This window comes from Lygodium microphyllum, chromosome 1 (assembly GCF_053477565.2).
Source record: "Lygodium microphyllum isolate KBCC chromosome 1, Lygodium_microphyllum_v1.1.10, whole genome shotgun sequence".
Taxonomy (NCBI): domain Eukaryota; kingdom Viridiplantae; phylum Streptophyta; class Polypodiopsida; order Schizaeales; family Lygodiaceae; genus Lygodium; species Lygodium microphyllum.
This window is the reverse complement of record NC_141135.1, coordinates 29967398-30039486: the sequence shown is the minus strand read 5'-3', so window position 1 is coordinate 30039486 and position 72089 is coordinate 29967398. Positions and strand designations below refer to the sequence as shown.

The following is a 72089-nucleotide window of genomic DNA, read 5'->3' as shown; positions in this document are numbered from 1 at the left end:
TATAAATTTATTACACACCTTTAATTTATGACACAAAATCATATTAACACAATTCTTTCTTAATATTTCCTTTTAGAAAAATGGATTTTTACAATGTTTTGTGTTTGAAGGTATTATTTTCTCCAAGTTTTGTTCCCCAACTAGTATTGGAACTTCCAGGATACAACCTGGAGATTGAAGGATAGTTGGTATTCGTAAGAGCCTAATGAGTTTTTGATCAGATTCCCCTGGTATCCTCACCTCCTCCTACTGACTAAAATTCCATACAACAAGACCTTTCGCATCATGATTGGTCTAAACTCACTAACACGAAACAAAAAAAGAAAGGAAAAATCCCATTGGAGTAGGTTTTATTCACGCTGGTCTTGGGGAGGTCTAGCACCATCAAGAACACTGCCTCAGTTCAGTAGGGTTTTGTGCTCACTGGAATACTACCTCAATCGGTGATCTGTACTCAATCGTCCATCTTTTAGCTTGATGATTTTAGGAAAGATTAGTACCTAACTTACAATCACAAACATCTTATTTCAAATGCATTTTACATAAACTTTTTAACGAGTTTATTTTCAAGACAAATCTTTTCTTTCCAAAAATAATAACATTGAGGTAAAGTAGCATAAGTGGCAAAATTAGCGTGAGTGGCAATACCTTCCAATAGTCTCCTGGATTTTTCATTTCACGAGATCTAGTTGGATTGAATCTAAACAAGAATTTTATTGAGGATAACCCCTTTGGAGTTTCGTGGGTCCTTGCCCGCAATAAAAGAACATCTTGGTTAGTTTCATTACGAATAGTATCCCTTGGTAATTTCATCTCAAGGTCTCTTATATACCAAGGATTAGCGTCCCTAATTACCCATCAGAGGTTTTGTTCGATCAACACAAATCAAAAATATTAAATCTTTTAGGGACACATTACCTTCCTTGTACTCGCTTAGGTTCATCTTGTACAAAACCAAGTTACCCCTTGGAATTTGTGGTTAAGAACTCTTTTAAAAAGATTATATGCAAGAATTGAATAAAATCTTATTTCACGAATGTAGCTTTTGTTGCTCGTTCATGGAATGAAGGCCTGCTAGCTATTTTTATTTTAAAAAATACTACTTGAGAATCCATGGCGGGTGCTTGGTTGATGGTATTCATGGCTTCACTTGTAATCCCCGTACTCACCATTTTGTTTGTAGTAATTGTGTCTGCAATGTTATTGGCAGCTTTTGCCTTTGTGACCTTCGTAACTTTCTTCTTCGAGGCTATGGTCTTTAATTGCAAGTATTGAAAAGCGAATTTTGGTGAAGGATCTTAGGGATAACTAAATTTACAAAATTTTTTATTGGTGGGGGAAGGTGATCATTAAGAATTTAGGAAAATCAAGAAGAGTCTTGATTCCACATAGAAATAGGATAGAAGGGATGGAGGATTCGAATTCAAGAGCTCACGGAGTATTCTCTTTGTCTTCATGACGAGGCTTCTTGTCCTCACACTTCTCTTTCCCCACTTCCTCTCACTCTATACTCCTAAGAAGGGCCTCTCCTCTCTTGTTATGGCTCCCCAACGGCTCCCCATGCCTTGTATTTATAGCAAAATTGAAGAAGAAGGATTGTGTCCAAGAGTAGGAGCTCTTTGTGGAGGGTATCTTGGCAAATAAGCAATCTACAAGCTTTCAAGACGCAATCTGATATTGGAGATTTGATCTTTGAGGTCTAGAGAGGTTGCCAGAGATGCCATGAGTGATTCACCTGGCTCTTGGATGATCTTGCTTCAATCCAAGCCTCTTGCTGAACTAAGAAGAGGGGGAGATTGCTGGAGCTTTTTGGTTGAGATTGAGAAGGGAGATTTTAGGATTTTTTTCCTATTTTGATTTACCAAGTTTAGGCATGATGAGGGCACCATTTTTTTCAATAGAGAAAGGGGGGAGGGCACCCTGTTCGCGACGTCTTCTTCTCCTTCTTCTATTTTTTTCAAGATTTTTAAGCTTTAAAGCTTAAAGCTTTGTGATTTATTTTACTTGCCAAGTTTTAAATGTGTTTGGTCAAATTCAACTTATGACTCACAACTCTTGTTCACACAGTAACTTCCGTGACAGATGGCTACAGTCCTTGTCAATCCAAGAAAATGTCAGGTTACAATCCTCCGGTCATTTTGCTCGAGATCTTCTCTATTTAATGATTTAGAGTTCTTCAAGTCCATTTTTCAAGAAGTCGTGAAGATTTGAAATTAAAGTGGGGATATCATAGGCACCTAAACGAGGGGGTGAGAGCGCCTTTAATAGTTCTCCCTTATGTGCACATTGATAGAATGAGTACCTTGAATGGTTCTTCTTTAGCGTGGGGCACATTCTTGAGTGAATTACTTTTTGTCTTGGGTAGAAGGTTGATGGGGATGCCTATCCTTTTCGAGCATGGGACTTGCAGGTGTGAACGCAGGTGAAGGCATACTTGGGTAATACCACAATATTCATATCTCAAGTGCTAACATCTACATGATTTGATTATTTAAAGGAATTCCAATGATTATTTGATTTATTATGGCTACTACATTTATTCAGTTACTTATTTTTCCAACATGATTTTTTGAATTTTCAATAAGTTGATGTGTAGAGCAAGATGAATTGGATATATGCATGACAAGTGCAATTTATTTCAAAGGCTTCTTCATTAAATTATTTAATATATGCATAGCTATTTATTCTAAGGCATGTATATACCCTTTTTATAAATATTTATTGATACTTGAGATTTTTAGAAGATATATTAAGAATATTTTAGAAATATTTTATGGCTCTCAGCAGTTGTGAGTTGTGTAATTGATTGTAACCATCTATTCAGTTAACTCAAACTCTTTTGCAAAAAGAGTGATTGGAAAGGGCCTATCTTTGGGTAAAGCAAGATTTGGGCAAAGCAAGATTCATTTTAATATTATAAATATTGCATTGAGGAGATGCCCACTCCATGTATGGGGAGAAATTGTACCCAATAGTGTGTCACTCAAATTTACTTTACATTTCTTTAAGTCTATTTTGAGTTTTATGAGTTGTGCTTTCTATTTTTATAAAAAAAGAGAGTAAGGGAGAACTTCTTTGATTCTCTATGTACAAGTCTCGCATCCGATCTATGCAACAACCTTGAGTTGTTTTATCCCTTTCATTACTACCAAATTTACATGCTTTTTCAGATTCTAACTAGCCTAGTTGTTATGATACTCGTGTATCCACAAGTGGTTTTTTTGCTTCATGCTCGGCAGCTCATGTATGTTGTGGTTGAGCAAGAAGTAGCGCACTATAGCCACTTCTAGTTGTGAAACTAAGTGTAGGGTAGCTTTCACAGCTGTTGAGTGTGTTTGGCTCAAATGCCTTTTTAAGAGAATTTTAGATAAAATGGAAAAATTCACATTCCTAGCATGGCCAATTTTATTATTATTAAGATATTTCTTATGAGAATAATCTAATAATGTCTTTATACTTTAACTTTTTCTAATTCTTTTTAGCTTTTTTTTAACCCTATTTGTTCACTTGGCCTAGTTTTTGGGTCATTGTAAAAGTATTATAACCCTTTTTTGTCACTTGTCCTAGTTTTTTTATCATTATGGAAATTTTTTTATGTTTATCATTCTCACTACATAAGGAGGGCTTGGCCATGTGGTCAAGCAGATTGGATCAAGTTAAAATGTTAGATTTGAAGATCATTCTTTATTTTTGTACTTTAAAATTTAGTCCAGATTTTATTTGCCAAAATTTTGTCATTTGTCATTCTAAATACATAAGGAGAGGTTGGCCATGTGGCCAAGAAGACTATGTCAAGTTGAAGACTTCAAAGTGTTGGGATCATTTATTAACTTTTAGTAGAATTCAGATCAGATTGTATTCTCCAAAATCTTTTCAAGATAAAGCTTTTGTGACCCCTTCGAATTGCCAAAATTTTGTAAAACTTAGATACCTTAGCTTGGCTATGGAAACATCCATCTTGACACATATTCAAGTTAAAGAATAGACTTTGAGAATTTTAAGATCATCCATTAAATCTTTAGTAAAATATAGTTTAAAGCTCTATTTTTCCAACCTTGTCAAGAGAAAGGGTCAATGAGAAGTTTATGGCCAACTAGTGAGCTTGTACATATAATAGGCATATCAACCTCTTCATTATAAAAACATGAGACAATACAAAGTGATTTATAACTTAAGTATATTTTGCATGTTAATATAGTATGCACCTCAATATTGTTAACTCTTCTCAACTCTATAAGATGCCCTTTGATAACTAAAAAGAAAGGTTGTGCTCTTTGCCTTGTATAATAATAAACTTAATAAGAGTTTAAGACCATTAATCTATTAGAAGCTTTAGTGAAATGACTTGATTGGGTGTACTTTAACTGCTACTTTAATGTCATAGAAGTTTGATGCCACAACTTACCTTGAATTGCCTTGCTTAAAATATTTTAGGGTATACTTTGATATTATTTAGTTATCATTTTCCACTTTGACATCATGAAAATTACTCTAACACTATACTTAAAAACTAATCAAGTTATGTGCTTAGAACTAGGTGTACTTTAACTTGATTCATGTAGTCCCCTTAGAATAGGGTACACTTTGACTTTTCTAAACGAGAGTGAATGTACAATACAAATAAGTTTGTTTATACTTTATTAAAGTGCATCCAAAATGAAAACTTGTCAAATACCCTTAGAATAGGGTATCAAATTCAAGATCAAGATTGTTTGAATAATAATGTATTATTAAAGATTTATAATTGTTAAAATATTTTTTGAGTTTGATATATTTGATAAATCATGAGAGATTTGTAAGTGACCAAATTTTTTCATGGCCTTGGTGACTATTTCAAGATTGAAGGCTTTTGTAAAGCTTCTACATGTCATGGTCTTCTTTATACCAAGTGAGGGGAATTGTAAACAATGACTTCATGCTTGTGGCACACTATCTTGTGGTCTTGTTCTAAAGCACTTTTCCGTTTGAAGACTCTTCTCCAAGTCATGCTCAAAGTAATATATTGGCAATCATACTCTTCTTACAATCCCTGAAGGACATGTATGTATATGTTAACTAAATTGCCACAACACCATGTACACCATTACTATGTAAGACAAAATCAATAGAATATATTTGATTGTGATTGTAACATGGCTTTGCTTACCATAGGATTTTGAAGGAATTGTAAAAATCCTATAAGTTCTAAATACAAGTGACTTAACATTAACTTTGCATTGCATAGTACTCTCCAACCACATGAGCAACCATCATTTTTTTGATGAACCTACAATATGCCAAGTGTTAGTTTAGAGTTCTAGTACCAAACATCTTTCTAATTTGGATATGTGTAAAGGTTTGATATGTATTTTGATTACTACATACGTATACATCAAGGTAAGATACTACATCATTTATATCTAAGGCATTCAACATTATTCTCATCCAACTTCATTGCAAAGTAAGACAATAGTCACTTTTTCTTTTCTTTTTCATATTTATCTTTCTAAAATCAACAATATATGTAATAAGCTAGTCAAAAACCTTATACCTTCTAACTTCAACATCTGTGTTGCTAATGAGTTTAGCAAGTAAGCTCTTCTCTCATATAGATCCACTAAAACAAGACTCCAATGCTTGCTACATCATATACATCGAAGTTTTGGATCCATAATTTTTTTCATCATATAGATCCACTCAAACAAAACCACTTTAATTTTTGTGATACATCAAGCTTCTAAATTATGTTACATCTAATAACCTCCAAACTATGTATGCTCAAAAGATCAAATGATAATACCTGTTGTTATAACCAAAAATTATTTTATCAAAGTTCTTGGATTTGTAATGTCATAAACATCTATCAACTCTAGATCCTAATCGCAAAGTTAGTGACACTAATGGATCTATGACTAGTAGATTGTTATCTTTCTCAAGACTCTATTCTAATCTTAGAATCTTAGTTTTTACTTTTAGCACATCAAAATCTAGAATCTTGACCCATTTAACAAGCATAGAAGATCAAGAAGGCAAAAATATTTTATTATTATCTCAATGATGCAAGGATTATAATATTTGAAACATGTGTTCTCAAATTGCAATAAGCACCTATCAACTTCTCTCAACTCTACTTTGGTCAGTCCATTTACGTCACATATCTTGATTGTTATGGTACCAAAAAGTTGATCTAGAGCCCTTATACCATTTTTTGATAGCAATATGAAGAAATATTCCATTTTTAGTGGAAAAAATAATTTCAAAATTTTGAGTCTCTACAAAACAAACATATCAAATTTAATTTCATATTTATGTGCATTGAAAAATATTGAAGCACAACCTCGGGGGGTCCACTAGCATTTACCGTATGGTACCACGTGAGTGTAAGGGAGGGGGTTATTTAAGGGAAGGAAGGCACATTTTTTAAGGTAAGGTCCCATAAATAGGGGGTAGATAAGGGGTATTTTCATATATTTCTTGCACGCAGGTGATGTCTCCTTATTACTACTAGTGAATCCCCCGTGAGCACAACATTACAAAAATTGTGCTCTCTTTTTCTGTCATATTGATCTTTGGATTAAGATTTCCTTTAGGTTCTAAAAATAATCTCAATCTCAAAGAGGATATTTTTTAGCTTGGCCACAAGTCCATTCTCAATCTAAAGAGAGTTTGATTGCATTATTGAGCTTATCCATATGGCCAAGTATTTTCTACTATACTAGTATTAAAAACCCATCATTTTAATCCAATTATGGAGGCATAGAGCATGGTTTTCACATAACACTATAGTTGTTATATGTCTTTATTTTTTAATCAAAGACTCATGACCATGAAGAAAGAAATTCATGTCAATACAACATAAATAGATTTCAGTCTCAAAGCATCCCATACACATTATCACTATACACACAAGCTTAGAGCTCAGCCACCACCAAAAACATACATAATGGATACATATATGTGTCAACTATTTCAATCGAAATTTCTAATGATTGTGTACACGGCTGATACAAAAAATTGTACAATCCCTTATCATGTACAAATGATTATGCACATGGATGATATAGAAAACTACACAACCCTTTATCGTGTAAGAATGATTTAATCCACTAATGATTGATTAAATCCATTAAGGAAATACAAAAGGAACTAATAAAATGAGAATTCATGCCATCCTCAACAATAATATGGCACATGGCATGTCATTCATAACGTAATGCTTCCCAATTGTAGTATATGAGCTAACAAAGTGTATCATTTCTATATATGGATTATAGCAAGCGGTTGTAAGTTGCTTGATTCCACCAAATATTTGGCAATGCCTTTGTAACAAGAGCATTTTTCTCATTAATGTTGGGATGTATTAGTAGTATCAACTAAAAACACAATAAGAAAATGATATAGGTAATACTAGTTTGAAAAATTATATAAGAATTTTTAACTTGTTATACATACATATACTCATATGATTGGTTTACAAATCCATATTGGTGTAGCAACCTTTCCTAAAAGTTCTTTACAACCCTTGCATTCATCCTACTTCTCTTTTTACAACCTAACCTTTTTGCTAGCCCAATCAATTCAATTGGTTTCATTCTAGGAATTTTATGTACATCTTTCTCTAAAGAACTTGTAAAATGTGTTGATCGATTATAGTTAAACTTGTACTTCTACTTTGTAGAATTTTATATAGGAGAAAACCTCTTTGTGTAAAAAATTTCATTGTACCCTAGGTTGGAGCGCTAGATACTTGGTATGGCCATATAGTATAGATTTATGAAGTGGCGATAGTTGGATACAATGTTTGAACAATAAGCCAATCAAATCCAATACCACTGTTAGAATCAATTTCTCTATCATGCTTAGTATTGTAGAAACATTAAGGTTGTTATTATCAAATGATTCCTCCATCACTTTGTCTTCCATTTGCCTCTTAGTATTGAAAATACTTGGTGACTCTATCTTATATCCAGCTCAATTGAAATATTACTAAAGATCATAATGGAAGTCTATAACATGATAAAGGAATAATATGAAAGTACTACAATATATGTACACATGGTCACTAAGTGTGAACCCGCTAGGAAAAATGATGTGGCATAATAAATGTGCCATAACCAAGGAGACTACGTGGGTATAGTCCATCTATAGAATCACTGGAGTATCCTCATGTCATTCACCTAACATGCTAGTGAATAATATCGTGCCACATCACCAAGGCATGTAGTACATGCCAGTTCTAGAGCTCAACATCTCAATATGCCCAACATAAGACTTCAGTATTCCAAAACTAACTTAATGTCTCCCTTTTTCAATATTTCTTTCAAGCTACATATGTAAGCAAGAATACAAAAAAATCTATAATTTATTCAAATAGTCTCTTTTTTAGCTTGGCCATGTTACTAATCTTGATCAAACTGTTTTTTGAGGATGACTCTCCCTACTTTTTTGTGAGATTAGGCTCACCTCTCATTGAAATATTTTTGCCATGGTTGAGCTTGGTCAAGCTTTTGGTTGTGGCCATGTGCCCAAGCTTTGTGTTCTATCCTTGAGCATAAATTAAGCAACTCTCTTTTAGTTCTCTTTGAAAAATAGCTTGGCCATATACGCAGTCCTATAGCAACTCTCTCTTTAATCCCAACCCTTAAGGGGGTAGAGCTTTGGCATGTGCAATAGCTCAAAGAAACCCTTTTGTTCAAATATTCTTGCACATGGGTTGTTGACCTTGGCCATGTGGTCAACCTCTCCTTTGGACACCTCTTTTCAGTTAGCTTGGTCATATGTGCAAGCTCACATCTTCCCTCTCCTTCTAATATCTCTTTGATGCACAACTTGGCCATGTGCTCAAGCATATAGCAATATCCTACACTTTGAAATCCCTTCAAGACCAAGCTATTTATTTGAGCTTAATTTTAAGTTGATCTTGGGTATATTTCCAAGCCCAATTGAACTCTCTGTAATAAGAAGGAGCTCCCTTCTCAGTCAAGATTGGCCATGTGGCCACTCTTAATCAAAATCTCTATGAACATAGAGTCAAGCATATCATTTTATATCTTTTGATAGGAAAACTAATTATTTATATTAATCTCGTACGATGCATACAAAATTGATTTCTTCTTTATATCTACTACATATGCATGATAATTCTTAAGCTAGAAATTTTAGTATTGATCTACCAATTTACTATTGACCTTGATCTACTATTTTAATAAAGGATCATTTCTAAAATACAACAAATATTAACACATCAAAAAGAAGACATAAATTATTTTTTATTTTGGATATATGAGATTCATACAAACTCTTGTAAAATCATTATGGAGTATAGATTAAATCCATATCCATGTCATCCCTTGGGCTACAAGGTTTGATGCACCTTTTGGATCATCTGCAAGTTCTGGTTTTAGACTTTGTTTACCTTTCTCACTTGTATCCCCTTCACTGCATGTGGCCTTTTCTATTGTTTGAACTTCCTTTGGTAGGTTGGCCCAAACTTTGATGTTGGGTTGAGATTTTGCCTGTATCGTCAATGTTTCATGTAGCTCATTATGGAATTTTGGTGTTTCTACCAAACACATCATGCATCTTTTAGTTTCTAGGAGTGCCCTTGCTATATATCCATCAAAGAAAGCATCCATGATATAGCCTTGAAACTTACCAAAGCTAGTGATGCATGTATGGATCAACTATGTCTTCTTCTATTAGAGGTTGCCTTCCACTAAATTATGAATATTAAAATCTAGTTCGGGGCATGCTTGAAGGGTGCATGATATGTTGTGGTTGCCATCCCAAAAAAGATGTTATGCTTCTTGTCCCAAGAGATCTCAAAGCCACATAGAGAGAGAGAGAGAGAGAGAGAGAGAGAGAGAGAGAGAGAGAGAGAGAGAGAGAGAGAGTTGATAAGCACATGCTAAAGCCTATATTAATCCTGTAAAGCCATATCCTAAAGAGAACTCAAAGGAACATTAAAGTGGAGAGGGTCTATATAGGCTTGAGCACATGCTCACTATCTGTACCTCTATTTTGCCAAGTTTTCTCTCTCCCCCCTTTTCCTAGAAAAGAAAGAGAGGGTTGATACAAACTGGACCACATACTCAAGCTCTTTTCTAACATTATCTCAAAATTCTTACCAAAAATAGATAGTCAATACAAGCTTGCACACATGCTCAAGCTTTGTCTTAAAGGCATCTCAAAGACAATGGAGAATCCGCAAATCTATATTGCTAATTCCTCCCTTTTAAAGAGAGAGTTGATACAAGCTTTAGCACATTCTATCCCTAAGAGATCTCAAATTCATATCAAAATATGAGAGGGTTGTTACTCAAGCTCTATATCAAAGCACCTCAAAGATAGAGAAGAAACTTTGAATCTAGCATGCCAAGTTCCTCCCCAAGAAAGAGAGGGTTTACAACCTTGAGCACATTCTCAAGCTTTGTCAAGGAGAGACATTGAGGGGAAACATCCATGCCTCCTTTCTCCCTTAGAAAGAGAGGGTTGAGACAAGCTTGAGCACGTTCTCAAGTTCTATCTAAATACATTTCAAAAATTCATATCAAATAGAGATTGTTCGTGCTAGCTTGAGCATGTGATCAATCTCTGTCTCATAGACATATCAATGGGGGAGGTGAAAGTACCTTGCCATTGTCTCAGTTAATGGAGAGGAGAAACAATCATGCCACCTTTCTCTCCTAAAAAGAGAGGACACTGAGACAATCTTTAACACATGCTCAAGCTTTTTTCTAAGAGATCTCAAAGTCATAGAGAGAGAGAGAGAGAGAGAGAGAGAGAGAGAGAATGTGTGTGTGTGTGTGTGTGTGTGTGTGTGTGTGTGTGTGTGTGTGTGTGTGTGTGTGTGTGTGTGTGTGTGTGTGTGTGTGTGTGTGTGTGTGTGTGTGTGTGTGTGTGTGTGTGTGTGTGTGTGTGTGTGTGTGTGTGTGTGTGTGTGTGTGTGTGTGTGTGTGTGTGTGTGTGTGTGTGTGTGTGTGTGTGTGTGTGTGTGTGTGTGTGTGCACGCGTGTGTGTGTGTGTGTGTGTGTTGGTACAAGCTTGAACATGTGCTCAAGCCTGTAACAACACTCTCAAGTTATGTCCCAAAGAAAACTCAAAGAAATATAAAAGTGGAGACGGTTCATATAGGCTTGAGTACCTACTCAAGCTCTATCCCTCTATCTTGCCAACTTGCCTCCCCCCTCCCCATTTCCCCCAAAAGAAAGAGAGGAATGATACAAACTCAACCACATGTTGCCCACCCCCTCCCCCTTTCCCCCAAAAGAAAGCAAGGGTTGATACAAACTCAACCACACATTGAAGCTCTTTTCCAAAGACCTCTCAAAAGCATGTTTTTGCTCTTCTAACATGGTATCAGATGTTATGGTTTGATTGAACTGAGATATGCTCAAATTGTGTGCGTTAATTTTTTGTTCCATCATTGATGTTTGCATAATTTGCATTGTCTTGGCTTGTTGACTAGTTCTTATAGGTCAATCCTAAATTTTTTATAGCTATTTGCATATCATGTGGCTCATCCTTCTTGCTTGTCGATTTTGCATTTTGATCATTATTTTGATTAGTTTACTTGTGCATGTCACTATGTATCCAATTGTCTTCTACGTGGGTATGGATGTTGATTTGCTGATGATCAAATTGCATTTCACCTACATGTCACAACCTACATTTTGACCATCTTGCTTTGACCTATGTTGATGTGCTACTACACATATCATTTGTGTTTGTCCTTCTTTACATGGCACAGTGTTTACTATTCATCATTTCCTCTAATGGCTTGCTCTACTCTAACATTTTGTCTATGTTGGCTTACCATATGTGTCACCTTGATTGATGCACTGCCACCTAACATGTGATGGTGCTGCACACACATTTGACGATTCTCCTCTTGAGCTTAACTGCGGGTTGCACAAGATGAGCAACTCGCCACAAGGTTGGTGATAGCAGCATCAATCATGAACTATGTCAGTTGTAAATTGTTGTTCTCGATTGTGTTTGATGACATTGCTTTGATGGCATTTACTTGTGAGTAGAGTGTCTTTGTTTTATTATCTAGTATTGACCTATTCACTACCCACATTTCCACATTGACTTATCTCATCGACTTCTAGCTTGACATTTGTTGTTGGCATGGAAGGCACGTTTGACTTATATTGCCTATTTCCTTTGGACATGCTATTGATGGTTTTTCATATGCATTGTACATATTTTGCATTCATCATATATTTTGAGATTTTTGGCAGTCTATTCACACTTCCACTACTATTATCTCCTTATCAAGGTTGTTGAGATGGCAAGCTCAACACGTGCGGACATTGATGATGGACTGCATGGCTAGATGGGTCCGCACATCTACACTTAGCACGTTGGTGGTCATTATGATACTCACATGGCCCACTGACTTATCACTTATTATATTTAGTTTGTTACACCTACCTAGAGCTGGCAAAGACATAGCGCCAATTGATTAGTGTAGTCAGTTATGCACTGTTTGACTTAGTAGGCCACTTTCCTTTATGTTGTATCTTATCTATACTTTATGTAGATTGTATAGTGTGTGGAAGGAGAAGAAGAAACCAATAAGAAAACATTTTGGCCTCCATCTCTCTTCTTGTGTTCTTGAGTGAGCTTCCTCTTGTGTTTACAGTGTGTGTTTGGTGCAACAGCTCAAGTAAGTCCCCCTACCACACGCACTTTTTGGCATGGTATCAAAGCCGCGCCATTGAGAGAGGCTGATTTCGAAGGCTGAAGTGAAGGAGAAGAAGCAAGGCTCAAGCAAGCAAGCAACGGGTAAGAAGCTCTCCCATTCTTCCACTCTCTCTCTTGGATAGTGCCTGTGGAAGCACCGAAATCAGGGTTGAGCAAAAATCTCAGATTGCTCTGAGATTTGGTTGTGGATAGCAGTTTCAAGGTACACTGTGATTTTGGCTATATTGACCAAAAGTGGATGCACAGGTTACAAATTGCGAATCTATAATTTTTGAGGTATTTGCAGGAAGCAAACATAAGGTTTATCTACAAATAGGTTGCAGATTACATCTACTATTGAGCAATCAGTGAAAAATCTTGCTTGGTGTAGTGATGTGCACATGTTGTGGAAGATTGCAAAAGACTAGCTTGCTATGTTGTATCCTTGTTTGTGATAATGGCAGAGAACAGTGGAAATCCCATTATTGAGAAGCTCAACAAGAACAACTATCCTTCATGGAAGTTCCGTGTGACGAAATTTCTCATTGGAAAGGGCCTTTATGAGTTTGTTTCAGGTGAAGAAAAGGAGCCAGAGCTGGGTATCCCTCCGACTGCAGATGAATTAAAAGCATGGAAAGAATGGAATGCGAAAGACAAAAAGGTGATGTGTTGGTTATCTGCAGTCATTGATAATATGATGTTGGGGCATATCAGGAATGCAGAAACTTCACATGTAGCTTGGACAATTTTTGAGAGCATATTTTCAGTAAATACAAAGGCACAAAAGATTCAACTCAAGCAAGAGTTAAATGCCTTGAAGAAAGGAAAAATGTCTGTCAACGAGTATGTGTTGAAGGTGAGGAGCATTGCAAATGCTTTGGCAGCGATTGATGCAATGCCGGATGATGATGATTTGGTTTCATCCACTTTGAGTGGCCTTAACAATGAGAAGGCATGGAAATCATTTGTTACTTCAGTATATGTACGGAAGCCATTTCTAGATTTTGATGAGCTGATCTCTCTCATGATTACTGAAGAGATCAATATGCAGGGTGATTCGTCTGAAAGAAATGGTGAACAGGTTCAAGCATTTTACTCGAGTTTAGGAAGGAAACGTGGTAGATCCTCTTCGAGAGGCCATGGTATGCGATGTGCTGGCGATAACCAGCAAAACAGGTTCAATCAACAGTTTGGTGAAATGCAAGTTTCTAGAGGCAGAGGAAACTTTAGAGGTAGGGGGAGCTCTAGAGTAAGAGGTGGATGGCAGAACAGAGGCTCTAGAAATTCTGCTATTGTTTGCCATTATTGTGGCAAAACATGCCATATTACATCCCATTGCTATGCAAAGAAGGATGATATTCGCAGTGGTAAATTGCAATAAGGAAATTATGCATCGTCTTCACGACAGACTGAAGACAAAAATGAGCGTCTGTTTGTTATGCAACATATGATGAATGCAATTATAGGAAAGGGGACACATGATGATGTATGGTATGTCAATTCAGGCACATCTAATCATATGACCAGTCATGTTGAATGGTTTGATGAGATGCAGGACTTACAAAATCCAGGTTATGTGCAGACAGGTGATGATTCATGCCACCCAATTTCACACATTGGAAAGGTTCCCTTGTCCTTGTATGATGGCGAGACAAAGAGTCTGACAGATGTATTACATGTGCCATCAACTACAAAGAATCTAGTGTCTGTTGGCCAAATGGTAGAGCAGGGGTTGCAGGTCCGATTCAATGCAAAAGGTTGTTTTGTAGAAGACTTTAATGATAAGTGCAGGTTGGTCGCAAAAGGAATTAGAATTGGCCGAATGTTTACTTAAGATGTTGGAATTTCTGCAATGGATGCTGCTATGTATGCTAAAGGAAAAGGAGTAGTTGCAGATATTGAAATATGGCATAAACGTATTGGACATGCAAATGTGCAAAGGCTGAAATTGATGCAGTCCAGAGAATTGGTTACAAGGTTGCCTTCTTTTAGAGTTGCAGAATTGCATAAAGTCTATGAAGCATGCCAGTTTGGTAAGCATGCAAGATAACCCTTCTCGCATGATGAAGAAGTGAGCAAAAATATACTTGATGTAGTGCATACAGATGTTTGGGGGCCTACACAGAATGTGTCTCTTGGTGGTAGCAAATACTTTGTCACATTTATTGATGATTGTTCAAGGAAGTTATGGGTATACTTCATGAAGGAAAAATTTGATATGTTTGAGCACTTCAAATCTTTTAAGGTAGCTGTTGAAATAGAAACAGGCTTAAAAGTAAAGTGCTTGAGATCAGATAGAGGGGGAGAGTACCTCTCTAATGAGTTCAGTGGCTTCTTAGGACTCATGGGATAAAGAGGCAATTTACTTTTTGCAGGTATACCCCACAGCAAAATGGTGTTGTAGAAAGAAAAAACAGGCATATTGCAGAAGTTGCAAGGGCATTAATGACTGAAAAGAATATGCCCAAACATTTTTGGTCTAAGGCTGTCCATACTGATGTTTACATTATGAACACAACTCCCACAACTGCAATTCATGGGATGACTCCTGAAGAATGCTTTACTGGCAAGAAGCCTGATGTATCGCACTTGAAGGTATTTTGCTGTGTTGCACACGTTCATGTGCCAGATGAGCTACGAAAGAAGCTTGATCCAAAGGCAAAAAAATGTGTTTTTATTGGATACTCTTTAGAGCAAAAAGGGTATCGCTGTTATAACCCTATCACAGGTGAGTTCAGAGTGAGCATGGATGTTATCTTTGATGAGATGGGAAGTTGGTATACACCTGCTGTGGTGATTTTTTGGATGATGATAATGATCAGGACAACTATGTGCAGAAAGATAAACAGAAACACGGAGTCTTAGTGGACCAGAAACATCATCTAGTACTACACCTACAGTGAGCCCTTGGTCTGGGAGACTAAGGAGTAGCCCCACATCTTCAGGTGGATCTATAAGTGTTGCAGGAAAGGACAAAGGAAAGAAAAAAATGTTGGATGGTAATGATGCATCTGCCAGTCATTTGGGATTTGATGATGATTCTAGTGGTTCGGAGAGTTTGGATGATGAGCTTGGCATTCCTTTAGTCAGGACTCCAGGTGTACAGAGAGCTCATAGTAATGTAAAGGCTCCATTGAGTGATCCGATGGTACGCAAATCTAGCAGGGTCAGATATCCTATTAAAAGATTTGGTTTTGAAGGTTATGCAGCTCACCATTATGCTTATATGGTGAAACTAGTTGAGGATGTTGAGCCCACCTGTTTTGATGATGTTGTTGGTCATGGTCATTGGGATGCAGCAATGGAAGAGGAGATGGCTGCATTAGAAGCCAATAAGACTTGAGATTTGGTACCCTTACCTAAGGGTAAGAAAGCTATTGGTTGTAAGTGGGTTTACAAAGTCAAGCATAATACAGACGGTTCAGTTAGCAAGTATAAGGCTAGGCTAGTTGCAAAAGGCTATGCTCAAACATATGGCATAGATTATGAAGAGACATTCAATCCAGTTGCTAGGATGGCAACTATTAGGTGTGTGATTGCCTTAGCAGAAGCAAAGGTTGGAGTTTGTAGCAAATGGATGTTAAGAATTCCTTCTTGCATGGTGAATTGCAAGAAGAAGTGTATATGGAGCAGCCAACAGGTTATGAGGATTAAGAGCATCCCACATATATGTGCAGGTTAAAGAAGGCGCTCTATAGGTTGAAGCATACGTGAAGTCCACTTTACATTATGGACTTTTTTATGAGGCACATAAGGACGTACATGTCTTTGGATACACAGATGCAAATTGGGCTGGTAGCATGTCAGACAAAAGATCTACAAGTGGATTCATGTTTTTCCTTGGTAGTGCAGCAGTTACATGGAGCAGCAAAAAGCAACCTACAGTTGCTTTATCAAGTACAGAGGCTAAGTATAGAGGTGCTGCTATGGCAGCATGTGAGGTGGTACGGTTGCAAAAGTTATTAGTAGATTTGGATGTGTAGGGAGATGGTCCAGTTGTCATTCATTGTGACAACATAAGCAGCATATAGCTAGCTAGGAATCCAGTGTTCCATGCTAGGAAAAAATACATTGAGGTGCACTACCACTTTGTAAGAGAGAAGGTACTTGCAAGAGAGATTGGCTTGGTATATGTTTGTTAACCCCAACAACCCCAACACGAAGAAAGCAAAAGGAAGTGGAAAAGACGCAGGGCAAAGGCGGAGAAAAGGTAGCCCGACTGAAGAAGGAAAAGGAGAAAACGCCAAAAGCGCAAGGGCAACCTTAAAAGTCCAAGGCAAAGGCAAAAGGGGAAAGGCGCATTTTAAAATAAAAAGGCGCACCCTGAAATCTTGTAAAAGAGCACCGGGCTCTCACCCGTGCAATTTGTAAATGTAGACGGGCGGTGGAAAGGAAGCTAGGAAGATAGAAGGACAATGGGGAAAAGGGCCTAGGCTACGGCCGGCCATGTAAAAAAGAGGAAAAGGGGATGACCGCCCAAAAGGGATTTAGGGTTTTGTATATAAAGTTGAAAAGTGAATGAGAAGCTCATTCTTGTGTGTAGCCAAAAGTAGCTCTCCTCTTCTTCTTCTTCTTCTTCTTGTTCTTGCTTGCTTGAGCTTGTGCTTGAGAGAGGGAGTGTGAGAGTATGAGGGAGTGAGTGTGTGAGGGTGAGGGACCGAGGAGGAGAAGCTCTCCATCTTCTCCTCTCTTCTTCTCTTCTCTTCTCTTCTCTTCTCTTCTCTTGCTCACGGACATGGAGCTTGGAGTGTGGAGTTTGAGGATGGAGCTTGCTTGAAGCTTGCACTTGGATCGTGGAGCTACCAAAGTGCGCGGGAGAGGAGGTAACTCAAACGGCATCAAGGTAAGCTCACTACACCCGTAAGGTATGCATTGCGCGTCGGCTATGTGAGAGGTAGCCATTAGTGCTCGGCTTGGAATGCTTGAATCAATAAGCGGTCCGTGGGTCTTGGCGGTTGAGCGAAAGCTCCCACATTTTGGTTCCGTTGCCCTTGACCAACGGATTCAAGCCTTGAGCGCTTGCGCGCTTCGAATCGAGCATTGGAGTAGGGTTTTCCCCGAACCGGTGCTTGAGGTAGATAGGTAGGAAGCGAGGGGGTTGAAGAGGGTATTCGATCTCCTTGGCAAGTAGGTTTTTTGCTTTCTTGAGATTTATATTGTGGAATGAAGTAGTGTAGGTATTTACTTTGTGATTTGTATGCATTTAAGGTAGGAAAAAAAAACAAAGAAAAAGAAGCAAACAGTAGGGTTTTCTGTTGCTGTATAACAGGCTGAACAGGAAAATAGGGGCGCAGATCCTTGGAGTGCCGCTCGATTCGAGCATCATAGTGATTCCAGGCATGTCTGGCACTTCCTGGTAGTGTTTTGTACCTATCTGGAAGGCGTTGGCCGATTCGGTGTAGTAGACGTCAGTCTAGAGGCATCGCATGCAACTCGCGGGTCGGCGGCCGCGTCGTCAGACTTGGCCGTTCGAGTCCCAGAATCGGACCACTCAGAATCGGATAAGGCCGGAGAGCCCCAGAATCGGACCGGTTCAGAATCGGACCAGTCCCAGAATCGGACCAACCCGATCGGATGTGCCATGTGGCATTCGGACCACTCGGACCAACCCGTCCGATTTTGAGAATCGAACGCTCGGACCAACCCATCCGACTCGGACACTCGGACACTCAGACCAGTCCATAATCGGCCACTCAAAATTGGACCAGGCCGTCCGAGTCCCAGAATCGGACCAGCTCAGAATCGGACAGCCAGAATCGGACCACTCTGTCCGATCCGATTCCTAGAATCGGACCACTTTGAAAATCGGACCACTTTTGATCCGACTGCTAGAATCGGACGTGACCAAAATCGGACCACTGGTCCGATCGGACCCACCCAAAATCGGACGTCTGATTCTGATAATCGAACTCCTGAAAATCGAACATCTGAGCATCGGACAGAAAACTGTCAAAATCGGACACGTGTCTAGAACACAAATTTTGATACATCTAAACCCCGAGATTGACCCCAAAGGCTACGTAGAGCTAAAGGCACATCACAGATCCTCACTGGGCTAAAATTTAGAGCACCTAGTTCAAAATTTGGCTATAAACGGTCCTCCAAATTGCATATGGCATCTACCATAACGGCCCTGCGGGCCGGGGGGACTGCCCCCCCCCCCGGACCCACATAGAGGGGGCTCTGCCCCCTCCGCACCTCCCCCGAGTAGGTTGGAGAGAAAACGCGCGCCGTGACAGGTCTTCCAAATTGGACCCTAGTGAAGTAATGGCTCTACACCAGCATGGAGTCTCACTTGCAATAGAGCAACCAAAAGCCCATACGCGAACAGAGAGAAACAGAAACCCTAGAACATCAATGGGCGAATCTAGCCATCAAGGGCAAAAAGGCCACACCACAAGAATACAAAGAACTGTGTTCAAACCATGTCTAGTCAGAGCAAAATGCAACTTCAACAAGCTACAAATGCAAAGATGACTAGACATGACACTCTTGACGAGAGATGTACCTTGAATAGCACTGCACTGACGATCCAAGATAGCAGTGGAGAATCCACATCTGGTCGTGCAGTCGAGAACTCAAGGGCATCTGTCAAAAGGCTTAAATTTACAAGCCAAGACCCGGAAGATGAAGACATAGTACCACCTGCTTATCTTAGGGTCAAACTCACCGCGAAAAGAGAGCATACTATTGATGCTCTAATTGATGAGGGAGCAGATTTTAATATCTTGACCTATGAATCATGGACCCTACTAGGCCAACCAGAGCTCACACCGACTAGTGCAACTCTTAGCCCTTATGGGGGACATGCACAAGCACTCATAGGGAAGTGTAAAATCCTTGCGACAATTGAAACAAAAAGCTTGCCTATCCTATTTCATGTCCCTCCAAATAGTGCTAGCTGTGGGAAAGAAACCCTCCTAGGTAGACCCTTCAAGGGTAACCAAGAGGCTGACTATGTAGCACAGAGGATACACGTGACACTACCAGGTGTGAGGATAGTCACGACCTTTAGCAAGGGTGACCTCAGCAAACCTCGAGGGGAAGGCAAGGAAGGTGCTGACGTAACAGTCAAGCCCATTAACGAGAGCAAGGACTTGTTGGAAGAGTTAATACAAGCACAGGTCGAACAACGAGAGCCAGTGAGTGAGGCCATGCCTCAACCAAGAAGATCAAGAGACAATGCCAAGGACAGACTTTGGGCTTACAAATATCGTAGAAGACCCCAAAAGAAGTCCAAGCCTTATAGACGCAAGCATCGATGGAGAGCTAGGACAACGCCATGATGGATATCCAAGGCGTTGCTTCATGCTCAAGGGTATCATGCAGGCAATCATTGGATTTGGGTGCCCAAACTCCCTGCTAAGCCACCTCTATCAGAAGCCCAAATTATGTCCAAAGCAAAGAGGCATAGGAGGAAAACTAAACGAATGGCCAAGTTTCGAACCAAAAATATTGGAGTGATTGAGCCCCTCACTATTGAAATCAAGAAACCAAACATGACCTATCAAAAAGTAGATCCTCAGCCTAGTGTGCTTGACGAGCGGACATCAGATGCAGCCATTGAGCGTGCACAAAAATCATTAGTGCCCAAGGAGCCTTTGATTTCCCAAGGGGAGAGCAAGCATCATAGGCACAACATTGCTCAAGGCAAGGCTGATCGCTCAACAAAGCAAATGGCACAATCGTCTAATAGCCTTGAGCAAATCAGTCAACCAGTGCCAAGTCTACCTAAGAGTCCTAGATCTCCTACACCCTCTTTTGCCAAACAGACACAGGAAGCACAACAGCAGTCGTCAAGGGCGGCTGCTCAATCCCAATCTCCATCTCCATCTAAGCTTCCAAATGTCCAAGAGGTGGGACATGACGCCATCTGTAGCTCTCGGCCCAAGGATAGGCCTGTGCAACCTAATGTGACTAGATCAACCCCTACACAGATGAGTGCTCAAAGGGCAACAAAAGACACGACCACTTCCGATCACCCTAAGGACTTGACACTACAACCCACCAAGGGTAGCCAACCCACTAAACTAGCTGCTACTACTTCCAATCAGGAACCACAGCAGTCACAACCCTTGGCTGTGACAATGCCCCTTGTGGAACGTGTCCTTAGTAGTTTACCTGTGGAGGAGGTGTCGCAACCAAATCCATCGACAACTCCAGCACTTTCAAAGTGCCTAAAGCCTAGGATGGAGGAGTTAAACGCAAGGGAGTTGGTTGAAAAGCTAGACTCTCCAAAAAGAGCGACAGTTGTGCCCTCACAACCAGGCAAGGCTATTCAGCAAACCACAGCTATGTCCTATAAGGACACACTAGAGAAGGGAAATGCTGAGGCCCGACCAAGCACATCAACGGTCGATATAGCCCAGGGTCCTGAGTCGTTGAGAGAGGCACCTTCATTGACCAAGAAAAAGAGGAGAAAGCAGAGAAAACAGCATCAGTTGTGCAGGTGGTTGTGGACCCCAAGAACATTGAGACGAAGGGCACTGGAGAGCTGATGAATAAAGCATCAAGTCCATCCACCAATGAACCCACTGATGCCTCTCCTAATAGCGGTGAAACCTCAGACACATCTGTGTGCTCTGACAAACCAAAGCAACAGTTGCCATCAACAATTGCTTGCAACACTCTATCCACTGACAATAGAACTCACATTGATCAATCAAGAATGGATACAACGCTGTCACAATAGGGTGACAAATCTATACCAGTCACATCCGAGAAGAACCATGATGAAATAGCAGCAAAACCTCAGGAGAAACGTGAGAACCCCAAGAGCATAAGAAATCCTAGCGTTGACCAATCTTGCTCATCTAGGCCTGAGCCCCCAGCCATGCTAAAGCCTAAGGAAACTCTTAGAACTTTGCATGAGATAGCAACCGAGCAAGCCCTCATTGAACATAGAAGTGTCGTTGAATGCTTAACTGAGTTGGAGGCTAAGCTCAAAGTGGTCGCGCGTGTCTACATCCTTGCGAACATGGGCATGATCCCCAAGGAGCAGCTTGGAGATTACTTGACCTTTCCTCTATCACGGGAAGAACAAGAATATCTTAACGGGCACTACGACAGGCTCCTGCATGAACATATGCGACTCATCCCTGACGATGAGGCTGATGAACTGCGCTTAACCGTCACGTTCAATGAAGTGCTCTGCCGATCGAATCTCGTAGACATAGAGCTACTAAAGCGACTGTCAGCAGGCCAGAGTCAATTTGAGTAGCGTTGGTGCGAAAGCCGCATGGTAATGGCCGAACTAGGGGCTCAGATCATGACGGTCTCAGAAGAGCGATTGGCCAAATGGCGGTCTCAAAGAGACCCAACCTACGTGGCACCAACTTTCCTTCGAGTGCTGACTGCCATTCGGGGTATGAACTTAGCTGGAACTAGCCAAGAGAACGCTCTATTTGATAAGGTTCTCACTGAGGAGGAGTTACATATAGCCAGTAGACTCGGACAAGGTTCCATGCTACTCGACGTGGCAAAATACCTATCAGTATTAAGTAAGCTGCCACGAATACTAGATGCGTGTGCCACGCTCCGGTACAACCCCGAGTTCTACACTTGGTTCTTGTCCTCGTGAAGTGATATGGATTCATAAATATGTATATAAATAAACACTGCTTTTTGTGTCACCGTGTATAAACAACGTCAACACACACAAGCAATGATAGTCAGGCGCAGGGAAAAGAGTGGGGTCAGATAAACTAAACTCCTCAAGTCCTCCTCTCATCATGCATTTAAAAGTGTGTGACCGGCCCCACCTCCAGGTGAGAGCATGCAACCCACATTGCCGCCATAGGAAGCCTTGACCAACAACTCTGATGGTGTAGGCAGGGTGTAGTCCTTTCCAATACACCTGCTTCCCTTTTTGGTCTATTCTTTCGAGGATGTGCCCTGTCCCACTCCACGACAACCAGTCCATGCGACCTAGCATAAACTAATATCCGCTAATGACTGGAGGCCACGCGAACATCAGCATGGGGGCCATTCCTCTACAACAAACACCGCATGCCTCACCCCTCCCCTTCTTGTCATATGCGCTTCATAAACCACACTAAAATCCCTTACATGCAAACAGTTGTATCCTGTATCAAGGTCTAACCCTTGGATTGCGTCTTGCAGGTTTCCTTTTGCGGCGGAACGCATGGAGAATCATGGAGATCTAGCATGCAAAGACGCTCTTCGCAGAAGGCGGGAGCATGTGGCACGCGCCCCTCCACCGGAGCGCTATGTGCCCACCATCAAAAGGTATGCCAAGAAGCGAGGCCCTAAGCGACACTGCCCAGGGCGAAGGTCAAAGAATCCTCGAGTCAAGAAAGTCGAGACTCGAAACGTGCAACAGGTGGCAGCACTAGTGGTACAAACTCCCAGCTCCCGCTCGGGCCCCAGATGCTCAAAGGCAGAAAGGGCAGCTCGGGAAAGAGAAGAATTTAATGAATTATTTAAAGACATTCTGGAGACGGTAGCGGGCCGGGATTACACCATTCATGTCCCGGCCGACATGTTCCCTGCTCACCCCCACGGGAGCCCCACACCAACAGAGCCCCAATCACCCAGCCACCCAGACTCGCCCCGCCTTGTACAAATCGAGTAGCTCATGATGCATAAAGGGCTTATCAAATGATAACTGGCCATAACTTTTTGTTTTTAAATGGTTAAGTGTTTCCGACTTGTTAAGTGTTGACATGTTCCCGAATTGTACGAACTTTTCATATCTGCGTTTAATATATTTCACGTCTTTAGCAAAAGAAAAAGCTAATCAAGCGCAGGTGATAAATATCTAAGTCAACACCATAGAATTCCGATAAGTGAGGTCTCCTTGCATTGCACTGGTTTATTATAGTTGCGGCATACACAATGCATGTACTCTCATGAAGCGACAAGTGGATGCAGGATAATACAGGTCCTTGTGCGAAAATGTTCAATGCCCAATCACCGCAACACCAACAACCCCACAACGAGCCGCGGCAAAGCCACGCTGCCGAAAGCATTTGGCAAGATTATTTCTTAATGATTTGGTTGAAAAAGATGGAGAATGTATGTCGAAAAAAAGTAGGACATTACTTTATGTTATTTTGGACACATATAAGCAAGTCAAATCAACATTTTATGTGAGGTGAATTTGTCAATGCAACAACTATGTTAAAAATAAGGGATGTCAAAGTCAACATTCAATAGAATTTGGAATAAAGAGTATCGACATGTGGCATTGAGCAAGTCCATTTAGTTTTTGAAGTGAACTATTTGTAGCTCGTTAAAAGGTTAACTAGAAGCCACAAAGGATATCCAAGAGGCAAATAATTTCAACAAATAGATAACTTCATATGGCACAACAACTAAGTTGTAGGAACCTCTACTAAACATGGCACAGTTTTACTAAGAGGTTCAACTAGAAAAATATGTGTCCACCATTCGTGACAACATGGACCAAAAGAAGATAACAATCCCTAGATTGACCCAAGTTCCAAAAGAGCTAGACTTAGCATGGCAACTCCAAATATCACTTATTGTAGCAATCACTCATGACCATGGAGAAGGTCACTATGGACACTTTGTGTTGAATGCTTTACAGCCTTTTGATCCTAATCTCACAATTGGATCTCTTGAATTTTTTTTGTATAACTTAGAGAGAGGAGATAGACATGAGCTTGAGGATCTAGCATCGAATGGTCTAACAAGGCATAGCAATTCCTTGTTTAATGCTTTGAATTGTAGAAATGCACTAGATTACCATATAGCTCATGGTGGCAAAGCACAAATGCAACCACCCAACAAACATTCTTGTAATCCTAAGTCGTATGTAAATGGTTGCTTGTTAAATGGACAAGATAGAGTGATTGATATTGACGACAAAGTTCAACAACAACAAAGTACTTCCTCAATTGGAAGTACTCATTTCATAAGCTCCCAAAAAATATGTTGCTATAAATGGATAACTGTGCATCAAAGAATAAGAATAGATATGTGTTTTCATATCTCTCACTTCTTATTGCGGGGGGGTTTTCAAAACTATCCATCTTGGATTTTTTATAGTGGGTCATACATAGGACGATGTAGATGCAATGTTTAGTTGATGTTCAAAACCCTTCAGAATGAAAACAATATGCATATTCTCACATTTGATGGAGGTATTTTGAAAATCTACATCATCAACCCCAACCCCATTTTTACCCACACAGGCTCCCAAATTTAACAATTTTGTTGATGGATATCTTTGTGGTCGACCCCAATTCCCTTGTTGGCCACTCAACGCCACTCCAATTTTGGGCTTTTATGCAAGAAACTAGTCCAGTCATGCAATATAAAGTGCATCCAAAAACAATTCATTGGATTCCCAAGCATGAGGGCATAAAGTTATGGAAGAAGGGTAAGGAAAGTAATTCACTACTTCCAAATGGATGTCCTATGAATCGTTATCAATGACTAGTTTTGTCAAAGATCATAAGTTAGTTATATCTGGAATAAAGGCTCATATGAGGTTTTAGGGGAGCATAGGAAAGAGTCATGATATGCCTTTATACTTCAAGCATGCTATTGAGTATTGGGACAATGTTATCAAGGAGATCAAGCATCTTGTTAGTCAACCAAAGCAAAATTTGTTATCATATCCACACTTCTAGCCAAAGACATGTCAAATAGATGATTTTAGTATTGGATCAAAAAATAGAGACTGCAAAGAGATGAAAGATGGATAGGATTTGAGCAATAGAATGAACACTATTGTGAGCCACGTTCTTTGAAACCAAAGGAAGAATTCAAGCCGTGTATTGATATGCAGCATGGAGACTTCCTCCTACTATATCCAAATGATAGCAACATCTGTCCCATTTGGCTTGTGATTGTTGAGTCAAATGTTGAGGTGGATAGGACACCACCAAACTATCAAAAAGCTTTCATCCAATATTGGGCACCATCTACAAAAAGAAAGGGCATGTCTGATGTAGAGTTTTTCTAATATAGAGGTTTATCATGAATGTTGAAATAAGCATTGGATGGAGAATAAGGCAGACCGAAAGGTATGGGAACATGTTGATTCAATTGTTTGGACATGGAAACCAAATGGACAAGTTACACATAGAAGAGTGAAGATACCAAAGGCTGTGTGTGAGGAAGCACAATCAAGCTTACTGACCATGCAGGTCTAGCCCACCAACACATCAAGGTTGAGTAATAATGCAGAACAAGAGAGATTCTTTAATATACAATCCTCACTACTCTATTGGGAGGTAATGAAGTAGGCACTTCAAACAAATCCCTATATTCCTCAAGTATAGCTTTCAAAGTTGGATGCTCAGGTAAAACAAAAATTTGAGAGCATCTCTTATACTCCTTGAGTTGCTTTAAGGTGATAAAATAAACTCAAAATCAAATTTACTAGGGATACTCATTAGATGGATAAGCTATCCATCAATGGCAAAATCCATGTATAACTGTGAGAAATCCATAGCTATCTTCCCTAAAGTCACAAGTCAATCACACCCAAGTACAACATCTATGGGTCTCATTTCTAAAGTAATCAAGTTCACCTTTTTTTTTACTTTAAGCTCACCCTTGTTTCATAATTTTTAGTCAACTGTATGGGAACCCATGGACACATTTGAGTGCTAATCTCTTCCTCACTATTTAAGTGCTAATCTCTTCCTTAACATTAGCTACATGTACTCTTATGGGCTATTGTAAATCTATGGGAAAACAATGCAACATGTCCACAACTAAAACTATGCATATTGCCACTGTCTATCAAGATAAACACATCCTTCCCATAAATGGTACCCTTCAAACAAAGTGTATTAGGGCTCTTAGAACATGTCCAAGAATCCATCGAAATAGAACAAAAGGTAGTGGTGAAAATAGATAAATCTGTCCCACCAGGATCAAAGGGAACATGCCCACCATGGTCAAATGGAAATCCATCATCAATCTCATAAGACTAATCTAGATCGAGATCCTCACCATGCTCTTCAAATTCAGCTTGTGCACTCACGATTGGTTCTTCAATAACCTCTTAATTCACATCCTTAAATACTATCATATTATAATTCTTAGCTTTGGCATTCTTGTAAGTGCACTTAGATGCATGATTAGCCATATATTTTTTACCACATTTGAAACGTAAACCCTTGTCTTTGCACTCTCTAAAAAGATAGATAGGTATGAACTTTCCATTGTTTGTTGAATTATTTCTAGATCTATTATCACCTTGCTTAAGCTCTACTTTGAGGGCTAATTGCTAACTTTGAAGCACTTTTCTATCTTGAAGCATTGAACGTAGGGTATATAGGGGCTTTGGGATTACTAAATGAAGTACTTGACCCTCCATAATTGTCACCAAAGTTGCCCTATTTACCAATAGCCCTTTATTGTCCAAAAGAATCTTGCATGGGAATATCCTTCCTATACTTACCCTCTGTACTAGCTCAACAGCCTCAAATATTGTGATAGATTTCTAGACAATAATATCAGCTGTGACAATTTAGGCTCCATACCATAGATGTATTTATGCAACTTTGCATCATTGCTCACACTCTACATACATGGTAAGATTCAAGTTCCAGTTGGTATAATCTCTAACTAATAGGCTTTTTTGGTCTAACTGATACCATCTTCTAGCTACCTTTTCTTCCTCAATGGAAGAGATGAATACTTGAGCCATCTTAGCTTTGAATTCCTCCCAACTATCAACCTGCTAATTTTTACTCTTTATGTACCTCCACCATGTGTATGAGCAAAGCCCTCAAGGTGAAGTGTAGCAAAATGAATATTTTGGTCATCTAACCTAGGAAAAATGTCAAAATAAGATTCTAACTTTAAAATCCACTCCTCCAAATCAGCCTATGATGATGAATGGCCACTATATTTGGTCAACAAAAACTTATCATTACGAAGTTTTCTCTCAACAAAGCCTTACTATCCATTGGTTACTTGGGGCTACATATCCATGTAACTACCAATGGGGTTTGAAAGATTGGAGGCTCTTCTATGATAATTGGTTTGAAACCTATCTGCAGGAATAGGTGGCTAACTTCTAGCTCCTAGAGGAGGATTTGTCCCATGAATACTCAAAATAGGCTCATCACAGTCTCCTAAAGAAAGTCTCCCCAATCTCATAAGTGGTATGTGGCATACCCTTCTTCCTAATAATACCTAGCTGAGGATTATTATAAATGGTTGAAAGTATTGTTTGTCTCTACTCTCTTTGTTTGCCATTTATGCTACCACAAGCATAGAGTTTGTCCAATGAATCTCTAGTAAAAGAGAAAACTTATCCAAGGAATCCTTTGTAGAGTGGGCCATCTACTCCATGGCTTCCTTGGTTTGAATATTGGATTGAACCATCTGTTCAACAAGTTTAATCTAGTTTAAAAACTAACTCCATATGTCTATCAGATTCAGTGCCACTCTTTGTAACCATGAGACTAGGTATTCTATCGATATCAAAATTAGGAAATTTTTAATGGAAAACAAAGATAACCTCAACCCAAAAGTGCTCTGTAAGCCTACCTAGCTAAGCATACTATGAATTGGCTCCTGAATTGTCATGTTCATGTGTTCAGCCATACTATTCTGGGGTAGGGTGTATGGGGCAGTCAACTAACGCTTAATACCATGCTCGTCTCACAAAATTGCTAAAAGGCTTTAGAGACATATTCACCCCCATTATCTAAAATTAGGCATTTCATTTTATACTAAGACTGGATCTCAACAAGAGCAAGCCAATGCTAAAATAATGTAGCTAAGACTTCCAATTTCTGCTTAATAGGGTATGCCCATGCCTTATGTGTATAGTCACCAATGAAGGCAACAAAATACTTCACACCACCTAATGACTTGTAGGGCATGGGACCACATACATTCGAATGAACAAGAGCCAAAGGCTCACCCATGCGTGTCATACTAAACTTTTTATGTATATTACATGTATGCTTTCCAAATAAATAATGATGACAAGACTCAAAACACTTATAGTCAAGGGGCGGAAGATACTGCAAATGGGTAAGCATTTTCATTCCTTTCAAATACATGTGCCCAAGGCGATGATGCCAAAGAGATACATGTAGAATTGCATCCACTGTCAAAATTGTTGAGAAATGTGCAATCACACTCGTCATAGCCTCTTTGCAAGGACCAGCAAGGCAAATAATCACATTGCAAATAAAGCCTTAGACTAGGTCATGTGTGCATGATTTATTAAAACCATAGTTGGTGAATACCATGGTCCCTTTCCACCTTTTTTCACCTACCAATACCAACTACTGTAAGCCTATAAAAGGCACTCATCCCCACACTCATTTCATCTATCATTCTCATTCAGTTGTACTTGCATTATTATGCTTGGATAATATCACTTGTTCTTCTTTGTCATTACATATGCCTCATTATGATTGTCTATTTGCTCATCCTGAACCACCTTAGCATGCATCCTCAATATTTTTAACAAAAACATGGTCAACTGACCCAAATACAAGCAAGGGGTAGAGAGTAATGGACTTAGCACCACATGCAATGACAAGATTCCCACATATAATCTTCCATGAGGAATCACCAAAATAGATAACATAACTTGCATCATCCAAAGTGCCAGTAGTAATAAGGCTCTTTGTGAGAGCTGGTAGATGTACATCATGAAGAGCAAACATGCTACCTAAACCAATACATTACCAATACCAACTATCTCTAATGCCAATTCATTACCCAAATGAAAAAATCCAATCATATTGCAATAGAATTGAAACCACTCTCTATGAGAGGTCACATGAAGGGAAGCCCCTGAGTCTATCAACCAATAGTGAGTATATCCTCACAACGCATTAATCAACTGCTGGTGAAGCATCAAAAAAAGAAACTACTAGTTTGAAATCATCATCAGAACTAGTATATGCATGACATTAATCTCTTCAATCTTGATGGTGGACTTGCTAGGATCATCATTCTTGTCTAGCATTTTACCCTTGCCCTTTTTCTTACACTTGTCCTTGCACATTTTATGGCAGTATGGCCAAATATGACTTGCTTTTCCACAGTAATGACAAGTCAACGAGGACTTCTGTCCACCACAGGACTTATTGTGAGATTGTCCACATGACTAAGAATAAGACTGCTGAGAGTCTCTCCCATGGTGGTCATTACCCCTCCTATTATGGCCTCTAACTGTCAAAGCATGAGAGGTGTGGGAAGCATTGATATTTTATTTGTTAACCTCTTCATTCAAGAGTGCACCCTCTACATCTTGCAACTTTAAACCATCAACAGTCATGTCTGTACACATAGTAGTATGAAATGTATCCCATGACTCAAGTAGTGTAACCAAGAGGAACAAGGGAGGGAGATCACCCTTGAATTCAATCCCATGTGAAGACAAATGGCTAAGAATGGAATGAAACTCATTTAAGTGGGCTGAAATGAAAGTGCTCTCCGCAAAGGTCCATGAGTTACTTTAGTTAATACATTTGAGAAGCATGGCTCTACTTGTAATAAATATTGCAAATCTTATCCCATAAGTCCCATGCGGATTGCCCATCAAAGACAACATTATAGAAAACTTGCTTAGAGAGAGGGACAAATGATCGTGGATTTACATACCTCATCCAATTCAGTCCTATCATCTACATCAATATGTTTGAGTTTGACACCCTCATGTTTCAAAGGATTAATCTGCATTTTTTGCACTAAAACTTGCCAAAGTTGAACCTTCCAATTACTGTAGTTGGTGTCATCCAACTTGTCAATATTAAAGATAGCATTATCATGAGAACCATCAACTATAATTGGACCAAGAAAGTGCACAACAAGAAAAATTAGTTGTTGTAATAACCTACAAATCTACCCCAAAACCACTACCAAATCAAGCTTAAAACAAGGGGTACTGCCAAAGGAATGAGCTGTCCACAAACTGTAGGCAAGAAACTGTCGAATCCAAGTGATTGCCCTCAAATAGAATGCATAGACCAGAAATAACATGTTGTTGTAATAAATTGCAACAGTATACAAACAATCAACTGTGAACAACCAAGAAAAGAAAAGCCAAGAACAACTGGCACTGGAAGACTATCACAACTATAGTGTATCAGTAACCATATATGCAAGAAGCATAGACGCCATGCACAGGGGGTAGGTCTCAAGATAAATGAAGAGAACTACCAAATGCATAACCTATTGAGCAAGGTTCAATACATAACCCAGAGGCATATAAATACCACTAACAACACTTTGACAGACATAAGTGCCAAGTCCAAGGTAAAAAATCAAATCAGCCCACAATAGGATAACTATATCCAATGAGTATCAAGAGAGCATGTACATGTCACAATGAGTCCCAATGTCTCACAGTAATAAGCTCAAGCTCAGTTGCATAACCAAATGCTCTGTAGTATATCCAAGTGTCAAGTAGTAGTAGTAACTCCCACTAGAAAAAAATTCAAATGATGGACGAGCAAGCGAAGCTCAAAACCTCATGTGAGTGGCATCCATACATCTAAGATCCAAGTAACAGACATCAAGAACATCAAACCCAATGTAGTCGGCAAAGCTCTTGCTATAGCATCCACTAAGGTAGATGATAGCCAATGTCAAGTGTTCAAGCTCCAAGGTAGCTCAAGTGCAAGTCAAATGCGAAGCTCAATGTCCGTTAACACAACCAAGAATGTAGCGTCCATAGATTACATCTAACAAATGGCTCATGTATCATCCAATGATAAGAGGCATGAAGTGTCTCAAATGAATGCTTGCTGTGAGAAATGACAATCAAAGTCAATGAGACCGAGCTTCAATCTCAGCCCAAGAGCATTCCTGAAGCATAGCTAAGTATGTGGCATCAAACATAGACATCAGTGTAGCATGACAAGTAGTTAATAAGCATCAACGAGCAATAGGCACATGAAGTTTCTCTAACAAAATAGCATTCAATCCTACTTATTATAGCAGTGAAAAAACTTTGCAAAACTGAGCAAATGAGTGCTCAAATCAGTCCAATAGCATTTAAAACATTGACATAGCATTCTCAAGTGATCTGGCATCAAAAATAGACATCCCGAGAAGCGTAGATAACCTCCAAACATTGAAGAAGTGATGTTCCCCAAAACCGTATTATAGTAAACTATCATAAACTGTGGGCCAATGGCTGAACCTAGGAGCTCCAACTGATGCCCAAACTCATGCAAAATGTGTCAGGTATGGTGCCAAGTGATTACCCAAGGCCATGAGCAATGCTAGAAGATGGACATGAGGTGGGATGGATCAAATGTGATCAAGAAGGGGGGCAGCCCAATCACCAATGCAAATTGTGGCTGTTGTCTTGGCCTACTTCTAGTTGTGCTAATGCCAATGGGGCACAAGGGAGCTCAAGGGGAGCTCAATGAAGCTCTAAAACATGCCTAGACAATCTAGGAAGCAAGTGAACCATAATACATACCACTTCAAGCAGAGCCATGGCTGCCATGAAAACTGTAAACTGTAGGTATTCTCCACAAGTTGAAGTAATGTCTCTGGTCAAGCTTGAGCTCTTGGGAAATATCTGATACAAGTTGAAGGGAGTGAACCTTGAAGCGGAAACACGGAGCTAAAGCAAGAGCTATGGTGAAAGGAGCAAGATCGAGAGAGAGAGAGGGAGAGAGAGAGAGAATGTGAAAACACCAATAGTCACAATGTGTGACTGACCTTCCCTTTATTTGAATGTCACTAAAACAATAAAGAATGAAGTGATAGTGATGGGCACCCTCCACCTAAGGGTACAAGTATGCACATAACTGATACATGGTGTGGAGTCCTGTCAGTGTAACTAATACACAGGCGGCTAGGCACATGTACCTTTACCCCCAACACTTTAACCATTTACCTCCAAAATTGTATGTTTCTTGTCCACAACCTATCATTTCGTCCATGATGCATCTAATTTTTCCTTCATGTACTCTAGTTAACTCTAACTAATTTGTTCTCACTCTCCAAATGAGTCTCAATGTCTAATTAACTTGTGGATCGCCTATCAATCAAGTGGTTAGGTGCACAAGTTAGTGGGGGTGATACATGTTATTTTAGAATGTCTAAACCTTTGGAAGCTTATTATTTCCTTTTCTTTCCAATTTGGAAAAATCTTCAAAGTGCTAAAGTTTTCTTTGCTAAAGGGGTAGTTAAATGTTTGGGATGATGGTCTGCAAGAGTTCTAGGATATTTCCAAGTTTTGTAATTGGTATCGACTCAATGCTAAGGAGGATAATCGCATGTAGGTCATCATACAAGTGGCTTGGCCTACTTCTATCAAGATTTTCCACAAACACATTATGAAATTCTTGGTCTCTTCCAAGCATTGGATTCTTTGGAAGTGTAAGAAGAGAATAAATTTTCAAAGAGGGCTAGGTCACTATCTACATAAAACTTGGAGCTTTTGGAAGAAAAGATTCCCTTTGTCAAAGTTTAGGCCTTTGGAACAATAAAGTAAGATATGCTTGAGGGCCACCCCTTTAGTCGAACTCAACTTGGAAATGGAAATGAATTATAATAGATTCCCTATACATGAAGAAAATATGTTCATCTCCTCTTAAAGAATATCAAGAAGCTAAAGCTTTATGCGTCACATTGTAGAAGTGGGCAAATGTTTTGTTGACATCTATAAGAGAATAACTCTATTTGAGGATGCTTGTGATCTTGAAGAGAACTCTCTCAAGGCTTAGAATTTGATTAGTACCACCCTCGAGGTTGGTTTATATGTTTATGATGTATGCCTAGTTAGAAATTTGAATACCATCACTACATAAGATATATCTAGAGGTTTAGGAAAGTGTGTACATTTACAAATAGCCTAGTTTCTAATAAGATAACAAACTTTGTCTCCAATCTTAGAGAAAAATGTAGTGGCTTTTAAAGGTCCAAATAGATTAGCCCTAGTTTACAAACTAGTTTGCAAGAGAGTTATAAGTGCCAACATTTTACTTTAATATAACTTCCCATTGTAAATTAAAAAACAATAGAAATAACTACTAGAGGTCATGGTTTTCATTGCTTATAAATTCTTTAAGGAGCACAATGAAAAGAGGAAAGGTTAGTAAGCTTAATCTTATCAAAGTTATCATTGAGACAAGTCTTAGTTGGGAGGGTGGCTCTACAAGCATCATTGCAATGCATGTAGATGTGGATAGCAAGTGTCATAATCCTAACAACAAGAATACTCCATAATGGTGATGACAATATCTTAGTGGAAAATAAAGAGGGGGGATGATTTAGCTCTAAATGTATGATCCCATGGCATAATGAACAATGGGATTAGCAAATCTAGGTTTTGGATTAGAATCATAGTCTAGTTGCCTTCACTTTTAGGCTTACAATACTTGCCCAAATAAATGGGAAATACCATCCTTTTAAGTTTGATAGTTCTTTAAAAAAGCATATTCCATATTGAGATAGAGTATATTATTTAGACATGAGTTTAATACACCAAGAAGAGTTTAATACACCAAGATCCAAAAGGTAAGTGCTATAATTAAAGCTTTTTGGCAAATTTGAGGCTCCACATAGGAGAAAGATATCAAGCACTTTAAACCAAAAATGCATAAAGCCTTATTCTTGTAGCCCTTACTCTATCTAAAAAATGAAGCAACTACAACAAGTAAAGATATTCAAGATGAAATTAAGGAACAATTGAATGCTTGGAAAATTCCATGAATAAGTTTCATTTTGATTATTTGTTGCAGGTAGGAAAAATAAAGTTTTTGTCACAATTGAAGGTAGCAAAGGCCAAATCCATACATACACAGAGCACATTTCTAAGACTTAAGGCTCACATGGTAGCAAGCATTGGTTTTGAGCACATTATTATGCATAGCATAGATGGTAAATTGATTGGATTACTTTCAAGTGTTGGCACACATGTTCCAACTAAGCCAACTTTACTTTTGTAAAGGTCTTTTACCAAAGATCGAGATCATTATATATTCATCAAAATAAAATATGCAAGCCCCAAGACTAACAAATGGGCATCATATTAAGTTTTACAAACCTTTTGGGAACCTTGTGGAGATGAAATGTGCATTCCTAGAGCGCAAGTTCTTTGTGGTAATTCTCCATCTGAGAAAGATCGACATTGCTATTTTTATATCCTAACTACTATAGGTTTGATTTTGTCAAGTGTAGGGGAAGTTTGTATTAGTTAACAATGGACCTAGATAATAAAGCATATAGAAGGGTAAGTTGAGATTTAACCTAGTTCAATTAGATGGTTAGGCTTCAATCTTATATTTTATGAAAGATTGATTAGCAATGCTTTGGCCATTCCAACCCATTTGTTTATTTCTTTAGCAGATGCATCTTTATAATGGTGTACATCCTCTACATATTAACTTCCTACATATTTGGATCAATTTTGGTATATTGCTCGAATAAGCAAATTCCATTAAGTCAACTAAACAGCATAATTCACTGGTCACCGGGGCTATAATTTGTCATTGGAGGAAAAATACCCAAAACAATCAGACTACAGGCAAATATATAACTCAATTGGTAGTTGTATTGGGAAGTCCATGTTTTTGCTCCCAATATGTATATGCCAATATGAAGCTTCAGGAGAGTCTTCCTTGGAGCACCAGATTGTGTCGGAGGTCATGCACATAGCATCCTTCCCATATTCAATAGAGGCGCCTTGACATATAGTTGTGATGTCATCAGCAGGTCCTCTGGAGGGAAAGGCCCTGAGTGACATTATCCTCCACCCCCATTGGCTGTTTGCATCCATTCCCTCAAAGTTCAAACAAGAATCAAAGCCGACCAGGCTGTTGTTGAACATCATTTTCCACATTAAATATAATCACATGAATGCTTTCCTTTCCCCCCCACCAACAAAAAAAAAGAGCCAGTTGAGGATATTAATTAGCTTGCCAAAGAATATGACACCAAGACCCAGGTTAACCCTGACTTCAGGATAAAATTACAGGATTCTATGATACATCCAACTACTCTAGCCTGTACATTCCAATATACAACTGACCCTGTGAAGTTATTTTGCTGCAGTTTCAGACAACCTTTTCTTCCTTCGCTCCTTGTAAATCTCAGGAGGAAACTCATGATCTTCTGGTGGCTTGGCCATTTCAATCCCAACATATGCAAATATAAACAAGACAAGTCCAATAAACAAATACTCCACCTGTAAAATTAACAAAGGATTGAAGTTGCTCAGTAGTTTCTATTATTGATAAAACCAACTACCACATACACAAAGATAGCATACAAAATAAACTTGAGATGTATACCTGGACATTGAACAGCATTCCCATGTACAGAGCAGGTAGACTTAACCATGCCAGATAAGCTGCAGCAATAGCAAATGTCAACAAGAGACCCATTGCATTCTATATAAAACTAGCACTATTTTGACCAGTCCCTCAAATAAAGACATTTCTGCTGAGGAAGGTAGGTACCTATAACTGGGCTGAAATCAAACCAAACAGACATATAGCAGAACACACATGGAGAAGCATCTTACATCACGGCCATTTAGTTCCACCAGTCATGGCACATCAGTGAAATCTTATGGAACATCAGTTACCCGGACAGTTAGATCCAAAATTATCAGAAGACTTCCAATCCCTGAAATGTTTTTCGTTTTAAGAAAGTACCACAAAGAAGGGGTTGCCAAGGATTGAGGTCAGTAATATATAAAGCACTATATTCAGAGTTCGTGGAATATCACTTTATGCCTATAGAGTGTTCGCAAATGTGTCTTTCTCAATGTGCATCTATAGGTTGTGAGCCTTAGTCTCTAAGTTAGACAAGGACGTTTGGAGCTTAGGCACTGGTCATCTCTGTCACTTTCCATCCATGCTCAACAGTGTTCATCCTCAACATGTGATGCAGTGGGAGCTCATAACGCAGCCAGCTGTAGCCGTGTCTTAGCTGCCCAAATCTGTTTGTTTTCATACCCAGCAGGTTGTCACCTTTCACAGTTCCTTCCCAGCTACAACATAGCATTCCCAGCATTAATGCACCAAAATACAGGCAGCTGTCAGCAGTTTTTTATATTTTAGGTGCCTCCCATTGAGCAATAAAAATTGAGGCAGGAATTAATCACAAATCATATCATTTCAGCCCTAAATTAACTCCTGAAAACATCCCCAAAACAATTTTTTTGGAAATGATAATATAGTTTCAAAGTGGTAGGACAAGGGTAAAATGGCTCTTTATGGCCAGCAGTGTGCACCTCAATCCCAGTGCCAGCTGAAACCAGTCTTCCTCTTTTACATAAGGGAGGTAGAACCCTAAAATGCACTCATTTAGAGCAATTTACAACAAGCAATAAATTCATGAAATAAATGATAAATTGAAAATTCAACACTTCAACACTTTGGAAAAGATTGCCGTGAAGAAATTGAGACGAGCCAGCACCTAATTGGCCCCAAAACATTAGCATCCCGTATAGTTTTCCTTTTCACATTAATTCGGGTACCTGTTGTACAATTGAAACTTGACTAGAATGCCCAAGAAGAGTCAAAGTCTTGGCCCAAATGTGAGACATACGCCCTCAAGAATCCCCTCTTCCTCTATCGACTGACCGATTCTCCAACAACATTAGAATGTGAAGCGGTCCTCTATAACCAGGAGTCACAAAATCTAATTTGCCCCTATATTCAACAATCGGATAGGCCAAAATCAAATCCGTTCCTGTTGCATCCAAATCAGCCCACTGTAGACCCCCAGAATCTCACCATTTTGCTGTCCACTAGCTGAGTTTACATCAGCAACCTTCCTCAATCATTGATGCATTACATGCACGCATCCCATGCATCCCTATAAACCCTACTGCTTGCTGAGAACAATAAATTAGCAATCCACAACACATCATGTTCAAATCTCGGGTTCAAATCTTCAATTTACATCACCATTTGGCACATGCATCAAGCATAGATGAGATAGAAGAGGTGGGAGATAGAGAATTCTGCAATTCAGCCCTCAAACAGTGACTAGCATCCATCGCAAAATCCAGTGTGCCCCTTGATTCCACAATTGGAGAGGCCCAAATTGAATCCACTCCTCATGTGGAAATCAGCCCACCCACAAACGTCCAAAATCTCACCCATTCTAGTGTCATTGCTTGAATATACATCAACAACGTTCCTCAATCATTGAGGCATGCATGCACGCATACCAAGGCTGCCTTGCAAACCTAATCCTTGCTGGAAACACACCGAGAACAGCAAATTAGCAATCCATAACACACCAACTTCAAATCTAAGGCTCAAGTCTCCAATTTTCTTCACCAAATGGCACATCCATCAAGCATTTATGAGAGAGAAGAGATGAGAGAAAATTCTCCGATTCAATGCTCAAATAATGACCGGCATTCATCTCTTGCCCAAAAATATGTCCAAGTCAGGTCAAATGTTACATATCTCAAATACTAACTTTGATGGTGATTTTGATGGCAGCAACAGCTTCAAAAGGGAGGTAAAACCCAATTGCAATTGACTAGTTGTCCTCTTTTGTCATCGCCTCTCACTTACGTGGAGAAGAAAACAACTGCCCCTATCCTACCATGTGCACAATAGCCAACTTATCTGAGGGCTCCACATGCAGTCACCTCCTATTGGACATTACCTAGCTGCTGTTGCTTGCTCCAGATTTACCCTCTGCTTCTGCTGCAAACCCTAGACTAGCAATCCTCTATAGCAAAACCCACGCCTCTCTCTCTCTCTCTCTCCATCCACAACTAGCCCAACTAACCTCCAACAAGCTGCCCCAACCTTGCATGGCATGTTCCTTCTCCACCCACCAAGTGGCACACTTGCTAGTGCATAAGTCAGCCTCTAGAAATGAATTTCTAGTTATTGCTAGAAATACACTAATTGCTTAGCCCTACTCATAAATTGGCCACTACCCTCTCAACACCCCCTCTCAGGCCCAAAAAGAGGAACAAGAGAAGAGTGAGGTGGAGATGCAATGCTACATACTGAAGAATGCTCAAGTGCCGCTTGGGCAGTGTCCCTCATGGGAAAATTGTTGACTTGCCCAAGCGCCCGAATACAAAGATGATGAAAACATGCAATGCATAAGAGGAATGTCGGACTTTGTGTGGTGCTGAGAACCATAAGGATATGCCCGTACTCAATCTCGGGAGGTGGCTCCATGCTAACCAAGTGACCAAGACAAGAAGAGAAGAGGAGGAAGAAGATGTAGAAGATCCCTAAGATCCAAGATTTCCACCGAAAAGGGAACCAGTAGTAAAGCACAGTAGTCAAAGTGAGCTGGAGAACCCGAAACTCAACCTCGGAAGAGAAGCCACTAGCTCCGTGCATCCATGCTGGAAGGCATACGAAGGCCTCGTCACCAAGTCGTGGCTGAACCTCCGAGGTTCCGATTTAGGTGGTACCTGAAGATTCTGGGTATCAGTAGAAGAGATGATTGATCGAAGACAGCCAACCCAAGAAAGTAGAGGATGGGTGAAGAACTTCATGTGGAGTAGATTCCCCCTTTGAGGTGGGAGATGGAGGGGCTTCCGCTGAAGTCGAAGAAGAAGTAGATGCCCCCTCTAAGGGCAAAGAAATAGCATCCCCCTCTAAAGTAGAGAGGGAATCCAAAAACTCATGGATCACGGACTCCGAAATATCTAATGACGAAGAAAGTGCCGCTGATCGTGCCGAAGAAGATATCTGAGATGCCAAAGAGCTCCCAAAGGTAGCTTCTCGAACCTGAGTAGTCGAGAGTGGGGAAGGGTGGGGCTCAGAATGAGCAAGAGGTGACAATAGTCGTTGTCTCTCAATGGAGCGGACTGGGTAGCCGAAGAAGAGGAAGGAGTCGAGTAGCCACTATCTCTCAAAGGAGCGGACTGACGAGGAGACGGTATCAAACGATCACGGTCTCTTGGTGGAGCGGACTGCAGAGCCGTAGGTCATGGAAGCCACTATACCTAAAAATAAGTGGGAGAAGACTACTGCTAGCATTGCGACGATCTCCAAGAGGTTGTAGCGCCAATCGATCCTCCATGTGCTCGAAAGGACTTAGTGCACATCGGATGTGTCTTATTGCCTTAAGCATAGTACTCTGATAGACGATATAGAATGATCTCTCTGGCCCAGAAAGGAGAGGTGGCACAAGGAGTGTCTGGTGGAAGACGCATGTACTCCGGAGGGGTGGGGAGCAAGGGTCGAAGTCGGCAAGCATTGGTGGTGTGTCCGGTGATGCCACAATAACCATGAACCACGAACTGCAATGTCCGCCTCAAGGGGTGTGAGGGCAGTGTGAAGCACGTACCGCAATGTCTGCCTCCAGAGGTGGGAGGGTAGTGGAAGGGCTGGAAGTGAGCTGCCATTGGGAGAAGGATGCAACCAGCAATAAGAGGTTGCAACCAATAGAAAAACGCAGGTGAGGAGAGAGAAATACTAAAAACGCAAGCAACAGGAGAGAGAAAGACTAAAAATGCAAGCAGGACAGCTTGCAAGAGAGAGAAAGACTAAAAAACGCAGGCAACAGGTGAGAGAAAGACTAAAAACGCACGAAAAACAAGCAGCAGCAGTCAATATGCTGAAATCAGCTCCGAACAATGCGTGATAGGCTAGAAACAAGCGCCACACTATTGTAGACAGCGATGGCCAGCTTGGACCGCGATGTCCTCCATGTTTGGGGTGTGGGCAACAAGCTGAAACACCTAAAATCTGCAAAAACGAGATTGTTTTCTGAATGGAGAGTGATCAGCAACAGTCGCTTTGCTGTAAACAGCTGCAAACTACGGGTGGAAGACTGGAAACAAGCACCAGACTGTAGATGACAGCAAGGGACAGCTTAAGATTGCAATGTCCTCCGCGAAAGGGGTGTGGACAGCAAGCTCAAAACACCTGAAACCTGCAAAAACGAGATTTTGATATAGCGGAAGAAGAAGATAAGTGGATGCCGAACCCGCCACCGGTCTTTGCCTTCACTGGAGTGGAGGATCTTTGCCGTTGTTTGGGCAGATCCAACTCTGATACCATGTCAAAAGATGACGTACTAGCGAGACAATAGGGTTGGTAGGGAGGAACACGAAGTGAACTCAACAAACATGAAGAAAAGAGAAGAGAAGAGAAGAAACTCTGATGAATGGAAGGATGAAGTTTTGAATCATGGAGTGAATGTGACACAAGGGAACAAGGGTGCCATAGCACAAGGAAGATAATGAAGACAGCCACGAACCACCAACCGCAATGTCAAGGGGTGTGAGGGTAGTGAAAAGCCTGGAGAGAAGAGGTGACGGACTGAATGAATCAGCCGTGAGGAATGAATGAGAGAGTGGCCTATAAATAGGCACAGTCAATCTAGGATGGCACCCCTTTTTGGGGCTGCAAACCCTAAACGCAAAACGCAGAAACACAAAAAACACAAATTGCAGGTGAAGGGTGAAGGGTTTCTCAACAAAGGGCAAACTGGCCACAATAGAAAACAAGACCCAAAGCCCAAACATATTTGTCTAATACCATGCTAGAAGTGGGTGCAACAATGGAAGCATAGAAGACTGCTGTAATAGATTGCATAACACGAGAAAAGAGAAAACAAAAGAACACTGCAAAGGGATAACTCAGAGATATGCTCAAGAAATGGAATCCATAAACCAAGCACAAGACAATTCCATACGACAATGAGTTACTCGCTGCATGGGCACTGGGGCCGGCTCCCTCTCTCCAACGAGACCTGCTCTAGAAGATTGCAAATGATAAATGATGACTGTGGAGGAGGAAGCTTGAATATACAAGCAATAAATAAAGTAAATAATGCATCAAATCGGCCAACATCTGGGATCACAATAAATGCACTCGACCATCAAATAACGGCCCAAATCACCATAATAATGACAATAAGAAATGCCTAAAATAAACAATAATGCCCAGCCCACTGTTGCACATGCCCAAACTCACTCATGAGCTAACTAGACCATTAACAATAACTTAGTACGCAAGCCCTTGTATCGCTCTTGTGCCTTGATATATGGATTCCATTTTTGGAGCATATCCTATCTGTTACAATATTGTCTCTTTGTTTCCATTGCTCCCCACTATTCTAACTAGGTATCAAAGCATGTCCTCTTGGTTCTAGTGTTGTCTCCTATTGTTTTACAGGTCTAATTGCACATTAAATGCTTGCATTTGTTGGCACTCATTGTTTGGTTGCTCCAAGCAATTGTTCTTGATCAAAATAGCAGTGTCAACCCCAAGCAACTATAAATCAGCCTACATTTTGTTGTCTACATTTGAGTTTTACAAATATCTGAATGCGTTCTATTGTCGTTCTTTTCACATAAGTCAACTTGCATTTTGCCAAAACTATCTGCAATTTGCTGATGCAGCTGCCATTTTGACTGATCGGCTAATAGTTATCTTTTTTCAACCTTTTATTTTTCTCTCGCATGCTTTGACTCCATCATCCTCAACCTATATTTTCCTCTCAATTTACATTTTCAGCCTAATTATGTGTTTAAAACCTGCTTGCACTGAACTCGTGGTTTTGGGCTAAGTCTCAACACATATCTCTTTCTAAACCCTTTTTTTATTTCATCTTCTTTGCACCACCTCTCACAAGGCACCTCCGTTGCCCTACTGATGATAAGCTTAAGGTGTTAGCAGATATTAGTCAGCTCATGGTGTGAGTCTGTGTGCAGAGGCTGGGCATTTTATGTAGCATTTTATGCAGTATTTTATGGCACATTTTTGTGGCCATTTATGATGTATTATTTAGCATTTGTTGCTGGCCGACCAGCATTAAATGCTGGCCGACTGCATTTTATGCTCCCCACTTTTTGTGGCTATTTATAGGGCTCCTCCTCCACAGTCTTCAGTGCTTCAGCCATCAGTGGAGATCCTTCTGGGAGAGAGGAGCCGGTGTTGAGGAGCCCACGCAGCCAGTGACTCACCGTTGTATGCTGCTGTCTCGTGTTCGATATGGATTCCATTTCCCGAGCATACATCTGAGTTCTCATCTGTCTACTGTGTTCATTCTTTCTTTCTTTCTTCTGTCTTGTGTTTCAGCATTTATTTCAGCATATTCTTTACGCTTCCATTGCTGCACCACTTCTGACATAAGGGACTTGACTATCTCACCTAGAGTACTGTGATGAAAGCTTGGTTTGTGCAAAAGTGTCTGCTGTTGTATGTTGTCCAAAAGCCATCTTCTGTCACCAAATGCCATCTCCTATTCCAAAAAATTGGGAGAAAGACAACTACAAGTAAGAAGTCCTTACTTGGAAGCTACATTATGCATGCACCTACTCTGCTCTTCTCACATGCATCTCTAAAGAAGTCCTTCCAACGGTTACCTCTTGCAATACAGCTTCAAAAAGTGTGGGAGAACTTACAACTTATTTATGAGGCTTCATTGACCATGTAGATTGTGTTGAGAAACCCTTCACCCACAGTTTGCATTTTTGTGTTTCTACGTTTTGCGTTTAGGATTTGCGTTTAGAGTTTGCAGCCCCAAAAAGGGGCACCATCCTAGACTGACTGTGCCTATTTATAGGCCACTCTCTCATTCATTCCTTACGGCAGATTCATTCAGTCCGTCACCTCTTCTCTCCAACCTCTCCACTACCCTCACACCCCTTCAGGAGGACATTGCAGTTCGTGGTTCGTGGCTGTCTTCATCATCTCCCTTGTGCTACGACACTCTTGTTCCCTTGTATCACATTCACTCCATGATTCAGAACTACATCATTCCATTCATCTAAGTTTTTTCTCTGTTCTCTTCTCCTCTCCATGTTTGCCGAGTTCACTCCGTGTTCCTCCCCGTCAACCCTATTGTCTTGCTAGTACGTCATCTTTTGACATGGTATCAGAGCTGGATCTACTCACCTAGCAACAAAGATCCTCCACTCCAGTGAAGGCAAACACCGGTGGCGGGTTCGGCATCCACTTTTCTTCTTCTGCTGCTGCATCAAGATCTCATTTTTGCAAATTTCAAGTGTTTCAGCTTGCTGCCCACACCCCATTCACGGAGGACATCTCAGCCGAAGCTGTCCATTGCTGTCTCCATCAATCAGTGCCTGATTTCCAGCCCTCTTCACGCAGTTTGGAGCTGATTCCAGTCAGAGACAACTGCTGTTCCTGTGCACACCTGCTGCCGTATAGCCTCCCACGTCATCATAATCCTGCTGCCTACGTTTTTAGTCTTTCTCTCTCCTACAAGTTGTCCTGCCTGCGTTTTTAGTCTTTATCTCACCTACTGCCTGCGTTTTTTGTCTTTCTCTCCTGCAGGCTGTCTTGCTTGCGTTTTTAGTCTTTCTCTCTCTTGCAAGCTATCCTGCCTGCGTTTTTAGTATTTCTCTCTCCTCACCTGCGTTTTTCTACCGGTTGCAATCTCTTACTGCTGGTCGCATCCTCCTCCCACTAGCAGCTCACTTCCAACCCTTCCACTACCCTCCCACCCCTTGAGGCGGACATTGCAGTTCGTGCTTTACATTGCCCTCACACCCCTTGAGGCGAACATTGCGGTTCGTGGTTCATGGTGACTAACCTCTTCCTTCTTCAGCAAGGCACACTGGTATCCATGGCTTCTTTACCAATAGATGACCAAACTACTAGGTGCTCCTATTGTGGCATCACCGAACACACCACCAATACTTGCCAACTTCGACCCTTGCTCCCCACCCCCCCAGAGTATATGCATCTTCTGTTAGAGAGGATCACAGCCAGGCAGGTACAGCCAGCCTGGTGCAGTCCAGTCGGACTGCTGCAGTCGGACCTGCAGCAGTCGGACTGCCACGTGGCAGTCGGACTGCCACGTGGCAGTCCGACTGCCTGCAGCCATTTTATTCCTGGCTGCGCCCTATTTTGGCGCCCCGTTCTAGGTGATTTTTCGCCTATTTATTGCTGACGTTTTCAGCAGTCTGGCCACTATTCTCTGTCGCAGATTACAGACCGGTGCCGTACAGATCTCTGTCTCTGTTCACAGATTTCAGACAGCAGACAGTGCAGACTGCAGCAGACTTCGAGGTGGACAGCAGGTCGCATCGTCGAGGTGGAGACACGCAGTCCAGCGCACTGCGCCCGTGTATATCTTTGTATTCAGCATTCTTTATACAGCAGGTCTTCAGTGTACACTGTCTCTTTCTCTCCCTTCTCTCTCTGCGTTCTCTCTCTCTCAGTCCTACGCTTCCGCACCGCTGCACTCTGACATGGTATCAGAGCAGTGTTTGAGGGCTGACTGAGCGCAGAATCAACCTGAAGAGGAGTTTCCATCGCGACACAAATTTGCGTTTTTTGCGTTTAAGGGCAGACAAGAGGGCTGCGCCTTGGAACAAGGCTGAAACGAGTGTGGGCGCACAGGAAAGGAGTACAGGTGGTGGATTTGCTGCTGTTTACTGCTGTTTGTCGCGGAGAAAGTTTGAGTTTTCAACCTAAAAGTGCAGGTTTTGCTTTTTCATCGCCTCCGGCGGGTGAAGAAGCTTCGGGACGCAGAAGAGCCTTAGCAGGCTGAGTTTACCCAGTCAGAGGGGGCTGCTTTTGCGTTTGAGAAGGCATTGCAGGTGAAGATGTCTACAGAGATGGACTTGGAATTTCAGGCGATTATGGACCGGAAGGTGCCTGTCCTACCGGCTCTTCCTACAGATCAGAAGCTCGACGGCGACAACTACCGCATTTGGCGCGTTATGATGTTGGCCATCCTTGAGTCCTATGATTTGGCGGAGTTGGTACAGGAAGATATTGACCGGCCTTCGGTAAGAGATGAGTCCAAACTCTCTTCCGATGCTCGTGCGGAGTTGGCCAGGGCCCAGTCTCATTGGGACAAACTGAATGCCAGGATTCGATCCTTTCTCTTTCTATCATGCACTACAGCCGTGATCGCTCACATCGAGCACTTGACGGTGGCTCGTGAGATATGGCTGGAGCTTGATCAAATGTACAATCGGATGACCCTGATGAAGAGGGTTTCTTTGGAGGTACAGATGCGGACCTTGTCCGTCAATAAGTCTTCTTCGCTAAGGGAACACATTAACAAGCTAAGGCAGCTACAGATGCAGGTTCAGAATGCGGGGAAGCCAATTTCCTCCGAAGACATGGCGATTACACTCTTGTCCCAGTTGCCGCCACGATTCGGTACATTTTACTCTGCCTTTATTGCTTCGGGGCGAGAGTCTACTCTTCGGTGGGAGGAGTTGGTTCCTATGGTCTTGGACCAAGAGGAACAGTTAAAGGGACAGAATGCTTCCAAGACGGAGGCGTTGACAGGTCAAGCCTCTCAAAAGAAGGGGAAGGACCAAAAGAAGAAGGGGGATAACAAGTCCAAGAAGGACAAGGAGAAGGACAAGGACAAAGACTCCACATGCCATATTTGTGGAAAGACTGGCCATTGGAAGAAGGATTGCCCTGACAAAGACTCGAAGGACACCAAGAAGAAGGAAACCAAGGATTCTGGAGCAGTGGCTGCACCCTCATCAGCTGCATTTCTACATCTAGTTGTCATTGAGGACGCTTCACCGAATGCTTCTGATGCTGCGATGGCGGCTTCCCAATCTCGAGAGTGGATTATTAATAGTGGTGCCTCACGGCACATGACTCCTTCATCAGATGGTGTTGCCCAGCTGCGACCTTCGCGTGGGCAGGTTCTCATTGGAGACAGCTCTTCAGTTTCTATTGCAGGTCGGGGTAAGATGCAGCTTATTCCGGATGGACGAGGTGGCACCCATACTTCAGAGGTTTTGCATGTACCAGGATTGGGGTACCATCTCCTTTTAGTCCATAAGATTTGCTCTCTTGGTCTTCTGGTGGAGTTTGACAGTTCTACAGTGCGAGTCCTTGATCGTGAATCGAGGAAGGTTCTATCATCTGGATATGAGGAGAACGGCATTTACAAACTGGAGTCTTCCACTGCCCTCTCTACTCTTCTTCTTACCTCACAGTCACAGTCTGAATTATGGCATGCTAGGTTTGGTCACCTGAACTATGACTATCTTCGGAGGGCGTCACGGGGACAGCTTGTTCGAGGGTTGCCGGATATCGTGGTGAGCCAGCAGCCATGTGTCTCCTGCATAAGGGGGAAGCAGCATAGGGATGCCATTCCCCACACCGCTTCGCGGCGGTCTACTTCACCGATGGAGTTAGTATCTACGGATCTATGTGGCCCTATGAGGAATGAGTCCCTGCGTGGGAGCTCGTACTTCATGCTGATCGTGGATGACTATAGCAGGATGACATGGGCCTACTTTTTGGCACTAAAATCAGAAGCTTTCTCGCACTTCAAGGATTGGCTTCTCTTTGAGGAGAACCGATCAGGCCGGAAGTTGAAGACCTTGCGATCCGACAAGGGAGGTGAATTTGTCTCTAATGAATTTGCTCGGTTTTGTGCAGATAGAGGAATTCACCAAGAGTTTGCCAATACGAATACTCCACAAGAAAATGGTATTCTCGAACGGAAGAACCGCAGTGTGATCGAGATGGCGCGCACCATGATGGAGCACCGACAGACCCCCCAGGTTCTGTGGGCCGAGGCTGTGGCTACTGCAGTCCACATTCTTAATCGATCTCCTACTTCGGCCGTGGAAGGGATGACTCCATTTGAGGCGTATTTTGGGTCGAAGCCAGATGTTTCTTACTTTCGGGTCTTTGGGTGTGATGTCTATGTTCACATTCCCAAAGCTCACCGTGACAAATTCGAAGCGGCTTCCCGCAAACAAGTATTTGTTGGCTACAGCTCCCAGTCCCAAGGCTACCGACTCTATGATCCCGTCAAGCGGGATGTATATACTAGCCGTGATGTGCGGTTTGTGGAGGTTCCGGCTTCTTCAACGGGTGAGGAGCATCCCGTTCTTGGAGATCCAGGGGAGAGTTTGGCTCCTTCTACAGTTCCGCTGGAGCCTGTGCCGTTTGATTATGATTCTGTTTCTGACACAGAGTCTACTGTTCCACCGGATCCTTCTGAGGAGTTACCACCGGTGGACATTCCAGAGTCTTCTACTGATGGAGAACGACGAGGGGAGGTTCGGCCTCCTCCTCGCTGGGCCCGTGACACACTCCGTGATTCAGGGATCGAGGGGGTTCCTGAGGAGTGGGGACCGCAGGATGGTCCGCGGCGGTCACGGAGGCACCAGGCGCATTCTTCGGAGCTTGTTTGCTCCAATTATTGTTTGATGTCCCGAGTTATCCAGGATCGAGAGCCCACCTCCGTGAAGGAGGCTTTACAGTCCGCCCCATGGAAGAAAGCTATGGAAGCTGAGTTGGAGGCTATTGAGAGGAATGGCACTTGGTCACTTGTGCCACGCCCCCCGAAGAAGAAGGTGATTGGAGTCAAGTGGGTCTTCAAGACCAAATATCTCAGTGATGGTACTTTGGATAAGCACAAGGCTCACCTTGTTGCTAAGGGTTTTGCCCAGCGCCCAGGGATTGACTGTCATGACACCTTTGCCCCTACAGCTCGTATGGCAACCATTAGAGCTGTTCTTGCTTTGGCTGGCCATAGGAGATGGCCTGTTTATCAGCTGGATGTGAAGTCGGCCTTCCTGAATGGTGATTTGAAGAAGGAGATCTACGTTGAGCAGCCTCCTGGCTTTGGTTCTTCGGACGGGAAAGTCTACAGGTTGAAGAAGGCCCTGTATGGTCTCAAGCAGGCCCCGCGAGCTTGGAACGAGAAGATTGATTCGTTCCTCCAGACTCAGTTGGGATATCGGCGGTCCAAGGCCGATCCGCAGCTGTATGTTCACACTTCCGAGGATGGTTGTGTGCTGTTTGTATTATATGTTGATGATTTGATTGTCACAGGTGATGATGAACAGCAGGTCCAGGAGACAAAGTTAGCTTTACATCGGACGTTCGAGATGACGGATTTGGGGCTACTCCATTTCTTTTTAGGACATGAGATTTTTCAGTCTCAGAGGGGGATCTTTCTCTCCCAACAGAGATATGTACAGGAGCTCTTGGTGTCTTTTGAGATGGAAGATTGTCGGGCCCTCTCTACTCCTATGGATCCGAACTGGAAGGCCACTTCCCACTCAGCTTCTCCTTTGGCGGATGCTTCCCGCTATCGACAGTTGATAGGGTCTTTGATTTGGCTTCTCAACACCAGGGTTGATCTATGTTTTGCTGTTGGGCTCTTGGCAGGGTTCATGAGTGAACCTAAGACGGTACATTGGCAGGCTGCTCAGAGGATACTTCGGTATCTGAGGGGGACGTCTGATTTGGGGATTCATTACCCCGCAGGGACAGATGGGTCAGATCTTGTACTTGCAAGTTGGAGCGACTCGGATTGGGCCGGTGACGTGGACCACAGGCGGTCTACAACAGGTTACTGTTTTACTTTGGGTGCAGGTGTTATTTCTTGGAGTAGCAAGAAGCAGCCCACGGTAGCCCTTTCGTCTACTGAGGCGGAGTATCGGGCCGCGTCTTCCACCACATGCGAGGTTGTGTGGCTTCGGAGACTATTGGAGGAGCTTGGGTGCCCCCAGACTCGTCCTACATTGCTGCGATGTGACAATGAGAGTTGCATTGCCTTGGCAAGGAATCCTGTTTTTCATGCCCGGACGAAGCACATTGAGATCCAGTACCATTTCATCCGAGAAAAGCTTTTGGATGAGACCATCACTGTGGAGTATTGCAAGACGGAGGATAATCTTGCGGATTTGTTTACGAAGGCGCTTCCTCAGGCTCTACTTCGGCAACATTCCAGATCCCTCAGGCTTCTGCCCTGCCCAGGCTCTGAGAGGGGGTGTTAGAGAGGATCACAGCCAGGCAAGTACAGCCAGCCTGGTGCAGTCCAGTCGGACTGCTGCAGTCGGACCTGCAGCAGTCGGACTGCCACGTGGCAGTCCGACTGCCTGCAGCCATTTTATTCCTGGCTGCGCCCTATTTTGGCGCCCCGTTCTAGGTGATTTTTCGCCTATTTATTGCTGACGTTTTCAGCAGTCTGGCCACTATTCTCTGTCGCAGATTACAGACCGGTGCCGTGCAGATCTCTGTCTCTATTCACAGATTTCAGACAGCAGACAGTGCAGACTGCAGCAGACTTCGAGGTGGACAGCAGGTCGCATCGTCGAGGTGGAGACACGCAGTCCAGCGCACTGCGCCCGTGTATATCTTTGTATTCAGCATTCTTTATACAGCAGGTCTTCAGTGTACACTGTCTCTTTCTCTCCCTTCTCTCTCTGCGTTCTCTCTCTCAGTCCTACGCTTCCGCACCGTTGCACTCTGACATCTTCCACCAGGCACTCCTTGTGCCACCTCTCCTTTCTCGGCCACAAAGATTGTTTTGCATCGGCTATCAAAGTACTATGCTCAAGGCAATAAGACTCATCCGATGAGCACCAACTCCTTTCGAGCACATGGAGGATCGATTGGCGCTACGACCCCCTGGAGATCGTCACAATGCCAACGGAAGTCTTCTCCCACTTATTTTCAGGTGCAGTGGCCTCCACGACCTAGGGATCTACAATCCGCTCCATCGAGCGACAGTGATTGTTTGATACTGTCTCCTTGTCAGTCCGCTCCTTCGAGAGACAATGGCTACTCGACTCCTTCCTTTTCTTCGGCTACCCAGTCCGCTCCACTGAGAGACAGCGACTGTTGTCCACCTCTTGCTCATTCTGAGCCCCACCCTTCCCCACCCACGACTACTCACGTTCGAGAGGCTACCTCTGGGAGCTCTTCGGCACCCCAAATACCTTCTTCGGCACGACCAGCGACACTTCCTTCATCATCAAACATTTCGAAATCCGTGATCCATGAGTTTTTGGATTCCTTATCTATTTCAAAGGGGGATTCAGAGGGGGATGTTATTTCTTTGCACTCAGAGGGGGCATCTACTTCTTCGACTTCAAGGGGGACCCCTCCACTTCCCACCTCAAAGGGGGAACCTACTTCACATGAAGTTCTTCACCCATGCTCTACTTTCTTGGGGTGGCTCTCTTCCACCAGTCATCTCTTCTACTGATACCCAAGATCTTCAGATACCACCTAGATCGGGACCTCGGAGATTCGACCGCGACTTGGTGACGAGGCCTTCATATTCCTTTCAACATGGATGCACGGAGCTAATGGCTTCTCTCCCGAGGTTTAGTTTCGGGTTCTTCAGTTCACTCTATCTATTGTTCTTTATTGCACATTACCTTTCAAGTGGAAATCTTGAATCTTAGAATCCTCTACATCTTCTCCCTCCTCTTCTCTTCTTGCCTTGATCACTTGGTTAGCATGGAGTCACCTCCCGAGATGAAGTACGGGCATATCCTTATGGTTCTCGACACCACAGAAAGTCCGACATTCCTCCTATACATTGCATGTTTTTATCATCTTTATACTAGGGCACTTGGGCAAGTGAACAATTTTCCCACGAGGGACACTATCCAAGTAGCACCTACTGCATGAGCATTCTTCAGCATGTAGCATTGCATCTCCACCTCACTCTTCTCTTGTTCCCCTTTTTGAGCCTGAGAGGGGGTGTTGAGAAACCCTTCACTCACAATTTGCATTTTTACGTTTCTGCAGATTGTGAAAAGTTAGTATAGTGCACTTGACCCTAATTGTTTTTGCAATGTCATTATGTTCATCACAACTGCACTAGAGGTATAGACTTGTATGATTTGCAATCAATAACATAGCTAGTTTCTTTGACAAAAATTGCTTCTTTGTTAATCTACCTTCTTGTACCTCTACTTGCGAGTGGTCGTTCACCCCATCGATGTTACAGCCCAACTAGCGTCTCCTATGGTCTTGTTTAATACTAAGCTCCTAGTCCTCCTACCAATTTGATAACTCACTTAGAAGTCTACCATAATGAAGGCTTATACCTTCAATAAGAACCAATTTTTACTCCTTTTGGCCTTTGGCGTCGATGGTCGTTCTCACACTACCATTGGTTTTCTTTTTCGCTTTAGGGAGAGTCGAGTGGTTCCTCTTACAACAACACACCTTAAGAACGTGAAAGCGACCTAGTATGCTTAAAGCGTACATATCTTACATTGACACCTTCTAACCTACAAAACCTACTTGATAGGAAAGTGTGTCTACATGTCTATCTACACAAAGATAAACATTTTTACCAATAACCTACACATAGTTTAAAAAGTTTCACAAAATCCTTTTCCACAAGGGCAAACAAAATCTCACCTTGTCCACCAGTAGGTGCTCCTAGTGAATCAAACTCCTCTTTCACTACCTCCCAAAAAGGTCCTATCAATTCAAAGATTAGCAAATCATGAATATCATTATTCAAAAGCTAAACCAAGAATAGAATCAAATAGTAGATACTAAACCCTTATCACATGTATTTACCACTAAAAACCAAACTATTGTCTTTCTTATAAGCTTTCACAATGATTAGAAGAGACTCTTTGACAAGGATGGATGTATAAGCTATGATACCCTAACTCTTTCAGCTGTAAACTTTTTGTTTCGTTATTGCTCATGGATATTTGTCGCCTTGCAAAGTCTTTTAGAACCCACTGCCTTCTGCAAGCCTCATGATACTCCCTACTTTCTTTAAGCATTATGTCACAAAATGTATGTCTTCACAAAAACCAACTTTCATTTTGTAAGTAATTGATATGAGGCAGCCCGTTACCATCCTCCCCTTCATGATAGGTATGGTGGCCATCTGCGATGCCATAAGGAAAAGTGTCCTCCTGAAAGACAAAAGGGGATGAGCATCAAAAGCACCAGAGAAGAGTAGGAAATGCAGCCTCCTCTGTTATGCCACCTGCTTGAGCTGGCTAAGCATGTATAATGTATGTTGCATTGGCCAGCATCAACACAGTGAAGATTACAGACTTTTTTGGCTCCACATTCAGGAAAGTGGCGTCGATTACCTCACCCTCTCGAGGTTCTCCTGCAGTGCGGTGATCAAAAGTGGTGTCTTCAGGCAGGTCAGGCTCAACCCCGCCCTTTCTCAATCCACGCGGAGCTTCAAGGCGTCGCAGCACAATGGCGGAAGGTTTGCACAGGGACTTCGGCAACAAACTCAGGCCAAGCGGAAGAGGCAGATGATGGCTGGTTGCCCCCCGCAATCCACAACACAGCCATGGAAAGGCTCTCACCACACAACAAATGAAAAAACCCTCAAAATGAAAAACCAGAAATTTGAGGGAGGCCTTCTGGCGCACCTGGAAGAGGCTAATGCTCTGCCGTCGGCATGGTTGCTGGATGCTGCGGGTGATAGAGCTGAGGTTTTGACGGAACAACAGGACTGGAGAGTGGTCGCCATTCTCATTCTCTCTCTCGCTGTCTCTGTGTATTTATATATACTCACGAAGCTGGCTATCCTTCCACCCCAAATTATCATCGCATTGAGTTTTTTTTTTTTTTTTTTTTTGAGACATTTTTCCAGGTGGGGAAAACTTAAAAGGGGTTCTTTTCCCTTGTTTTTCCCTTGGCCTCATTGGAGCTATTCCTCTAGGCCAACTTCTTGGAAACTGGTTCCAATGGGTTTTAACAAAAATCGGAAATTGGCCTGGCCACATGGGGGCTTTTTTGACTCTCCACAAAAATTGGCCCTCTTTTTCAAGACACAACTGGTGTGATTTTCCTATTCTTAGGCCACTCACATGTAAAGGGCATGATTATGAGTAAAAATGGAGGAGGTATTCTTGTGAGGGGTTTTTTGGGGGGGTTTTCAAAAGGTTTCTTCAAAAAACCAAAAACCACCCAAGATCACATGATGGGGGGGTTTCTAATAAAAGCCTAGTTCCCATTAAGAAACCTCCCACAAGGGTTTCCCTTTCCCATTTTTAGGGCAAGGCTTCAAGGCCTATGTCCACCATCACAAATTTGGGGAAAAGTAGTATATTTTAATATTTTCTTTGGAGTAGAGAAGTTTTTAAAAACTCCTTATGTATCCTCAATCTGCCATTGGAAATGGGAAACTCCTTAGCAATTTGTTTCCTATTGGAAACCCATGTGTGAACAGCTCCAGAATGTTCTTTGTTCGACACCCTACACTATGGTCCCACTCGCTTGGTGGTGCTAGAGGTAGGGCTCAACGTTGCGCTTCCTCCATCCCCTTCTATGTGCTAGAGAAGGATGCATCAAAGAGAGTACAACAACTTCCTACCTCCCCCCTCTTGCTGTATAGTGTCTAAGAAAGCTCAAACCATCTTTTTCTTCATTTAGTATCACCATCCCAAGGCCATTGAAGAGAAGCATGTTAGATCTGCCTCCATCTAGCACAAACATGCAGGTCATCTACATTAGGGCTACAACTTGTTTTGTGGTTATTTTTTAATCTCTCTCTCTCTCTTGTGATACAGTGCATCATGCATGTAGGCCTCCTCATGACCTTCCACACAAACATCATATAACTCATTAGGGAAAAAATGAACCCTCTTTTGGGCCTTTTAGCCCCTTCTCTCTCCTCCTTAAAACAAGGAAAAGTATGGAGAAAAATAGTAAAATAATATTCTTCTCTTTTCACTTTTGCAATCTCATTTTGCTTTTTTATATTATCCACAAATGTTTTACTCATATTTCCACTCTCTCCTCATTCAATAGCCCTTTTTCAACCAAATTTTGTATTTAGACAGAGCTTAGTTCCTAGAGTGTAGTGCTTGGTTTTCAATGCAAAATGATTAATAAATATAGAATAATTCATTTTTAAATACAAAACAATGAAAAAAATTTGGAAGTTCCTTTTTAGATTTTTTTTTGGAAACTTTTTATATTCTAGCTTTTGGTTGTGAAACAAATCTGTTGGTCAATTTTTATCATTTTTTAAATGTTTTTAGAGATAAATTTGAATTTTCAAATATCTAAAAACACTTAAGCATCCTGTCTCTCTGAGCTATTATTTGCCATTTTACTACTTTTTCATGGTTCTATTGTGACTTCTTCCCTATGTCTGTCCAACCTACCTTGACATTGTGAATTACCTTGACCTCTCTTGCTCACAATCAATCTAAATGTATTTATGCCCTCTCCCTTCACACTCAACTATTCCATTTCCATTCATGTATGTCCTTCCATCCTATCTTCACACACCAATCTACTTGCTTTTCTTTGACATCTCTATGTGCCTATAAGTTCCTCTCCAATCTCCCTCCATAAACATCAAATCCCTTATTCCATTAACATCTTTATGTGTCTATCGGTGTCTCTCCAATAGAATCAAGCAACCTAATGCCATTAACATCTTTGTATATCTATCTATGCCACTATAGTCTACCTCCACTAACATGTGTGTCTATTTGTGCCTCATTAGTTTACCTTCATAGACTCTACTACCTTATTTCCATTAACATATTTATGTGTCTATATGTGAGTCTCCAGTTTATTACCTCCATAGACTCAATTGCCTTATTTCCATTAACATCTCTATGTGTCTATCTCTGCCTCTCCAAACTACCTCCATAGATATCAAATCCCCTATTTTCAATAACATCTTTGTGTATTTATGTAGACTACCTTAACATACTCAACATACATTTAGTAAAATTTGTATATTCAATTTACATATCTATGACTTAACCTCAATCAATAAGCAAAATAAATATTGTCAAGAAGGACTTGTACATTGAGATAGAGCTTGAATATGCCCATTTATTCAAAAGAACATAGTGAACCAGTATTAATCCTCAAGTTCTACAAAACTATAGGTAGATGAGATTGAAGCATATGGACTTGTGTGTTGATGGGGGAATCTATCCAGTTCATCCCCTAACTAGTAAACCTCCACTTTGCTCAAGAACCACAAACTTGGTAAAATATGTATGTGAGGGTGAAAATAGATTACTTGGTTACACTAGGTGGCTTGATGATCAAGCAATGAAGGTATTCATAGCTTGCCGAGCAACTATAAAATTTATCATGATATCATATTTGCACATTAACTTCAAATACAATAGGTAATATGATAGGTAAAGCAACTAAATGGAATAGTAATTCAAAAAAGTAATTAGATTATCACAATGTAGGACCGATTGCACCTTGCATAGATCTATCATCTTGAATAGATCTAAGTGACTTTGCTTTCATCCAATTGAATGACAAAATGCAATTTACCAACTGAGTGCACCTTGCATATGACTTTGCTAATAGGACAGGTAAAGCAACTAAATGGAATAATAATTCAAAAAAGTCATTAGATTATCACAATGATTATTGCAAAATGTGTTGGTAAATTGCAGTTTGTCATTCAATTGGATGAAAGCAAAGTCATTAGGGGAGCAAGCTCAAAAAAGGTAGTATCACTTTGATAAACAAAGCCTTACAATTCGACAAAAACAATCCAAGGAACTTTAGTGTTCAATTGGAGAGCCATGTTTAGTAGCTTGATGCTTTTAAAGTTCCTAAGACAACATTTGAGGTGTTGTAGCTCTTCTTTATGCACACAAGCATTCCGAAGACGATTAATTGCCAAGAACATGGTGAGATGCTCTTAGTCAAAGGGTATGGTGAATACCTAGTTGAATGGTTTCTAACGAGGGACTTGAAAACTTGAAAAAATGTGTGTGGAATCTGCAATTATGCAAATACAAAATTTCCATGCATATATTGTTTGACACAAAGGGTGGAAGGAAATGATGGAAAGAGGAACTAGCAAAGAGTGCTAAGTATTGCATCAACATACGATGAAGAATATCCCATATGGAAGCCTATCTTAAATGTTCCATTGGATCATGTTCACATTTTCTCATTGTATGCGTCTATTAAGATTATGGAGAAACTTGTGTATGAATATATTTTCTTTGCTTATAGAATGCAATTGGAAAAAGAAGCCATTGCAAAATATAAGAATGTGAAGTGAGTGCTATCAAAGATCAACTTATACAAGCATCAAGTAATTGTTAAAAAGGATTGAAAGAGATTAGAAAAATTAGGTAACTTACTAGAGAAACCTTGCTTTGAGGAGCCAAGCCAAGAAGTTTCTTTCGGCACCTATCATGAATGATGAAGGGAATGTTGCAATTCACAAGCCGCAAGACTACAATGGTGGAAAAATTTGCATGTTGTGGTTTCTAATTGATTTAATGGAGGAAAAACAAGGTTAGCCAAGGTTTCAATTAGTGTTAATAAATTGGCTCCCTTACATTGAAAAATAACATTTGATGATGAAGATAAGAAAGAGTTCACTAATATTATATATTGTGTCTACAAAAACATGGTACAAGCATGGGATCAAAGTTCTATCACACATTACATGGTGCATACTAAGTTAATATTTTAGAAGTATTTGAATTGCATATGTTCTTTTGGATATTTTTAATCATGTGTGATATGTGCTTTTGTAGCTCAAGGTGCATGGGCTATACTTCATACAAAGGAGAAGCATTAGAGTTTGATCTATACAAGGGGTAGAAAATTCACATTGGATAGTGCATATTGCATACCAAAGAAAAATTAATCATTGTGGAGGGGTGAATGGCAATAATCCAATGATCCAACTACTATCTTGGCATTACAAGATCAGAGTAGCACATAATACTCAACTCTTGCATAAAAAAGGAAATGAAAGTGCTAATCAATTAGTTGTAGACATGATCAAATCATATCGTATCACAAAAAGAGTATGTTATGATACATCAACTCTCACAGAAGAAAGTAAACGAGAGTGCTGATGAATTGGCTATAAACATGATTGAATCCTATTATATCACTAAAAGAGCATATTATGATGCATCAAGTGCTAAACAAATCTGTGCCAAGTGGCTAGAAATAAGACTTCAAGAAGACAACAAATGGATTTGAAAAGAGCCAAGATAGTGAGATGAAGAATGTATTCAACGTGAACAAAATTTTACTATGAGAGAGAGAGAGAGAGAGAGAGAGAGAGAGAGAGAGAGAGAGAGTGTGTGTGTGTGTGTGTGTGTGTGAGTGAATAAGTCTTAAACTTTAAGCACTATATAGTAGGGTTTCCCTCTCTATCTTATTCATTGAGTTTTCAAATCTCTTCCTCTAAAGGAAATATGGCTAGGCCAAAGGTAGCCATAAATAAGCTTCTTCTCATAGCTCCATATCATGTTTAAATCAATGAAGTATCTATTGGCTCAGATGTGGTCTTTAACAATGGCACTTCTTAGCTTGCCATTGTTAACGAAACACCCCTTTCTCAACCTAACAGAACATCCTCAAGCTACCATGAGAGGGGTCCTCATCAATATCCCCACCACAAGAAATGTAGGTGTAGACTAGGTACACTAGCCCTAAGAGAAATCAAAAAGTACCAATTATGAACAAAAAGCAAGAGGTGGCTCAAGGTCAAGAAAAACTTGACTGCTTCACAAAGGAATGTTTTCATGATCTATAATAGGGGGCTATAAAGGCTTTTTTGGTAGACTTAATGAGTGATGCTTAGCATTGTAAAATACATGCAAACCGCATTATTATAACCCCAAAGGACTTTGAAGTTGTAAAGAATCTTCAAGCTATGAAGGATGCATTCATCCCAATAGAATGAATATTATTTGTAATGTTATCGTTTTGGATAAGTGTCCTTCACATGCATAGGATACTCGACTTTGCTCAATTGTAAACTATTATACTCACTTTAAAGTGTAAACAAAGTTTTTGTTTTCAGACCACTTTCAACTTTATTGTGAGTCTTATTATTGTGGTTTTGGCTGCTTAATTACAATAATTGTTATGATTGTCAATTTCAATATGAAAATTTGACATGTGTCATTATACACTTTACTCTTGATGCCTTTATAGAGTCTACATGGTGTGCAAATTTCCAAGGACTAGTAATTAACATGTCAATTTCTCGAATGTAGATCCATCCATAATTTTGAATAGCCCCTGATGCTAAGCTTCAGACCATGGCCTTCTTGGCATTTTTTTGAACAAAAACAATTCGGTGTGTTCTTGGTCACCTAATGGGTGCACATGTTAAGTTTTATCGTACTTTGATAAAATATGATTGCTTTACAATTGCACAATGAAACATGCATGCGATATCATATTTAGCTTGTTTCGAGGGTTTAAAGGGTTACAAGTTCAATCTTCTTCTCTTTTTGACTTATCACTTTCCCTTTTTCCTTCTTGGCTTCCTTCTCTTCTCCATTCTTCTCTCCTTGAGCTTGCATGGCATACATCAAGCAATTTGCTCATTCCTACCCTACCAAGACCACATGCATGGTGCTCTCTAAGCAACAGTTATAGCAAGTGTAGCATTCTCTGAGATAGCATAGAGACCTCCACAAAATAAGAGAAGATGGCCACCAAATACCATGGCTCTGCAAGAGATCAGATGAATCTAGTGTGGTTACGAGCTCTCGATGTCAACTATATTCTTTTAAAAGGTGATTTGAAAGATCTTATAAGACTTGCGATAGATGAGTTTAGGGAGGTTCTAGGATCAATGACCAAATGGCCCGCCCCAGCACTATGGAAGTGGATCACTATAGTAATGAAGACTCTATAAACAACAATGGAGGAGCACCTCATCTCTTACATGACACAAACTAGCATCCATCTATGCAAATCAGGCTCCAATCAGGTCACCGTGATTAACAAGGATATAAACGTCATTGTTCACCTTCGTTCCCAATATAAGAGACTTTGGTCTTATGATACTTGAACATGAGGTTTTATTGTGTATGCACGTTGAATAAAACTTGAAAGCCATTGTCTTGTACAAAATTCTCAATGATGAATTTTATACACACACATAGGGCATCTCATCTCTTTGAGTACACACAACTAGTGGTCATTTATGTAAATTGGGTCACTGTGACTTACAAGGATATAAACATCATTGTTCTCCTTCATCAAGATAAGGAACCCTGGTCTTATGATACTTGAACATGAGGTTTCATTGTATAAAGCCATATTGAAAAAATCTTGAAAACTGTTGTCTTGTATAAAATTCTCAATTATGAATTTTATTTATATCATGTGTATGTGTGTGTGTGTGTTCATTGCCTTTATTTTAAGTACATTTAATTGGGGCGTTTCTTTAATTGCCACATGTACCAATTAATACATGTCTTTTTAAGAAATTTAAATTACTTTAACATATGCATGCATACACCACACATTATCTTACTAACACGCGCTACATATGATCACATTGTATGTAATGTGCACGTGTATTTAACAAATTTAGGTTATGTCATCATGCAAACAAGTATGTATCTATCTAATTAGTTTAGAGTTGTGATAACTATGTTGGGCATAAAGGTACTTGTGCCTACGTTACCCTATATTTATTTCACACACCGTGACCACACACTTGCATACTATAGGTGGTGAGTGCCCATCACTATCACTTTATTCTTCATTATTTTAGTGACTATTGAATAAGAGAAGGCCGGTCACACATTGTGACTATTGGAGTTCCCACACAGGATGTCTCTCTCTCTCTTATTCTCTTTCTACATTCGCCATAGCTCTTGCTTTGCTCTTACTTTCGCTTTTGTGCTTCCACTTGGGGTTCTATCCTTTAATTGGTATCAAAGCAGGCATTTGAGAAGCTTCTTTACCCTCTTCTTCAACTCGAATTCAAAGCTTTAGCTTGAGGTCTCATGGTAGCCATTGTTTCTTCCTTCTGAGGTATACATTGAGTCTTTCCTTCTCCCATCTTGTTCCAACTTGTCAAGGAGCTTCCTAGCACTTAGGCTAAGCCTTGTTGAGTGCTAATTCAGCTAAGGAGTAGCCATTCTATCTACTTTGAGTGGATACAAAGCATGCTTCAAAAATCATGGATAGTTATGGTAGCTTGATAGCACTTTTGTATTTTGACCATAACTTTTACATACGGTATCAGATTCATGCATTCTCTATAGCCAGAAATGAAGTCTATTGGTTGCTCATGGACCCCATAGATATAAACAAAATTGTTCGTGGTTATCATTTGTAAAAAGTAATCGCAAAAAGGCCATGATCACATTAAGCTTAAGAGGATCCCCGTGTCAAACTAAGGAGAAACCTCTTGTGCACGTTGGACAAGGGTGTACACAGGTCCAGCTTTATGCCCCCTTGATGGAATAACCATAAACTTGGATGAGAGCTATAGATCTAAGCACTCACAAAGTTGATTTTGTATAGTTTTCAGTTATTTCTTTCACACAGAACATAATAGTTTTGGTTTGGACATCAAAAAATGAGCTCCATTATGCATGTTCAATGTCTCGGTGATGCTATTTTGCGTGCTCGGATGTTATGATTATGTTTTGGGATGATATTTGGATTAGTTAGAGCTTGATTAGCTTAATTTTATAGAATTATCGCTATAATAATAGTTTGGGCAGTAAGCTATTAACAATAACTTTATGCCTATTGAGGCTTGATGCTATTCGAGTATGCCACTTACATGCATTGATGTCTAGCATTGATACTTAGACCTAGATACGATTATGGATGGCTTTATCACTTGGATTTGAGCTACATTAGGTGCTTTAGAGATTTGGCTTTATGCTTTAGTTGCTTTAGTCATTGACATTATGGGTTTAAAGACATACTTGGGTTTCATGCTACCAGATGTATCTTGGGTTCTGGATTGTCACATACTTGATGTCTTAAGCTTGTATTGCTTCAGTGGAAGCTACTTGTTATTGGCATTAGAGCTTTGGATTCTTTATGTAGTTGAGCTTGGTTCTTTGAGATAGTGGGACTCTTGGTTCATGTATATGCTCTCTTGTATGCTTTGGACACAGTTACCTCCACTTGTGGACTGATTTGATTCTGTATGCTTTGGACACCCGTAGTTACCTCTGTCAGCAATTTGTCAATAATGTATATGCTTATGAGATCTATGATTTATTGACACTTTGAGTTTGTGTGACAGTCTTTGGTACTAGTGGTCTATGCTTAGTCATTGCTAGTTGCATTGTATCCCAGTTGCTAGTTGGATATCCCTAGCAGTGGTGCGAGCTTGCTTTCTTGGCTATTTTCTCATAGTTGGATTGATATATACTACTGTCTTTATTTCAGCATTGTTGTAATTACAATTTTCAACATTGTTTTGGAGAGCAAACATTGTATTTTAGTGGTATTCCCTTCTATTTTACCCTTGTTTGTTGAGTTTTGGGGGCTGATTTGCAATCATTTATAGTAGCCCATTCTCTTGGATTTGACATTGGTATATTGTCATCATGATGGCTAGTTCTTGGAATGATAGTGCTATTTTTAATATTGAAAATCTCGATAGCACAAATTTCACTTGTTGGAAGATGGAGATAAGGCATTAGGCCTTTGAAAACCAAGAGAGTAAAGCCTAAAGGCATTGATCTCAAGATACTTGGGATAAGTTGGATACGACATGTAAATCCACTCTTATATTATAGTTGTGTAAAGAGGTTTATTTCAATGTTGTGGCACTTGAGAATACTGCTTGGCAGTTATGGAGAAAAAGATATGCAATCTTTATGATAAGCAAAGTCTTGCTTCACAAATGTATTGGTTGAAACAACTCATGGACCTTTGCATGAAGGAAGGGACTAGTGTGTCCATGCAGTTGAATGAGTTTCACTTGATCTTAAGCTATTTGACTTTGCAAGGCAATAAGTTTAAGGATACTCTTCCTCCTTTTTTCTTGCTTGTGACACTTCCCGAGTCATGGACACTTTCCATACTACCATCGGTGCTAATATTCATAAGGATGGTGTTGAGGGTGCCTTACTCACAAAGAAGATAAATAGAAAGAATGTGGATGCAGCCCGTACTTCTCATGCATTGACTATTAGGGGTAGACAAGATGGTAAGAGCAGTAATGACCAATGTAGTAGAAACTCACAGAGATCTCAATCTCAAGGGCAGTCTCATAGTAAGTCCTGTGGTTGTAAGGCCTCTCTTACATGTCATTACTATGGGAAGTAGGGTCATATTAGGCCATAGTGCCATAAGGTGCATGATGATAACCGCAAGGAGAAAGGCAAGGGCAAAGTGCAGGAAAAGTCTAATGATCACAACATTGTTCCTAGTAAGTCTAGCATGAAAATGGAGGAGATAAATGTCTTGGAGCCTGAGGATAATGATGATTACATCTTGGTTGCTACTTCTCTTGATGTTAGTCAGTTGGTTGATGTCTCATCCATTTTGTCTCAGTGTTGGCTACTTGATTTGAGGGCTTCTTTCCATGTTGCCCTACATAGGAATTGGTTTCATTCTTATCACATTATGACAAGTTATGTGAGACTAAGCAATGACTTGGCATTGGATGGTATTGGCATTGGTAATATTAGACTACAATTTGCTTCAAACAACACTTTTGTTTTGCTTACCTTTGACCAAAAGCCTACCCTTTGCAGGACAGCTGGATGGTGTAGGATATCATGTATCTTTTGGTGATTTGGCATGAAAGATTACTTGTGTAATGAAGGAGGCTAACAAGAGAGAGAGAGAATGAGAAAAGAGAGAGAAAGTGAAGAAAAGGAGAGAGAAAGTTGAATGAGAAGAAGCCATGAAAGTTGAATGAGAAGAAGATGAAGATGAAAGGGTATTCGTATTAGCTGATGGTCCAAAAATGAAACCCTATACATCTTATATACCTGGCCCTATAGCCCATGTTTTTCCTTATTTTCCCTAGGTATTTATATTTTCCTTTCTTTACATTCCATCCCCACCTAAAATGCTTTTGTCCTCAAAAACCAAAATCAAGACTTATTACAAGGCTAGGGGAATGTTAATCGAGATAGAATTTTTCTAAGCCAATCCTCCCCTTAGGATCAATGGATAACCTGTATGGTAGGCATCAAGAGTGTAGAGATCATCCATACAAGCGTGGGTCTCTGCACTACCATCGAGGTTAAAAGGATAATTGTAATCCAATACATCCATTGTGTCATAGAAGTAATCCTTGGTGTCATTCTCAAACACTGATTGTGGTGCAAGATCCTCGATGACAAACATGGTAGCATTCACTAGCAACATGTCGATGACCACCATATTCTTGGCTACTAGGCATTCAAACTCATGGTCATTAAGCTGCAGTGAGATGCTTTCATCATAACATCTTTCATGAGGAGCATCATGTTGCTTACAAGGATGCTCATGCTGCTCATAGTAATAATGGCTTATGATATTAATCACTCCATTGCTGTAACTGATCATGTCTATAATATTGCAGATCATATTGATCACTCCATTGTTGATAGTGATATTGCTCCCCATGTACATACTCATATATGTTTACATGCTGCTGCTTATGTACATAAGGCTACCCATAACCATAATGTGGCTCAAAAGAATGTGCATAGTCATCAGATGCATGCTACTACTAATAATATGAACAATCATCATATGCATGCTGGCCATAAGTATACACATGCTGCTACCTTTGTTCATCAGACCCATACCAATGGTCTTGGTATTCATAATTCTCGTAAGAATGCCCATGTTGCTACTCATAATCATGTTGATCCATCCTTCTAGTCACAACCATTCGAGCAACTTGAGTAATAAGGCTTGCAAGTTTGTCATTGGTTGCCTTGGCTTGAGTGTTGGTAGCTGAGATCAGTTGATCCATCTTAGACATGAATTTATTGTGTCTCTCAATTAGTTGGTTGTGTCTTTCAGCCCTGATAGCTTCTTGTTGCCATAGAGTGGCATTCAATGCATTCATTTTGGGATGCCAAGAGTAAGAAAAGGGGCTAGAACTAGGAGCCATAATTGTATTCATCTAGCATGACATATGTACTACACGCCCTATTTTATCTACCCTTATTTTGAGCTAGTTCGCCTCCTGGAGTAAACCACATGTCTAAATCAAGTACAAAGCATTGCTGAGCTACTACTCCCTTTTGCCTTTGGTATCCTCTGACCTCCAATATCAAACATCAATTTTACTAATAGCAATTATTGCTATTGCTACTATCAACACTGCTCCTATTGCTACAATCGAAGTTGGGTGTTGTATATACAGTTTTGCAGACTTTGGATGAAATCCTAATCCCCAAGTTTGTAGGTTGCAACTTTGGGCACCATAGAATATGTATTATGGCTATTAATGGTACCCCACTGTAGGGGGCTATTTACAAGCTAGATTCAAGCAATATGACCCACCATCTTATAGAATAGATTTATTAAAAAAGGTGTAGGTATTATTCCTCGATTAGCAATTCACATGGAGATATTCCACTTGAAGCATGTTCAAAGTTTACTGAAATGTCCTGATGAAATAAAAAATTGAAACAATACTCTTAACTCAAGCTTCGAATGTGCTTTCTATTACTACTCCTGTATTTGGTCTTGAGTTGGTTTTGAGTTCAACACTAGCAATGACTTCTCAAATGGAGAAAGTTTCATAGAACTCATCAAGGTCTCTAAGAGGGAAGCCTGGGCTGCAACAAAGTTACAATATCTCAACAATGATCACCCTTTTATTGACCACAAATCCCAAATTTGATTCACATCAAGACCTTCTGGTATATTTTTCAAGATAGAAGAGAAGATATCATGCTCAAATATGGCACTAGCTTAGCAAAGAGGAGTTTTAGTCATCCAGTTTTCTGCACTATGTTGAGGGCTTCTAAGGGAGGAGAACAACAGTGATGCATATGTAGCATTAAACTAAGGGAGATAGAACTAGAATGGGGCAACTAGGTTGAGGAGTCCACACATGCATGAAAATTGAAGAAGCCCTTCTCAATTGATGCTTCTACCTAGGGTTCTCAATAATGCTACAATTGCATGATGAGGCACTAATAATCCCAAGCAATGATTCCTTTAGGTAGCTTATGTCAATCATCAATGTTCTACTTAGTAGACTCTCAAAATAGACTCACAATATACTCAAATCTAGAGTAGCTGTTGGTGCAGAGAATTGAATTGAACTTATGTCATAGGTAAAGTCTCTTAAAAATCAATGATGATGGATGGAGTCACCAGGTAATTGAATCAACTGAAAGCCTAATGGTTCTTTATCTGCTCTGTAAGCTTTGTCCAACCGTTGACATGGAAGCCCTTGACACATCCCATCCAACAACTGTTGAGCTTTTGCTTATGGGGCCATGAATTGTGCCATATGGGGAGCTATGCACTAAATTTAAGAATCAATAAGTTGTAGGAAGAGGTATACTCCAAGCTAGGCCTTTTCTAGATCCCTTGGCAATATTGATCTACTTGGCTCTAGAATTCAGTACCCAGTTCTTCTTCTACAATCTACTTGTTGATAGTTGGCCTTATCAATCTAATGAAGGTACTAGTGTAGTAACCAGTAGCAATGTGTGTGGAGCTTTGGAATTATTCTATTAGAGCTATTGACTGGTAGGCAATGTATGGACAACCTCTTTCCTACTCATGAGAGAGACCTCTTGTGCCACAAGGTTGGATGCACATGAGGGCTCAACTAAAAGTTTTGTATCATGCATCCATTGTAAGAGCAAGTTCTAGGTATCATGCCCTTCAAAGCTTAAACCTATTGGGGAAGAAGAGTTGGAACCTGAAGCACAAACGGGTGTATCATTAACAAGCTTGAAGGACACTCACATTAATCTCCCCATTTGATCTTGGTGGACCAAAAGCTACAATTGCTCTATTGACTTTTTGTATAATTGTTTCCTTTCTGAACGTTGTAGAGTCAAAAGTAGAATCACCTGTGTATTTTTTAAAAAAATCTGATTGCTACATGATATAACAACCTTTGATATCCCACCCTGCAGTTGGATACATAAAATCTACAATAAAATTTGTTTGATATTACAACTAGCAAAAGATCAAGTGAATATTTGCTTGCTTAACCAATTAGTGCTCTGTTCAAAGTGACTTGTAATAGCAACATGCTCAATCATGAAGACAAATGCTCAGTCATGAACACTATTGGCATGTCGAGTGGATCAAGGGCATATGATGCACTTGCAAATCTGGGTGCCATTATTTGATGAAAAAATTTGGTCAAGTGAAGTTGAATTAACTAGGCTGGCTTTGCAATTGGAGAATGAACCAACATTTGTTGATGCGGTAGTTCAAGTAGAGGTTTAATTGTAGAGGCGAGCTCAAGCTCAACCGCCAAGACCCACAGACAGCTTATTCTTTCAAGTGTTTCAAGACAAGCACTAGTGGCTACCTCTTACATGGTCGACGCGCTATATCTCTCTACAAGTGTAGTGAGCTTACCTCCATGCCTGATCGAGTTGCCTCCTCTCCCGAGCACTCTAGTAGCTCCACGATCCAAGTGCAAACTTCAAGCAAGCTCGATTCTCAAGCTCCACGCTCCACGCTCCATTACTATGAGCAAGAGAGGAGAAGAAGAGAGGTGAAGATGGAGAGCTTCTCCACCACGGTCCCTCACCCTCACACACTCACTCCCTCACACTCTCACACTCCCTCTCTCAAGCACAAGCTCAAGAAAGCAATAAGAAGAAGAAGAGAGCTACTTTTGGCCACACACAAGAATGAGCTTCTCATTTACTTTTCAGCTTTATATACAAAACCCTAAATCCCTTTTGGGTGGTCATCCCCTTATCCCCTTTTTTACATGGCCATTCCCATTTTCCTTCTATCTTCTTAGCTTCCTTCCTACCGCCCATCTACCTTTACAATTTGTATGGGTGAGAGCCTGCAACGCTCTTAAAATAAATCATGGTGCACCTTGCGCTCTTTTACAAAAGTATTGACTTGTACTTTTTCTTGTGCACCTTTCTCCTTGATTTAAGACTTTTCTGCACTTCTTGTGTTTCCATATTTTTCTTGGCGCGCCTTCGTCTTCCGTTTCACTTTTGCCTCGGCCTTATCATCTACTTTAGATTTTTTAGATTTTCCACCTTGTTCAATTGAGGGTTAACATCACCCCCTCTTAGACGAGTGCTTGTCCCATGGCACTCACCGTTGTAGGTAGCAAGCTTTGGCCTGCACCGAAGACATGGGTGGAAGGGACTGTTGTGGTTTACCTTGGAGAAGTTTTGGTGGTGGTGCAGATTAAGGTGGTTGGTGGCACTTTGTTGGCCTGATTGGTTGGTGATAGGGCTGGTTTTTGTTGGGAGTTACACTTATGGGTTGGAATAGGTGTTGATGTTTTGGGGATTCTGCAGGTGACAATTCTTTGATGGGCTTGCAAGATGTAAAGGATGAGAATTCAGAGTTGAGTGTTGATGAAGAGCTGACGGTACTTTCATTGGAGTCTTCAATACCTACAATTGAAACCTCTCGTATGTGGTCTCTCCTTGGGGGTAGTACTATTCTTCTTATCATGCACAAGACGTAGTTTGATTAGTTTGGGAGATAAGTCAAATGACCGAGAGTAATGTCATGCTGCAAGGAGGTTGTTCATGTGGATGAAGAAGAACGAAGCCCAGTTGAGGATTGCTTGCCCAACATGGTACCAGGTTGCTCCAACATCGACTTGAGGCTGAATATGGCAATGTGGAGGTGGGTTCAATATTAAACGGGGCCTAGTTTGCAGACCCGCAATAAATTTCCAAACTCGAAATAATTAAAAAAATACACAGTAATGGCATTTTTACAAAGAAAATGGCTCTTTTTCCGCATTTTATGGGTTAACAATGTTCTTATGGGTTGAAAATTGATGGACATGTTGGTTGCTATTGGTTTCCTATTTGTATAATAAAAAACTTAGAAAATATACACCCAAGCCATGCAAATTAATTGGCCAAAACCCAAAAAGCATGTTTTTTAGAGGGAAAATGGGGTTTTTAGGCTCAGATAAATATGAAACAAAACACCAACAAAATCTACATTTTTGTTGTTTTAAGAATCAAGAGCCACAGCTTTGAAATAATTCTAATTTTCTTCCACTTTTATTAAGAATAAATAAGGAAAAATAGCAAAAAATGGGAAAAAATACCTTTTAAAAGGGAAAAAATTAGAGAACGATGAAAGAAAATTATGGAAAATTAAGGATGCAAGAATTTTTGCAAAAGAGATTTTTATGTTACATGGATTACCTAAAAGGATCATCGATGATCATGATTCTCTTTTCACATTACATTTCTTGAAGAGTTTATTTGAAGGCATTGGGACCTAACTTTGTTTCAGTACTACTTATCATCCATAAATTGATGAGTAGACAGAACAAGTTAATCAAGTGATTGAGGATATTCTATGCGCATATTGTAGCAAGGAACCTAAAAGGTGGATTGAGTATCTACCCTTGGTATTATTTTCTTATAATGCCTCCTATCATTGAAGTATTCAGATGACTCCATTTCAGCCATATATGGTCAAGATTGATGTATGCCACTTAATTTTTTCGATCCTACTCTAAGGGTAGAAGCTTTGGGAAAAATGTTAGAAAAAATGGATCTTCAAATCAAGATTATCAGACAAGATATTCAAGCTGCCAAGGACCAACAAAAGGCGTATGCTGATCTAAAAAGGCAAGAATGAATCTTCAAAGAAGGAGACATGGTCTTCATCTATGTTCACATTCGATACAAGTGTGTGAAAGATTGAGTGAGGACAATGATTTCTGTCCTGCTTGTGATCCTTCACCAATCACACTATGATAAGAGATCGATCCATCTGCATAGCCAAAAAGCTCAGAGCCACCATGTCCTCAAAAATTTATGTACTTGCGACGAATGTGAAACAGCCACAACTTGTGGGAAGTGCCCACAGTGTGGAGGCTCCAGTGAACCTCCACTTTACTTCTGCTCAAATTGTTCATCAGTCCTTCACTCGAGAAAGGCAAGGGCGCATCATCAAGTACGTCCCGTCCTGCTAGCGGACTGTAGAGGGCTCAGATCAAGCCAGTCCCCATCAAACCATGGCTCTTCTTCAAGCCTTGAAGATGAAGATGAAGATGAAGATGATCTCAGTAGTGAAGAAGATACTAGTGCAGATGATGAGACTTATGGCACCAAAAAATACAGGAAAGGTTCAGTAATTCTTGAAGCATTGCTTGTGGATGCAAATGATCTGATCAAAGAGTGTGTTGATAAAGACCCGATGTCTGAACCACACCAAGATCATGCAGAAGAGGGTTTATTAGGAAGGATTTGAAAGATACTAGAGCTAGGACTTCATCCAGATACTCCTGATTTTGAAGCTCTGATACCATTAACAAATTCAAAGAGAGAGAGAGAGAGAGAGGGATAAAGGGTAGCAGCCATGCTCCCTCTTTCAATCATTATCTCACACAGTCAACTGTGTGTACAACACTTCAAACATACAAAATCAAAGTAACCTAGATGTAACCATGGTTGAGTCAATGTGACTCAACCTTATTCAAGGAAGGTAGACAACTGAACCAAGGTTCATGAGGTTGACTATTAACAAAGCTTTCATTCCATGATGATTAATATGTGCCTCAAACAGCAATGCCACAACGAAACAAATGGTTGTTCAATGATGGATACAACATGGTCTTCAACCCCCAAGAACATGAAAAGGACACAAAGTACCAGATTTTGGCCTTTTGACTAGAATAAGAAATCCCTTGTAAATATTCCACACATTATCTCCAAAGATCACTCTATAAACACAATCATCAAGCTATCCTAATACTGATTAAAAATTTTGGGCAATCTAGAACATCATACATTCTACAAAAAAAAATTACTATTTGGCAATGACAAGTATATATCCTAATGCCAACAATGTTGCATGCATAGTTATTTCCAAGATGGATGTATCCTCTCTTTTTAGAATCATAAGTAAAGAATCACTCCCTGTGTGGGGGTAACATGAAATGATGCTCCAAAATTTAGAAGCCATTTCTAAGAATGCAATTATCAATAGCAAGCAAGAATGTATCACCCGAAGAGGATAAATATAGAACATCACCATTAGCATAGTGGCAGTCATTTATCTCCTCTATCTTTGCCTTGCTTTTCTCTTCCTTTTTATCATCATCCTTATTTGCCTTTTTTCACTTTTGCTTGTTCTTCCACTTGTAGCAATTCTTTTTAATGTGTCTCTTCTTGCAAAAGAAGCATTCTACATCCTATTTATTATGTGGCTTGCTTCTTGACTTACCTCTATCACTTAGGAGAGTTTCCTCTGACACTTGGGCTTTCTCGTACTATAAGTGCCGCTAGAGCTCTTTGATTTTGTATCATTCTTTATATTTACCTCTTCTATCTATTCACCTCTTCGATGAGCAAACTGCTCTCCACATTAGCACGCAAGATGACTAATAGAAACATAGCCTTGACTGGGTCATGGAATGGGATCTTCTAAGACAACTAGTTGAACATATTACTAAACTCATTGAGATGATTAAACATCAAATATCTCTCCTCCGTGCAAAGATCAATGGGTTTTTTTAAAACCAAATAAACCGGCAAGGTTGCACTTTCTTTCTCATACAAGTCACTAAGGTTTTTCCATACACAATATGCACCTTTCGTGTTTTAAACATTAAAACACATGGACTTTGAGAGTGATAGCATAATAATGAAAAGTGCTAGCTCATCTAATTCCTCCCATACATCTATATCCATATCCTTAGGCTTAATCCCACTAGATTTGATTGGCTTCAGTTGCTTCTTCTAGACCAAATGGTTTGTTTACTTACTCTTTTCAATATGAAAAAATTCATACCATCAAGCTTTTCAATACTGAACAATGTATTTTCTAAACTTGATGAAGAAGACATAATGATGAAAGTATGTATGCACACTAAAAACAATAAGATGTACCCAATTGCAAGCTCAAAGTAGACTAATGGACCAAAATAACCGTCTTGCAAAGCCAAGCAATGGCTATCCAAATATCAAACTAGCTTAAGACTGATGTAAAATTGTTATTTCAACACTCCCAAAAACATATGAATTATTGCAAGCTTTTTAAGTACTATAGCTATCTTTTGAGCATAAAATAGTCACCATTAAAAACTAGGTACATGCAAAGTGCCTTCACAAATCGATTTTAGTTTGCACAATCTCTACAAAAGGAGCATAAACCAACATAAGAAATTCTTCAAGTTGAAAAACCATCAAAATATGTGTGAAATCTAAAGCCATGAGTAATACTGATACAAAAAGAAAATTATGGCTTAAATACCAAACTTTTATCAAGCTATCTCATGGTTATCCACAACTTCTGTGAGATACTCTGTATTCACTCAAAATGGATAGAATGGCTGCCAAAGTGAATGCTTGACGGGTATTCTCACTTTATTCTCTACTGTACATATATTTGAGACAAGGAAAATAGAAGAGTATGATAATTTCTCTTCTCTTGGAGAGTTTTAGTGTTGCTCAATCTCTTTGAGTATCCAAAACCTCTTTCTAAGCATCAAGACAAATTGTTTTCATCAATTCTAGCCACTAATGGCTACCTAAATGCACCAAATCGGGATACAACAGCCCTTGAATTGAGCCTCAATGGCTCCTCAAGCCAAAGCACTTGTTTCTCTCAGATATAGAGTTCAATAGAGAGAATAGTACCTCTATTAAGATGCAGACAACAAGTATGAATGTCAAATAAGAAGCTTGAATCCTCAATATTTGCAACAATGAAGCTTCACTTCTTATGCTCCTTGCTCCAAGCACAAGCTCACATGAACATTCAAGGCTACTTTGATACCAAATTAGAAGGAAGCATTAGTGGCATGCAAGGCAGAAGTTATGGAGTGCAAGAGGATTAAGGGAGCGAACACAAGACAGTTATGTGGGTACAAAATGAATAGTACCCTTATTCTTTGTTATGTTCAGTTATATATAGCTATACAATGTA

General features: G+C 40.5%; 1 protein-coding gene across 1 annotated transcript; it reads right to left on the bottom strand.

Moving 5' to 3' along the window:
* Window positions 1-35512: 35512 nt before the first annotated feature.
* On the bottom strand, window positions 35513-52842 carry PNSB5 (NAD(P)H dehydrogenase 18). Its single transcript, XM_087675088.1, has 6 exons — window positions 52685-52842; window positions 52391-52571; window positions 52147-52207; window positions 51693-51755; window positions 35901-35959; window positions 35513-35794 (listed from the first exon to the last, which is right to left on the bottom strand). Exons 1-6 carry the CDS (start codon window positions 52789-52791, stop codon window positions 35648-35650), a joined length of 618 nt encoding a protein of 205 aa, XP_087531214.1. The 5' UTR covers window positions 52792-52842; the 3' UTR covers window positions 35513-35647.
* Between the last annotated feature and the right edge of the window lie 19247 nt (window positions 52843-72089).

Excerpts from the sequence above, each read along its gene's own strand:
- PNSB5 (XM_087675088.1), bottom strand. The coding sequence starts at position 52,791 with ATGAGAATGGCGACCACTCTCCAGTCCTGTTGTTCCGTCAAAACCTCA. Across the intron at positions 52,572-52,684 it reads AGAGCATTAGCCTCTTCCAG|CCATCATCTGCCTCTTCCGC; the intron begins GTGCGCCAGAAG and ends GGGGGCAACCAG. Across the intron at positions 35,795-35,900 it reads GAATGCTGTTCAATGTCCAG|GTGGAGTATTTGTTTATTGG; the intron begins GTATACATCTCA and ends TTAATTTTACAG.